The sequence below is a fragment of the Panicum hallii genome, chromosome 9 (genome assembly GCF_002211085.1).
Source record: "Panicum hallii strain FIL2 chromosome 9, PHallii_v3.1, whole genome shotgun sequence".
Taxonomy (NCBI): Eukaryota; Viridiplantae; Streptophyta; class Magnoliopsida; order Poales; family Poaceae; genus Panicum; species Panicum hallii.
Genome location: NC_038050.1, coordinates 56,001,965 through 56,071,202, shown reverse-complemented (window position 1 = coordinate 56,071,202; position 69,238 = coordinate 56,001,965). Strand labels below are relative to the sequence as shown.

Sequence of the window (69,238 nt, the reverse complement as noted above, 5' to 3'; positions counted from 1 at the left end):
CGCCGCCTGCCTCGGCCCGCCCGCCCTCGCATCGCCGCCACCAGGTTCGGGGAAAACGGGTTTCATTTCTGCATCGCGGGGACCTGGGTGGGAGGGGAGGTATGCATCGCGCGAGCCTGGTTCGGAGGCCCAACCAGGTAACCAATCGTCGGGAGCCCGCATCGCGCGAACCTGGTTGGGCTATAACCAGGTAACCAATCACGCCCTTTGTCTTTTTCATTTCTCCATGCATAGATGCAATTTTAAGTAAAAACTTTACAAGATGATAGTACACATCATAACACATGTTAGAAAAAATACGTCATAATTTTTTTGATAGGTAGGCTATTTAATAATAAATTAATCATTGGAGTTCAAAATTATATGAAAAATAACGATGAAAAAATTATAACATTCTTTTAAGTGCATTGTGATGGCCACTACTACCCTGCAAAATTTAAAATTAGAACTCAACTTGTGTATGGAGAAAAAAAGGCAAATTGTATTATAGGATAAAATGAACTAAATAGTATAGTTTAGGAGGTAAATTAAACCAAGTTATAGTTTAAGGGTTTATTCATACTTTGGCTATACTTGAAGGGAGTAAATTGAACTTTTTCAATTATAATATGATAACGATAATATACAAGAACCAGGTTTTTTCTTGCTTTTCATAGAAGAACAAATTGTATTGATCAATTAAGCTATCACATTTGGTTAAAATTTACTCCTGTAAGCTACAGTAGGCTGCAAACTCCAAGCATACATCACACTTGTGCTAGCTTCAGCAATATGCAAGATGGAGTTTGTGCTCACCGGTGAATTAGAGACAACATAGTGCTCCTACTTCGGCATGTGGTTAGCAGCGCACGCACTTGATCTCATATTCTCATAGCAAACAATCATGCATCTGCGGGAAGCGTCCAAAACACAGCACGTACCATTTCGCTGCTGGTCTTGTGCTTAGTTATTAATAGCTTTGCTTTCTAAATATTTCTGGTGCTTCACGCCATCACGCCCTGCTCATGGCCGAAGACGCAACTTCCAGTCTTGTTCCTTGCCTTGGCCCAGCGTTTTGGCGCGGGATCCCCACGCGCGCGGTGCAAACGCCGTGATTGGCGATTTTGGTTGGTCTAGTGGGCCTCTCTCTCTCATTCGATCCATATAATGCTAAGCTGGCCCAACTTGTTGGCCCATACCTCTTGGTTCTCTCTTCTTTCTCCGCAGAATGCATGTAATCTTCTCAAAACACGAATCCTAGGCTCAAACCGGGCGATTTCATTGGGCCACGTCACCTAAAATTCTCTCTGTCGTCGGATCCGGCATCTAGGGTGAAAAGGCGCAAGCACGGGCCGTCCCTCGGCCAGCTTCTCGACGCGTCGCGCGGCTTCGTCTCTATCGGCGGCCCATGCAACCTTTCTTCTTCGTCGCCGTACCCCCGCCCCGCCGCCGACGTCGGGTTGCGAAGACCCAGGCACCAAGTCCTCCAGCTGCTTCGCCACCCGATGCGTAAGATTTGTAGGAGCGTGGGAGGCGGCGAGGGGAGGCGGAGGAACGCCGGCGGCGGAGGCTCCGCAAGACGACCTCCCGTCTAGATCGCCACCCTCCCCACACCGCCCGTCTCCGCCGCACGCACAACACGCCTCGACCTGCCTGCTGCACCGCCATGTACGCTACTTCATCCCGTTCGTCTGTGTGCACTGGTGATCGGGAGAGCAGGTCTCCGGAACCTCATCCTCAGCGATCCTGTACCAGGAAAGTGCGAATAAGGTTTTTGGGAAGCGCTTTGCGCGACTGCTCGAACGCTTCCACATCGCCGTCCTCTACGTCCTCATCGCCACGGCTCGTCTTCCTCCTCGTTAGTGGGGCGTGACTTGGCGTCATCAAGCGCGCGGAGGTGCTGATCGTCACCGTCGTCTTCTTTACCCGGTTATTCCGGTGAGCCCAGAGACGTACGGTTTTCTGTCCCTAGCTATATCTTTCATACCTAGTATGATCTGGTTAGGGTTGATCTTGCTGTTGCAATATTTTATCTTAAATCACTTGATCAGCATGTTTACATATGTTCATTTTCTGTACGCAATTTTCATCATGGTCATGATTTATCTTCGGATTAATTTAAAACTGAAACTCTTATTTTTTTCCATCAATCCAAAAATCTTATTATAGGAATTTCAGTTTCATGGCTGAATTTGTTGATGCTCTGAGCCCCGAGAAGTTCTCTGGCGAGCACTTTAAGAGATGGCAAACGAGAGTGATTCTGTGGCTCTCTGCCATGAACGTGCTGTGGGTGTCCAAGGGCAAACCTGAGGGGCCTCTTACTCCTGAGCAGGAGAAGGCTTTTACTGAGGCCAACACACTTTTTGTGGGCGCTGTGATCGGTACACTCGTAGATCATCTACAGGATGTGTACCTCCATCACACAGATGCTAAAAAGTTATGGGACGCCCTGGAGGCTGACTATGACGGCACAGATGCTGGCGCTGAGTTGTACATCATGGAGCAGTACCATGACTACAAGATGACCGATAGAAAATCTGTAGTCGAGCAGGCTCATGAGATACAGTGCATGGCCAAGGAGCTTAAGCACCTCAAGATCAACCTACCCGACAAGTTTGTCGCTGGTGGCATCATTGCCAAATTGCCTCCTTCATGGAGGGATTTCGCCACTACTCTCAAACATAAAAGGATGGAGATATCAGTGTCTGATCTAATAGCATCCCTTGATGTTGAGGTAAAAGCTTGGGCCAAGGATGGGCGATCTAAGGCTGCTGAAGGCCAGACTAGTGCCAACATGGTGCAAAAGTCTCACGGCAAAGGCAGGGACAAGGGAAAGAAGACCAAGTGGCAGCCTACCACTACTTTCAAGAAAAAGAAATTCAAGGAAGGTAAAGGCTGTTTTGTGTGTGGATCTACCGATCATTGGGCAAAGAAGGGTCCACACCGCAAAGAAAGAAAGCCTTCACCTGAGCAGAAGACTGCGAACACGGTCACCATGGCTGGAGTAAAAATCAGTGGGTATAATTCTTTACCTTCATTTTTTCAGTATTTCAATGTATTAGTTGGTGGCTTGATACTGGTGCAAATGTTCATGTGCGTTCTGATGCTACCTTATTTTCTTCTTACCAGACTGCTCGGGATTCTACCATGATTATGTGCAATGGGTTGCATGCTACTGTTCGTGGTGTTGGCACGGTCGATCTGAAGCTTACTTGGGAAAGATCGTGCAGCTGAAAAACGTGCAGCATGTCCCTACTATCGGCAAGAATCTAGTTAGTGGCTCCCTTTTGTGTAGGGATGGTTTAAAGTAGTGATTGAGTTCAATAAATTTGCCGTGTCTAAGTGTGGACAATTTATCGGTAAAGTCTATGAGTGCGGAGGCTTGTTCCATTTTTCAGTTACAGATTATTGTAATAAGTCCGCGAACTTAATTTCTGATGGTATAAATGAGAGCGATGCATCTGTTTGACACTCGCGTTTATGTCATCTGAATTTTGGCTCTATGTTTCGACTTTCCACCATGAGTTTAATTCCAAATTTTTCTATACTCAAAGGTTCTAAGTGTTATAGTTGTGTGCAATCTAAGCAACCTCGAAAACCTCACAAGGTGGCAGAGGAGAGACATTTGGCACCTCTAGAACTCGTCCATTCAGATATCTATGAGATAAATGGCGTGTTAACAGAAAGTGGAAAAAGATATTTCATGACCTTGATTGACGATGCAACTAGATTTTACTATATGTACTTGTTGAAAACGAAAGATGAGACTCTTAACTGCTTTAAAATCTATAAGGCTGAAGTAGAAACCCAACTTGAGAAAAAGATCAGACGACTTAGGTCCGATCGAGTAGGTGAATATTTCTCTAACGATTTTGACTTATTCTGTGCGGAACACGGCATTATTCATGAAAGGACGCCTCCCTATTCACACCAATCAAACAGGATTGCTGAAAGGAAGAATCGCACATTGTCTGACTTGGTTAACGCCATATTAAACACCGCTGGATTATCTAAGGCATGGTGTGGGGAGACAGTATTGGCTGCATGTCATATCCTGAATAAAGTTCCCATAAAGAATAAGGAAAAGACTCCTTACGAGGAGTGGATTGGGAGAAGACCTTCACTCTCTTACTTGCGCACATGGGGTTATTTGGCCAAGGTGAATATGCCAATCAACAAGAAGCACAAGTTGGGATCTAAAACTGTGGATTGTATCTTTTTGGGTTATGCACATCTTAACATTGCTTATAGATTTCTAGTAGTTAAATCTGAGGTGCCTGATATGCATGTAAATTCACTATTCGAGTCTCGTGATGCTACTTTTTTTAAGAATATTTTTCCTATGAAAGACTTGCATGTTATATCTTTATTACCTCTGAATGAAACAATGAATACAACTCCTGAATCTGTTAAATTTTCTGAGCATGATGAATACACACTTGAATCAAATCATGAGGAGATTCACAGTGATGCTCCTAGGAGGAGCAAAAGGCAAAAGACTGCAAAGTCTTTTCTTGATGATTTCACTGTTTATCTCATAGATGATTCTCCCAAAATAATCACTGAGGCATTCTCATCTCCTGATGCGGATGATTGGAAAGAAGCTGTCCGTAGCGAGATGGACTTCATTCTCTCCAATGGAACTTGAGAGCTGGTCGAAAGACCATATGGTTGCAAACTTGTGAGTTGCAAGTGGGTGTTCAAGAAGAAGCTTAAGCCTGATGGTACTATTGATAAGTGCAAGGCTCATCTTGTGGCTAAGGGTTACACCTAGAAAGAAGGCGAAGATTTCCTTGATACTTACTCACCTGTTGCGAGATTGACCACTATTCGTGTTCTACTCTCCCTGGCTGCCTGATGGATGCTAAGACATCTTTCCTCAACGGAGAGCTGGAAGATGAAATCTACATGACATAGCCTGATGGGTTTGTAGTAGAGGGTCATGAGGACAAGGTGTGCAAGTTGTATAAATCTTTGTATGGCCTGAAGCAAGCACCTAAGCAATGGCATGAGAAATTCAACTTGACACTCATATCAGCATGCTTTAGTGTCAATAAGGCTGATCGATGTGTGTATTACCGCTATGGTGAGGGCCAAGGAGTTATATTGTGTTTGTATGTCGATGACATACTGATCTTTGGCACTAGTCTTGATGTAATCAATGAGGTCAAGACATTCTTGTGTTAAAACTTTGAGATGAAAGATCTTGGTGAGGCTGATGTTATTCTTAACATCAAGCTGACCAAGGAAGAGAATAGGATTACTCTTTGGCAATCCCATTATATGGAGAAAATGTTGAATCGCTTTGGCTATAAGGATAGAAAATCTACTCCAACTCCTTATGATCCGAGCTTGATCCTTTGAAAGAACAGAAGAATTGGCAGAGACCAATTGAGACATTCATAGATGATTGGCTCACTCATGTATCTTGCGAGTGCAATAAGGCCTGACATCTCTTTTGCTGTAAACAAGTTGAGCCGGTTTACTAGTAATCTGGGAGATGATCATTGGCGTGCGCTTGAGCGCATAATGCGCTACTTGGTGGGTACTATAGAATACGGGATTCATTATTCCGGCTTTCCTGCAGTACTAGAAGGATACAGTGATGCTAATTGGATATCGGATCTAGATGAGTTGTATGCCACTAGTGGATTCATTTTCACTCTTGGCGGTGCTGCTATTTCATAGAGATCATGCAAACAGATATCCTGACGAGGTCTACTATGGAGGCAGAACTAACAGCACTAGATACAGCTACAGTGGAAGCCGATTGGCTTCGTGAGCTCTTGATGGACTGTGACAATCAAACGGTGATTGTCAAGGTAGACAGTTCAAAAGATAATATAAAGTCTTCAAGACATATCAAGAGATGGTTAAAATCAGTCAGAAAAATGAGAAACTCCGGAGTTATTACTGTGGGTTATGTCCACACTGAGAAAAATCTGGCTGATCCGTTCACCAAGGGGCTGTCACGCAATGTGATAGTCAATGCATCTAAGGAGATGGGTTTGAGACCCGTATAAGCTATTCCCTAGTGGTAACCCAACCTATATGATCGGAGATCCTGTGAATTAGGATTAGGGAAGAACAAGCTAGAGGTTAGCATGAGAGTAACCTTTTAACTCACTCGAGAATGATGCAATACTCTCGATTACTACATGGCAGGTTGGCATTGGCCTTAATGTATTCTGTTAGCTTTAATTAGCAAAGACGTTATCTTGCAGAATGTTCTTGAAAGAATACACCTATACGAGCCCGACTGTTGGACGGTCGCAGTCTGTGAGATTCAGATGATCTCTATTAAGCTCATGAAGAGATAAGAGAGTATGACCTATATGCTCCAACCGCGAAGTCGCCTACTGGAGGTCAAGTATCAGTTTGACTGTAAGTGAAACTCACACGTACAAAACTTGCAATTCAAGGCTTAGTCCATTGTTCAAGTTGTGAATGAGTGTAACTTGCTGTTCTAGATGGAAGTTCAACTTAACAGTCTCCATTGAAATAATGGTATATCAAACAACAGTGGGTTGAGGCAAAGTCATGATGAGACTTTGAGATCTGGTGGGGGATTATTGGAATATTTGGGCCCTAAAGGCTCACCATATAAATTCAAATAATTCCAATAAAATCTCAAAGGCCCATTAGTGTAAAGGTGCATGGCAACAAGTTAGTCCCACCTTGCTAGTGGAGGTGGAGAAAATCCAACTTAAATAGTTGGATGCACTCCATGCTCTTACAAGTGTGGGTGAGAGGAAGAAGGAAGAACACACGCGCGCGCTCGCTCGCCTCGCCTCGCCAGGCGAAGGGCGCGCGCACGCAACGTGCGCGTGAATGGTCCACCAAAATCCGGTCCAATTGTTGCGGGAACGCGGCTTCCTTTTGCAGATTTGTTTTGCCACTTTGAATCTATTACGGATTACACACGCGGAATTTTTGGGACTCGTAATCGACTTGGTTTTTGGGATGCTAAAAACCCTAGCGGTTCCTTTCTATAAATACGCACGGGTGCCGGCTAGAAACAGAACACAACAGAAGACGCACAACACGCCTCGACCTGCCTGCTGCGCCGCCGCGTACGCTACTTCATCCCGTTCGTCGGCGTGCACCGGCGATCGGGAGAGCAGGTCTCCGGAACCTCGTCCTCAGCGATCCTGCACCGGGAGAGGGCGAATAAGATTTTTGGGAAGCGCTCTGCGTGACTGCTCGAACGCTTCCACATCACCATCCTCTACATCCTTGTCGCCACGGCTTGTCTTCCTCCTCGTTAGTGGGGCGCGACTCGGCGTCGTCAAGCGCGCGGAGGTGCTGATCGTCGCCGTCGTCTTCTTTACCCGGTTATTCCGGTGCGTCTAGAGACGTACGGTTTTCTGTCCCTAACTATGTCTTTCATACCTAGTATGATCTGGTTAGGGTTGATCTTACTGCTGCAATGTTTTATCTTAAATCACTTGATCAGCAAGTTTACATATGTTCGTTTTCTTTACGCAATTTTCGTCATGGTCATGATTTATCTTCGGATTAATTTAAAACTGAAACTTTTATTTTTTTCCATCAATATATACGTGAGCGTACTATTCTCATCCTTTTTATTTTTTCTCATGTGTGTTTCGTCACTAACAAATCATGGACTGCCAACTCAAGAACCAGACCGTTAATAGATCAACACAAAATTGGTTCAGTTAACCAATGTATATTTCAATTCTAATTTTCTATTTTGAAATTTTTGTTTCAAGAAACAAGCCACTACTACTATATGATAGTTCTAGCCCTGTATGCCAATTCATTTTTAGTTAGTTTTCATTTTCAGAGTTCTTAGTGCTTGCATATCAAAAACACAGAGATGTACGCTGGATGAAGTGGAAAATCTGGATATCTCCTTTTGCTCAGATATGTTTCTTAAGAAAATTCATTACAAAGAGATCAAGTTTTTCATAGGTGAGTACCTTTTTTTCTGCTCGATATTCTTCTAATTCTGCCAGCCTTGCATTTTTGTTCAATCTTTACTTTGCCTTTGGCAGGGTGTTTCCCAACGATTGCCTTTCATAGCTTCTTCACTGCCAAGCGCCTAGTTGTGTACTCGCTCGTGGAGTGTGGAGAAGGGTTGTTCGGAGTGCAGGCAGGATAACATGGGAGATGTGGTTCTCTATTTTCTGTTTCTCGTGTTTGAGGAAATCTTAGTAATTTCCTTTTTTTATCACTTGGTTTTCCATTGGTGTCCTACCTTGTGTTTTTGAGTGATATTAGTGGTTATCAATCACTTTTCCATATTTGTTTTATTGATGATGTGTCTAGATTCTATTGGATAAAAAAGTGATTAATAACTAGATATGAAATCATTAGGATGATAGGCAGCAACTCCCTAAATTTAATTATTAAAATCGATAAATTTCATTGTATCTTTCCATTTAAACCTTGGCATAGCTGATTTGAGGCTTCCTATTGTCTAGTGGTCGACCTCTTCCATTGCATCAAAACTACTACTTCCTCCATCCGAAAAAGACAAGAGTTGTTTGACTTCTCGGAAAGCGAGAGTTGTATTTATTTTGGGACGAATGCGAGTTGGTGCGGGCTTTTTAAATTCATCCGTCGCAGGCTTCTTTTTTTTCGTGGGCTCGTTTCTTTCCTTCCCACTCAGGCTTCTTTTGTTGGGCCCTTTATGTTTCTTTTAGGCTTCTCGTGAATGAGTCTGCAGGCTGCCGAACTCTTTAACTTATTCTTCTTTGACAGCCAGATTCCTTTTTCTATGTTGCCTGGTGGGCTCATCAATTGTTTGCAATCGAGAATTAGCAATTTATGCTGGGGTGCTCAAAGCCAGTAGCCAAAATGCCATATTTTCCATTGTAAAAGCAAGTCTTATTTATTTGTTGATGCAAAAAAGTGCTAAATGAACATGTTGCAATATTACATCAACAAATTCTTCTCATCACATCATATACTCCCCATATCAATTTTGTCACTACATGCCATCCATTATTAGAGTTGTGCTGGTAATAGTACGAAGATGCAAATGGACAGTTATGACAGATCAAGAGGTTAATTTTATTCATTAAAAAGTCATCCAATTTTTTGGAATGAGCCCATTATTTTCTTTTCGGATGGTCAAGGACCTTCCATATTCCTGAAAATAGCAAAATAATGAATAAATGTGTAATAACTTGCCATCTATGTAAAGCATGGATCAATATATAAGTTGTTATATATTTCCATATCTGACTTGAATTTCCCTAGTATTTTATTGGTTAACTAAACTTAGTATATTTACAAATGAAAACTTAGCTTAAAATGCTGAACTAGAATTTCAAAAATAATGATGGACAACATAATGTAGGAAAAAGGGGGAACATACCGAATCAACATTTTGTATGGGAGAAAATGTTGCATCAGTAAAAGAACTGTTATCCGAATGATAAAAGAAAAGGATGGGACTGGACAAGTAAAAACTGTTGAGTAAGAATATCTCGAAGAAACATATAATGTACAGAGAAGAATGTTAGGTCAGCGTGGTAAGAAAATTGTTGAAGAAGTGTGGCATGGCTAAAAAGATTGTTGGTTGAATGGCAAATAAATAATAAAATATTTAATAAACGAATACTTTAGTATGTAGAATAAAAGAATATAAAGTTAGCAAGTTCAATAAGCCAAATTGTTGAAAATGGAAAATACTTGGAATGAACTATTTATTAGAAAGAAAAAGTTTGGCTGAACCAAAAAGTTGGGACCGAACAATATAAATTTTAAGTAAAGAAATATTGCGAGATGGCAAGAAAAAATGTTGAAGAAAGGAAAATAGTTGGAATGAACCTTCTATAATCTATAGTGAAAAATATATGTTGCATCACTCAAATAATGTTGCTAGTAAAATGTTGAAGATAAAGCAGAACAAAAATATTGAGTCTGAAAATTTGTTGAAAATGGAAAATACTTGGAATTAACTTTTTATAAAAAAAGAAGAGGTTGTGCTGAACCATGAACAGTTGAGACTAGACAACAGAAATGTTGAGTAAGAAAATGTTGTGAGTTGGTAAGATAAACAGTGAAGAAAAGAAATTTGTTGGAATGAACCTATCATAGTGAAAAAATGTTGCATCACTTAAATAATTGTTGATTGAACCATAAAAAAAAGCTAGGATTGGGAGAGTAGAAAGGCTTGATAAAGATGCGTTGGTTGACCACCTTAGACCTTTCATCCACCTCTTTAGCCCCGGCTGGGGTTGGTCCTGGAATTGATGAAAGCATTAGTCCCGGATCCAACGGCTAGGGGCGGGGGACCTTTAGTCCCGGTTGGAGCCACCAACGGGGACTAAAAGTCCCTGTCAGACCCGGAACCATGGGGCTGCAAACATGGCGTACATATTCTAGAATAAGGGATGGGACATGGCCCACACCCTACACCAATTGTAACTACTCGTACCAGAGAAAGACTAGTCGGAGCAGAAGAAAACTACCCGAGTAGTACTCGGGTAGGACTCTTAAGCTAGTATCGGGTTAGGATTTTCATGTAACCCTGTCCCCCCAGACTATATAAGGGCGGGTAGTAACTCCTCCAAAGCATCAACCAACAATCCACATCTAAGGCAATACAAATCACCACACAGGATGTAGAGTATTACGCATACTGCAGCCCAAACCTGTCTAAACTTTCGTGTTCCTTGCACCTTCGAGTTTCTGGTCTCGGCGACACCCCACTTACAGTCTACCACCTCGGTTATCCCTCGGTGGGCTTGGAGGTTAAACATCGATAGCTGGTGTGCTAGGTAGGGGTGTTCATCGAGTATCCACCGATGAACTCGATGCCATCTTTCAACTTCACCAGCGATGCTCGACGAGGGCAAAACTTTCATCTTCGGCTCGTGGAGCTTTCGCCGGCGCCTCATCGATGACTAAAGCCGGAGGCATCTGTGGCAAGCCAACATAGCAGTCTTGACGAGTTCATTGATAACCTCGACGAGACGCTGCTCCCTGATCTCGCCAAGGAGATCGAGAAGGAGTCTGTTTTCAATGCGATTTCAACTTGTGCCGCACCAGGTCTCCTCAGATCGGATCTGATTCGGTCTAAGGATCTACGTACCTGATTACCGTTCGAGCTATGCAACACGGCCACTGTTTACCAGAAGGCCATGGGATTTGAGACCCTCTCCGCATTGGAAGAGGACTTGAATCGCCTGCTCAAGATCGGAGACGATTGCTCCGACTACTACATGGAAGCTACAAGCAAGGATCATGCTACAACTACTTCGACTTCGCGAAGACGCTCACTGACCCACCGACGACTTCTTCGACTACTCGTCTCGACTTCAAAACTAGTCGGGAGCGGGCCTCACACTGTCAATAACTAGTCAGAATCGACTCTGACTAGTCAGGCTTCATCAACAAACCATCGCGGCTCCATCAACGAGCGCTACATCTTCATCGACAAATCGCCCACGAATCAAGCTAAGTCATGCTTTAATATTTTTTATATCTCTAGATATTAACCATACGCCTCCACGGCCACACCATAATTGCGTTCCCGATTACTCATGCAACTTCGGCCTTGTAGTCGGGACTACACCTAACGAGTGTATATTATGCGCTCCACGAGTGTTCTCTTTTTTCGCGCAGCGCCGACTGCTCTAGGTTTCTCTTAATGGTCACTAAAATACCCGGGTAGCACACGCTTTAATCCGTGAGACCTCAACTCTTCTTTACGCCTATGTTCCTACGCGTGCATGCGGCCATGCTCCCTGCGCTATGGGCTACGGCTATGTAGGCTACCTACTCGGAGAAATTATGTGATCTAGGAAGAGCAAGACGCGAAAAATTTTACATGCATTTTACAATGCCGGGATACGCTCCTGACTAAATATCTTGTATATAAGTTACAATATATTTTTATGTTTACCTTGTAGGGGATCGGACGTGGATCATGCTGCTCGGTGAGGTATGCTCCCGAGAGCTGCCTTACTTGGACATCACTTCATCGGCACAGACCACTCGGCGTGCTAGCGGCGACTCGGCCGACCCCTAGGCTCAGGGGCTAGCGCCACCGACCATGTGGCATATCTCCTCTGACTCAGCCGGTACCTACACTACTCGGCGTACCTTCAGTGGCTCATCTAGATCCCATGGTCGGGGGTTGGGCACGACAAGGCACTCGACGTACCTTTGGCAGCTCGTCTAGCCCATGTGCTCGGGGCTGGGCGCAACAGGGCACTCAGCATATTTTTGACAGCTCGTCTGGCTCCCATACTCGGGGCTGGGCGCAGGAAACAACTCGGCGTATCACTATGCGGAAGCTGAAGAGATTTTCTCAGGATAAGATTTGTTTTGAGCGGTAATTTAGGGTTACTTTGGGGAAGTTATTTGTTTAACCATTTTTTAGGGATCTCATTCCAAAAAAAGAGGTTTTTCCAATTTCTGAACCAATTTGCCTATTTTAACCATCAAATCAAATTCTTAATTTTTTACACAATGCATGCCACGACTCTTTGTCCTTTTTTCCATATCTTGGGATTTGGATTCAACGTTCCGGGGCTGCATGACTCTTTGTCCTTTTTTTCATATCTAGGGCATGTGTCATCGACGGCTTATTTTTTAAATTTTTGAAAGATAAGAGTAGAAGATTCAAGACTACTTTGACCCTCAGCCTAATCTTTTGATTCAACCTAAGGCTCAGGAATGACTCGGGGCATGAGCACCTCACAGACTCGATGCAGTCAAGGAACTACTCGAAAAACACCTTCAAGACGGAGTTCGGGAGAACTCGAAGATGCCTTTAGAAATACTCGGAAGCCTACAGTACTTGACTATGAATTGCTCGGGGGCTTGTCCTACTCGGGGCCACGGGACGGTGTACATGGCGTACATATTCTAGGATAAGGGATGTGACATTGCCCGCACCCTACACCAATTGTATCTACTCGTACAAGAGTAGAACTAGTCGAAACAGAAGGAAACTACTCGAATAGTACTCGGATAGGACTCTTAAGATAGTATTGGGCTAAAATTTCCATGTAACCCTGTCCCCCAGACTATATAAAGGCGGGCAGGGACCCTCTCCAAAGCATCAACCAACAATCCACATCTAAGGCAATACAAACCATCAAACAGGACGTAGGGTATTACGCATACTGCAGCCAGAACCTGTCTAAAGTTTCATGTTCCTTGCACCTTGGAGTTCTTGATCTCAGTGATACCCCACCTACAATCTACCAGGGTTATCCCTCGGTGGGCTTGGAGGTTAAACACCGACAGCTCGGTGGTATCCCTCGGTGGGCTTGGAGCTCCTGATCTCAGCGATACCCCACCTACATTCTACCACCTTGGAGGTATCCCTCCAGAGTTTTATAGTCGAGACGAGTAGCTGAAGTAGTCATTGGTGGGTCACCGAGCGTCCTCGCAAAGTCAAAGTAGTTGTAGCATGATCCCTGCGGGTAGCTTTCTTGCGAGTACCTGGGGATTTATCCTTGACAAGGCCCCGAGCTCTTCGTAGCCGAGTAGTGCAGGCTTCCAAGTACTTCTAAAGTTATCTTCGAGTTCTTCTGAACTTCGTCTAGAATGTATCTTCTCGTGTACTTTCCTGTCTATTTTGAGGTTGCGAGGTGCTCTTGCCCAAGTATATTTTAAGTCTTCAAAAATTATCTTCTCTATGGGGTGCGATGAAGTAGCCCCCGAGCTTTAGGTTGAATCGAGGAATCAGGTTGAGTGTTCAATTAGTCTTGAATCTTCTTTCATTTGTCTTCCAAATAGATTTGAAAAACAAGTCGCTGATGACACGTATCCTGTAGCCCCCGATCCTTGAATCCATATCCCAAATTTGGAAAAAAGATCCAAAAGAACGTGGCATGCACGTTGTAGAATTTTGTAGAATATGAATTGATGGTTAAAATACCACTTAAATTAGATCTTATCCCAAAGGACCCTTAGGCCGCCACTGGTTATTTAACCATGCAGTACCTAGGGTTACCTTTTTCGCCTTCAGTCTTCACATGAGTCATCATCCGAGTGGTTTTGCAGCGTCCAGCCCCCAAGCTTACGAGCTAGGCGAGCCGTAGAAACCACGACTAGTTATTGGTGCCCAGCCCCCGAGCCTGGTAGCTAGTGAAGCCATCGTAGATGTGCCGAGTGAACTTTAGAGTTGTTGCCGTAGCTCAATCTGAAAAAAGACAATGCATACATTATGTAGCATAATGCAAATATACAGAAATTTATTCAGTATAAAAATAAATTTGTTGTGCCATGCTCTTGTTTAGGCCATGTAAATCTCCCGAGTAGTCCACCTGTTATGTTTAAGCACCTGGTCTCGTTTTAGCTGTTGCTCATAGCGTGTATAAGATCTTTATCCCGTGTACGCATAGAGGCGTTAGGTGTGATAGAAGAGCCGAGATTTCACGATTAAGGCATGTGCTACCCGAGTAGATTAGCGACTGTTAAGGGAAGACAACGAATGCAAAAATAAGAAATCGGCATTGCGACAAAGAGAATGCTCGTTGGCATAAAGTAGTCAGCGAGAGCGCGTGTTGCGGCGCGCATGTCCGTAGGGTGTAACCGCTGCGAGCTGACAAAACTTGGTGTACCAAGCATGTGGGCGGCACCCTATGAACTCAATTTACCAAGCGTGTGGGTTGTTAGTCAACAAACCTTAGAAGTACTCCATCATGGTGTAGCCCCCGAGGGTAATTCCAGTCGAGAGACGTACCCAAAATAGTAGCCGGTCCTGTGAAGAACAAGTCGGAAAAGGTATAAGTGACTTAGCTTGATTCGTGGATGATTGTCGATGAAGCCATGGCGGTTGTTGATGAAGCCAACTAGTCAGAATTTGTCCCCGACTTGTTGTCGACGGTGTGAGGCCCATCCTCGACTAGTTTCTAGTCGAGATGAGTAGTTGAAGCAGTCGCTGGTGTGTCAATTGTGCGGCGCGAGCTGGATTCGAGCTGAGTAGTCGAGGTTGATGTAGTTGTTCGCTCAAAGATTCGATCTCAAACTCGATGAATTGATCCTGCGTGGAGTGGATAATCTTGATGAAGAGGTCCCTCAGGCTTGTGCGATCATCTCTACGATCTGCCCCACGGTGAGCGTCAACTGCTGGTATTTTTACCACCAGCCTACCTAGAGATTCCCTAATGTAGGAGATTGTTTGGTGAGGGATCGCCGAATCTGAAACTTGAAGGTAAAAGTGAGCATACAAGACACACATTCAGTCCGCCAGAGTAGCGCAATGTCCTACATCCTGTTTAGGGGTATTGTATATTGCACCCTGTGCTTGGGTATTGAATTGCATATTGGCTGCTCTACCGATCTAGGTATCCCTGCCCTCCTTATATCCCAGAGGTGGGTTACTAGTCGGTTATAAGGTAGGAGTCCTAGTAGAGTTACAGGGTAGGGTCCTATTAGGATCACAGAGGAATCCCAGTAGGAGTCCGACTTCGTTTTCATTGCGGATAGCTTCCTTGCGGGTAACTGGGGATCTATCCTTGATAGTCCCTCTTTAGTCTCGGATGGTGACACCAACCGGGATTAAAAGTTAGTACCGGTTGGTAACACCGACCAGGACTAAAGAGTCACCTTTTAGTTCCGGTTGGAGGCTCCAACCGAAACTAAAGGACTCTTTAGTCCCAGTTGGGGTTACCAAATGAGACTAAAGGGTTCTTCACGGGTCAATTTAAAATGAAAGCATCCCATCTAGAGTCACATGTACTGTGTAGATAGGGTGTTAAGGAAACTATACACGAGGCAGCAGGTCTTGAGTTCAATTCCCAACCGGAACTAATACCGTGTTCTGTACTAGTGTTATAGCAATTCGGCTGATTTTGACACAATACATTGGTTGTAGTGTTTCATGCATGATTAGTATTTTCCTATTCTTCAACACTTATATTTTTTAATTATATTAGGAATTATATTGGTAAGGTCTTAATGATTAGGTCACATCACATCACATCACAAAAAAATCTACCGAAAACTTTTGAGGTAGATCGCCGAAATAAAAGGTTATGCTAATGAAACTGAAGCCACTAAACATCTAAAAGGTGTAAATTATTGAGGAGACTAATATTTAATTTATATGGTAAAATTTGTGCACACCTATGGACTGCGTCTACCATAGGGGGCATGGGCCTCCTCCCTTTCATGTTGTCACCCCAAAATGAAACAAAACATTTCATTACCTATGAAATTTAAAGGTAAAAGCACATTTCTGTAAAAAAAATACATGCAATGTTCTTCACGATCATTCTTTATTAATAGGAATGTGCGACTAGGCTACACTATGTGTATAATAAGAACTAGTTGTGCTCATTAAAAACTTTCACTGCTACATTTCCCTCGTTCATATCTAGAAAAACAGTGCGTGGTTAGAGTAAGCGCCGATCACGACATCATGATGGTCTGGCTGACCGGGGGCGCTCCTCGGTCTTCCGGATCGTGGGCGGCGCCCCTGACCCGGCTGTTGTGGGAGGGATACGCACATGTCCCATCATATCTTAGGGAGTTAAGTCCCCGCCGCGCCTTCCCCAGGTGTCCCTGCCCCGGAGGCTCCCTGTCGAGGCCGGCTCATCCCTCCCGGCCACGCCGCGGGGCGAGGGGTCAGGAAGGCGCCACGTGGCCTTCGCCCGGCTACTTCTTGGCCGGGGGTCTTTTTTTCATTGTTGGGCCTGTACCGGTTGCATTCAGCACTCCACCGGGTTGGGCCACCCGACGGCACCTTACTAATCTCCGCTTAGGCCCCTGAGGGCTGCTCTTTAGGGTACTTGTTACCCATGACCCCGTCAGAAATGCTACAAGAATCTAGAACATAGGAAAGTTGCAAAATATATATTTGGATGCTACACAGGAATAACACATGAATCCTAAGATACAAAAGAAAAAAGTATGAGGTTGGACCTCATGGTTATTTTTCTCCAAATTATCCATGGAAGAGCGTATTTCATAGGAATTTCAAATGAATTGGTAGAATTCAATCCCTTATTCCAAAGTCTTACATAGGAAAAAAAATTTATAGTAATTGAGTGAGTCATTGTCCACATGGACCCCACCCGAGTCAGCCGCATAGGTGGATGACTGCCACGTTGGATCCTACATGGGTTTGTGCGGGAATTTTGGCACCCGATTGCGGTCGGCAATTTGTAGTTTGGACCCAGTAAGGAAAAGTTGGTGGATTTGCATATATGTGTTGAGCCCACAACAAGCCAAGCCCACCTATGATCTGATGTCGTGGTTCAACTAGTAGGAAGCTGGACTAGGTCGTGGCCTTTTGTCCTCTAATGATTGACCTAAATAATTTATGGGCTCAATTTGCATTTTAGGAGCTCGTGAATCTAAACAAAACACGGGTGAACTAGTTTAAAGGCAGGTCATACATTTTATATTTGATTAGTCTTTACCATTACAGACTTACAGTTTAGTTCGACCAATATGTACTGAATCATTCTACTTTAATTTACAATTTTGTCGTTGAATGTAAATTGATTTGAAAAACAGAGAACTTGGCATAGTCAACCTTTGTGCTTTTCCACGTTGAGCAACATGAGGGAGCTATATATACTGCAGTTTAAGCACGCAGCAGTGCTCGGAAAAGCGACAGTGAAGTGCAAGTTACAGCTTCATATTTGCATCTACTAAAATAATCTAAAACAACTGATTAAGAAGTCAAACATTGGTAAGGCAAAGACTTATGAGAAAATTAGAAATGTGCCATTGAAACCTATAACAAACCCTTTGTTGCCATCTAAAATTAGGGATTCTTTTTATTGCCATCAATTCTAATTTCCATTCCCTTATCTGCCGTTACCGTTAGAGAGCAGTCAAGCTGCTGTTAAGTGGAAGGTCAAAAGACAATACTAACCTTGGAGCATTTTTCTAATCCCTCATCTCCTGCTGCACGCATAGGGAGCAGGCAAGAACGGACCGAGCTGGAGCCGGACATGCAATAGCGCTGACAGGGGAGGGGTGCCTGCCACGGGGGCGCTGCAAAATAGGTAGGGGCGGGCACGGCGGGTGCTCTTCCGAGCCACGCGTGCGCCTGCTCGCCCACTCAGGCACCGCTCGGGGCCCGCGCGCATGGGTCCACGGCCGCGCGCCTGCTTGGCCGCCGCCTCGGGCCGCGCACGCCTGCTGCTCGTCCGGGGCCGCGCGTGCCTGCTCGACCGGGGCCGCGCTCGCCTGCTCGCCGGATTCGCGCGCGCCTCCAGTTCCGACGTCCGCGAGCAGCTCGAGCTAGGTTTGGAATGGAGTGATTCGGGGAAAGAGAAAGATTGGAGGGGTAAAATCGGGATAACGAAAAAAATTATTCACATTTTAACGGTGTGACGGTGTGATTTGTGCTAAAAGTAATGGTAATGACAGATAAGGGAATGAAAATTAGAATTAATGGCAATGAAGGGATCCTCTAATTTTGGATGTCAATGAAGGGATTGTTATAGGTTTCAATGGTGCACAAAGAATTTTCTCAAGACTTACCTAGAATAATTCTCCAAATCGCAAGTAGGAGCAACAATAATCTCACAAGAAACCTCGCAAAGACAGTAAAGAAAAATCCACTGCAAATTCGCAATCACATGATTGATCGACGACGATACAAAAAGTAATGAACCGGCCGAGCAGATGATTGTGAGTGATCTATTGCCGCCGGCGAGCGTTCAGCGGAACTGGGCAATGGTGCGGTAGTCGGCGTTGCCCCTCCAGTTGACCGGGATGACGTTGTTAGCGACGAGGACCTTGCCGGAGTCGCTGCGGACGCGCAGCGAGAGGGGCGCCTTGAGCGGGTGGCCGGGGTCGATCCTCCAGACGGCGCCCCAGGACTCGTAGAGCGGCCGCCACGTGTTGGAGTTGGCCTCCTTCAGCTCCACCTGCACCACGGCGCCGTCGCTGCCGGCGTAGTACACGATGACCGCGAAGTAGAAGGGGTTGCAGCCGCCCATCACGTGGAACCTCACCGGCAGGCCCCTGTAGCTGCAGGGCACCCGCCGGAACTGGATGTCCAGGATGCCGGCGCTGCGGAGCTTGTCGTTGTAGCCGGGCCTGGCCATGGCTCCGAACGCCGTGCCGCTGAGGTCGAAGTGGTAGGGGGCGACCTTGGTGTCGTAGTTCACGTCGGTGATGATCACCGTCTTGGGCTCGCCGGAGCAGGCAGGGTTGTTCTTGCTGGTGCACCTTATCTGAAGCATATAGGCAGAGCAATCAGAAGTTCAGAACGTACGTGAAGAAGATCGATGCATATTATCATGCATTGTGACATTGCTTAGAATGCTCATGCTCATGCTCGTACCTGGTAGCATGCGCCGCAGCCCTTGCCGTCCAAGAACAGGGGCTGGTTGCCGCACGACGTCATGGAGTTGAACGGGTACTGGTTGGTGTTGCTGTACCCACACCCGCCACCTGCAGATCGTATCGATCGATCAGCATCGCGACCGCCAGGACAGTCTCAGACGCACAACAAGGCAGCATTAGCTCCGGCACATACCGTTGTTGTCAGGGCCGGCGCCGTTGGGGCGACCGTACCAGGTGGCCCTGGCAGGCCGCCAGGTGCTGCTGGGGGTGGAGCCGGCGGAGTAGTACAGCTCCCTGCGGGCGGAGGTGACGTTATTGTAGCTCGGCTCGGCGTGAGCGCCCAGAACGGGGAGGAGGAGTGCTGCCACCAGTGCAATAGCCTTGAAGGAGATCATCACAGCGGCCATGGATCCCAGCTTGATCTCCTCTGCTTTTGGCTCGATTTTGTCGGAGGAGACGACATGGCCGAGGAATTTATAGGCAGGCCGCAGGCGAGTGAGTAGCTCTCGGCAGAAGGGATGAGAAATTCAGCATGCCGATAGTCTTGCGCTCATCCTCGCACTCGACGTGGTGCCGTGTTATTCGGTGTGTCCGTCCGACATGCGTGCAACGAACTAACAGAGAAGATGTGCCACCACGTACCAAGTTTACCGACCTAATAATAAACATATATATTGGAATAGTCTACGGGTACATATGCCCGTTCGCGTATGGTTGTCCATTTAAGAAATGTGATACGGTAGTTACAACGACGTACAGCTGCTGCAAATGTGATTGAAAAGCCTATATGAACTAGCCTTAGATCATGCGAGGCACAACTCTGAGCTGACTTTTTTTTATGCTGTGTTAGATACTGGCCTTGGTTGCTATTAACCTATTAGAGACTCCTTGGAGCATGGGAGTGGCAAAAACATAGTAATTTTTATCTATTTTTAAAGTATGTAATGTTTTTATCTTAATTTTTGGTTTGATTCAACTTCTATCATTAATATGGACCTTGATCCGTATATGACTCAGACCAGCCATATATCCACGACTTGGTCATGTAGAGCTCTACAAATTAACTACATGATCCACTCCATGATATTTATACAGTCTCATTCTGTAGCAACGCACGGACATATTTACCTAGTAGAAAAAATCGCAGGATTTTGGTAGGTATGCAGATGCAATGAACAGAATTATGGATAAAAAAAATAGAGCAACCCGTTTGGATGGAAATCATACAAAACACGGGTATTCGAGATAGACACATGTAATTGTTATGTGAGATGGGAGAAATCTCATGTTAGAAATCCTCTAAAATTCTTGTGAACGAGGTCGATGCTTTATTCCATATGACTTAGTACAATTAATTTTTCGACAGTTTTCAAATCGTTCAAGTTCGTGAGGTGGAGATTAGACATTGTAATAGAGATCAGAATAGAGTTGTACATGCATTATTTGGCACATGCATAGTGCTTGCAGAGACGAGGCAGATGGGAGACCCGATGAGAGACGAGGCAGATGGGAGACCGATGCTTCCTCAACAAGGGTCAACAGAAGTTTTTCAAAAGCAAGGGCCCACAGAGGGCCAGAGGGGGCAGCCCTTGGGGAGCAAGTGGATCACAACAGCGCAGGGCACGTTGTGGTCGGAGCTGAGGTGGCTGAATGGTTGGATGGGTCTGTGAGCCTGTCCGTAGCCAGTGGGCCGGTGGTGCGCGATCTTACTGGGCCGAGGGAACTTTTCCCTCCCAATGCGCACAATGATGGGCCGGATCAAGTAGCAGTGAGCGATGGGCCGGTAGCTCCCCAGGAGCAGCCGGAGGAAGTTGCTGATGCTATTGGGGGGAGGAACATTTGCTGTACACGAAGAGAATTGCGAAGAGTCTTCTTCAGACACCGGCGACGAAAGCCAAAGAGGTGGAGTCGAGCGTGCAGAAAGATAGAAGGAGCACTCGTCTAGCAAACAAACCCAAGTCTGCCTTGTCCATGGAGCAGCAAGCAACGGCACTGCTTATGAAGAAATGCGGACTGTTGGAGGAAAAAGAGGTGATGGAACCAGCAAAGGAGGAAAAGTTCAGAACCCAGTTCGTCGCGCCCATGCAGGATGACTCTGCAACAAACTACAGGGACATGTTCGGGCTACAGATTGTGGAGGGCACTGACAGCCTCAGTGCCATCGGAATTCATGCTGATGCTTAAGCGGGTGAGGCCCGCGTTGTGTGTGTGTGTGTGTGTGTGTGTGTGTGTGTGTGTGTGTGTGTGTGTGTGTGTGTGTGTGTGTGTGTGTTTGTGTTTCCATGTTCGTGGTGGACATGGCCTGTACCTGGTGTGGTGTTTGTTTTTGTGTTTTGGGGAGAGTCTCCCTTTTGGCGCCTTCTTCCATGCTGGAGAGGTGCTGTTGGTGTGTGTTCTTTTGGTTTCCCAATGAGTGAGCAGAAGTGTTTGTTGCTAAACTGGAACGTGAGATGTTTGAACAATAACTCAATAAGGCAAGAAGGAAGGTGGTGAAAGATCTAGCCCAAGACTACATATGTACAATAGCAGCACTGCAAGAGACAAAGATGGAGGTGATTCAGGCAGCGGACATCAGTGAAACGCTGGGGGTTCGGTTCAGCAAGCAGTTTGCCTTTCTACCCGCTCAGGGCACTCGTGGAGGAGCAGTAATTGCAGTCGACGAGGATTACTTTACCATCGTGCATTCTGAACACCGACAACATTCGGTAACGGTGTGTGTTGCTTCATCGCAGTGTGAGTCAGTATGGTGGCTAACTGCGGTCTATGGACCACAAGGAGATCGGGACAAGATTGATTTCCTAAGGGAATTACGAGATGTGAAGACAGTTGTGGGGGACAAATGGCTAGCAATTGGAGACTTTAACCTAATCCTGCAGGCAGAGGATAAGAGTAATGATAACCTGAACCGGCGTCTGATGGGAGAATTCAGAAACACTGTCAATTTTTTGGAGCTCAAGGAACTAGGACTCAAAGGAAGGAAGTACACTTGGTCCAATGACACTACGCAAACCAGAATTGACCGTGCTTTTTGCACAATTGAGTGGGATCTCATGTTACCAGCCTCTATGCTACATGCTCTTTCGTCAACAGTGTCTGATCACAGTCCCTTACTGCTAGTGGGGGCATCAGTTGTGTGCAATTATAGGGGATTTCGGTTTGAATCCTTCTGGTCGAAAGTTCCAGGATATCATGATGTCGTACAGCAAGCTTGGGGGCAGGAAGTCAATGTCTTCAACCCCTTTCTAAGGCTGCATATCAAATTTTCCAGAACTGCAAAGGCATTACGGCAATGGGCAAAAAAGTCTCTGGGAAACAACAAACTTCTGTTCTGCGCAGCAAGACAGTTAATTGTCATCTTAGATGTTGTGCAGGAGCACAGGCAGTTGAACACAGTTGAAATTCAGTTGCGAAGAGATCTGAAAGCACGGTTTCTGGGGATGGCAGCAGTGGAAAAGCTTCGGGCAAGGCAACAATCACGTTTGGTCAGCATCAGAGCAAGTAAGGCAAACAGTAAGCTGTTTTATTTGCAAGCAAATGGAAGACGACGAAAAAAATTCATCAAACATCTTCAGACGGCAGAAGGAATTATGCACACGCATGATAAAAAAGAAAACTGCGTTTTTCAGCACTTTAGTAACAGATTGGGGATGCAGCAGAATAGAGAAGTTTCAGTGGATTGGGATGTGATCCAACTACCTAGCAGAGAGCTGCAGCAACTTGAGGAAGAATTTACAGAGGAGGAGGTTAGGGCAGTTGTGCAAGAATTGGCCTCAGAAAAGGCTCCTGGCCCGGACGGTTTCATTGGTCTGTTCTACAAAACGTGTTGGGAAACTATTAAAGGAGATGTGCTAGCTGCTATCAACTACTATGCCAGACATGACCAGCATTTCAATTTGCTAGACACTGCTCATATTGTTCTTCTACCAAAGAACGATGATGCCAGCATGGTTGGAGACTATAGACCCATTATCTTATCTCACAGCATCACAAAGCTAATTTCTAAAATTTTAGCTGGCAGACTGTCTGCTGAGTTGGACAGCTTGGTGTCTAGAGCACAGAGTGCCTTCATTAAAAAAAAGGAGTATCCACGACAACTTCTTGTACACGCAAAACCTGATAAGGGAGTTACACAGAGCAGGGAAGCCAACTTTGTTTCTTAAACTAAGACATTGCAAAGGCGTTCGACACTGTCAGGTGGGACTACTTACAAGAGGTGTTGCAGCAGATGGGTTATGGGGCTAGGTGGAGAGCATAGGTGCCAATTCTGTTGGGGAAATCATCATCAACAGTGCTTCTTAATGGGGTGAGAGGGAAATGGTTCAAACACAAGTTGGGCCTGCGACAAGGAGATCCTTTATCTCCTATACCTTTTATTTTAGCCATGGAACCAATGCATCTGATGTTGAACAAAGCTACTGAGCAAGGCATGCTGACACCTATTTGCAATAGACATGCAAAAATTAGAATAAGTTTGTTTGCAGATGCTGCTGCAATTTTTCTAAATCCGGTGGGGGGAGAAGTGCAAGTGGCAAAGAACATTTTGGCAGCTTTTGGAAGAGCTTCTGGCTTAGTCACCAACACTGAAAAAAGTGCAGTTTATCCTATACGCTGTGAGGGGCTTGATCTGCAGCATATAATGGAGGCGTTTCAGTGCCCTGTTGGCTCCTTCCCTTGCAAATATTTGGGGTTACCACTACATGCAAGGGCAATCAGAAGGGTCGATATACAGCCTTTGATAGATAAGATGGGGGGGAAATTGGCTGCATGGAAAGGAAGGTTGCTGAATAAGGCTGGGAGGTTACGATTAGTTAACTCGGTGCTTTCCTCTCTACCTACTTATTTCTTGAAAGTTTTCAAGTTGCCAAAATGGGCAGCGAAAAAAATGGATAAGCTCAGAAGAAGTTTCCTCTGGAAAGGTGTGGCAGAGGTAAATGGTGGACACTGTCTAGTGAAGTGGGGTAAAACTATGAGACCAAAAAAGTTTGGAGGACTGGGTATCCTTGATCTTGATTTGTTTAGTAGGGCTCTGCGGTTACGATGGCTTTGGTACCAATGGACAACTCCAGAACGCCATTGGGTAGGGACTGAACCACCGGTTGATGCAATTGACAGGCAGTTGTTTCAAGTACGGTGGTCACGCTTGGCAATGGTGAGAAGGCTAGTTTCTGGCAATCAACTTGGATGAATGGGCAGGCACCTATGGATCGTTTTCCAGAGCTGTTCAGGTTGGCATGGAGGAAAAACAAATGGTGAAGGAGGAACTTCAAAATCAGAATTGAACTAGAGGATTATGGAGAATGCAATCAGTTAGTGAGATGTCCAGCTTTGTGGAACTTTGGGATTTGGTGCAAGAAGTACAACTGAATGATGAGCAAGATAGTATCTGTTGGCGATGGACGACAGATGGGGTTTACACAGCGAAATCAGCTTACAATGCACAGTTTCTTGGCTCTTACAGATTGTTCCGAGGAGAACATATTTGGCAGGCAGAGGCAGAAGGGAAGCACAAATTCTTTGCATGGCTCTTGATTCAGTGTAAGATACTCACTGCAGACAAGATGATAGCTAGACACTGGCCCTGCAACCCAATCTGCCCCCTGTGCAATCAAGAACCCGAGACAACTGCACATTTGATACTTCACTGCACTTTTGCTAGACAAGTATGGGACAAGATGGAGAACTGGACGCAGCAGTTGGTTCAGGCACCAGGACAAGGACTAGAAGTGATGAATTGGTGGGAGAAAGGTTTAGCTAATCTACCTAAGAAAAAATGTCGACTCAAGGCAGCTCTGATGATATATTGTGCGTGGAATATTTGGAAGGCGAGAAACAAGCGTGTTTTTGACAACAAGATCTTGTCACCTGTGGAGGTTTTCCAGGAGAGCAAAGCCGAGGCGCATTGCAGGACTTTGGCCTGCGGAAGACCTGAGTTATCGTTGTTTAATGTTTAATCTACTTTCTAGAGTGCTTGAGATCTTTTTATTTATGTAAATCAAGTCTGTAAAAACTCGGAACTTTGCTTCTCTCCTTCTTAAATGACACTGCGGTGCTCCCGCAAGCTTTTCAAAAATAAAACAAAATATTAGTGCTTTCAGAGAGATGTCGACCGCTGTATGGCTGACACATCCCCCTGACTTTGTAACACGCCTAGCGCGTGATGACTGACTGTAACCCTTTCTTTGAGTTAGTGAATCTCCATTTCGGTTCACCAAAAAAAAAAAGAACCGTTCAAGTTTGTAAATTTTCTTTTTGCCTTTAAATGCACTTAAATTAATCGGGCCACAATGAACTTTACACGCAATCAACTATTGTCCACTATAGACCCAAAGATCTGAATCTTGTCAAGTTTGATGATTTCAGCGTTGCATCATGGAACTGATAAAAATGCTGGCGGCCTGCAAATTGATAAAGTCAGCCAGCATTCTTTACTTTTTTTCAGAAAATCACTGTAACGGTCTGCAATCGATGAACGCGGAAACACAGAAGAAAAGAACGCCGTAACACAGAGAGAACCACACGAGAGGAGCTATGTAGCTTTCATCTCTCTAATTTGTCACGTAACCATGTACTAAGCAAAAGTATAATGTAGATTTCTTGTAGCTAGCAGACTTGTCATTGTTGGATACGTCGTTACGCTTTTGATTACGGCCACAATTGCTCTGCTTGTGATGCGTGCAACCTGCTGGTAACATCGCAAGCAGAGGGTGCCGCCGCCCGTAGCCCGGACGCCCGGTAGCCGCGGCATTGCTCGCGTGCAGGTGCAGCGTTCGCAGCTGTGCCGCCCGTTCATGCGCAAGTAGCCCATGCCGCCCGCACCGCACGACGCCACGGCCCACGGAGCAAACGAGACGCGAGGCCAGGCCGGGGAGGCCGCCGGAAGCGCAGCGCAGTACGGGCCGGCGGCCGAGCGGCAACTTTTATTTAACGAAGGGGAAGCGGGCGCCATGAGCCGCCCGCCGCCGGACCGGCGGCGGCGGCGGAGGAGAACGGCCGGCGGCGCATGTGGACCAGTAAGAAGTCGGTAACGGGTACGACCGTACGAATGCTGATTGCACGTGCGAAGGAGAGGATCATCATGTGTGCACGCGCGTTTGCCAACTTGACAATATTTTTCTTGAACTCCCAACTTGACACGTACAGTAGTATATGGTATGTCTATTACATTACACACACACAGCATGGTATATTTCAAAGTTGCGATCGTGGGCGGGGAGATCACGTTGCCTCCTCCAAATCTCCCAAGACACGTACGTACTATACGATGACAACACTAAACAATGGATCGGGGTATCTGACGAACAACAATGCTTCAATCAGGGACGATTAATTCGCTTGCACCATGCGGCTGCGGTTTCAGGGGAACTGGACGGAGGATGGGTAGTCGGTCATGGGCTTCCAGTCCGCCGGGATGACGTTGTCGGCCACCAGCGTCTTGCCGGAGTCGCTGCGGATGCGCAGCGAGAAGGGCGCCCGCAGCGGGCGGCTGGTGTCCAGCCGCCACACGGCGCCCCACGACACGCGCATCGGCGTCCACGCCCCCGTCGGCCGCCCCGTGGCGCCGTCGGTCTCCATGAGGTCGACCTGCACCACGGCGCCGTCCTTGCCGGCGTACTGCACCAGCACGGCGAAGTAGTTGGGGTTGGACCCCACCTGGACGCGGAAGTTGACGGTCAGGCCCTTGTAGTTGCAGGGCACCCGCCGGAACTGGATGTCCAGGATGCCGGCGTGCCGGAGCTTGTCGTTGAGCCCCGTCTTGGCCATGGCGCCGAACGCTGTGCCGCTGAGGTCGAAGTGGTACTTGGACACCGGGTAGTAGTTCATGTCCGTTATGATCACGCGCTTCGCCCGGCCGGAGCACGCGTCGTGGGTGCTGTTCAGGCACCGTATCTGGGGTTCAAAATCGGACATCAGGGCGTGAGAAGACGTGCCTGCCGCACCCGGTGCTTTGACCTATCTACACACAGTAGTACCTGGTAGCACGCGCCGCAGCCCTTGCCGTCCTTGAACAGGGGCTCGTTCCCGCACGACGTCATGGACATGTAGGGGTACTGGTTGGTGTGCTTGAACCCGCACGCGCCGCCTGCAGACAGGACACGTCAGACACTCGCACATTGACATTGGGACGGCGGAAAAACGACAGGTGCGCGGCCGGGCACGCTTTGCTCGTGCATACCGTTGTCGTCGGGGCCGGCACCGTTGGGCGCGCCGTACCAGGTGGCCTTGGCGGGGAGCCAGCCGCCGCCGGGCTTCGCGGCCTCGGCGTACGAGGCAAGCACGGCGAACAGCGCGACGGCGAGTGCCGCAGCAGCCACCTTGGATGAGGAGACGATCACGGCGGCTGGCATCATCTCAGCTCGATCGTATTACCAGCTCAGGGATTAGCAGTGCTCGTATGTTGTGCCTGCGTTCGGTTGATGGATCGGAGATGGACGACATCGCCGGTGCATTTATAGGCGGAGGGGGCGAAAGCCGGGGGCTGGGCGAATCAGCATCAAGATCGTCAGTCGCCGGCGGCCTCGTCGAGCAAGACGGGGACGTGCCGTGTGGGAGGTGCAAGGTCACATGGCCACCGGGCGAAATGGAGTGCGCGGCTCGCGACCCCGCCGCTACAAAATGCGATCAGATCGTGGCGGTTATGTGGCTTGCTACGGACGTGTAGTACGCTCGGACCGTACACCCATGACGGTCTGCCGATGATTGGCAGAGCAGGAATCTATCTCAGGGCTACATGCATCTTGCGGTGCTGAGTCCGGAGCGTTTCTTTATTATTATCTAATAAAGGAAGTACGATTGTATACTTAGCAGTGTTGTTTCTCTCGGAAAAAGGGACAAATTTGTATTGTTGCATCTGAATTCGACACTTCTCTGATATACCCCATTCTTGCGAAGCCTAGGAAAAGGGAAAAATCGGACAGAAGCAAGTGAAAACCGGACGGCCGGCAGGTCGATGCCACGACCTGGACGTTATCCACCCGACCTTTGGGTCATGGGAAGCAACCACCATAGCCGTATTATTGTTCCTTTACGGTTGTGCTGGCCACACAAACCATGGCGGTAGTTACGTGCAACGAACTTACGGAGACGTCGTGTGAACCGAGGGGACGCCGTGAAACTGCATGTCATGCGGACGCGGAAAACAAGACTGCGCGCCAGGCTTCTCGTCGACGTCTTGTACATCTGACCCTGACCATCTTAAGCTAGTGGCCACTAAGAATGCGCAGTGGTGTTTTTGTCTTGAAAAAAAAAAGAATGCGCAGTGGTTTACCGGCCAAAATAAAAGAATGCGCAATGCAATAATGGTGGCTACAGTATGTATACAGCAAAATAATTGCATGTAGTACCATTTCTTCAGCCTCTTCAAATTCTTGGATTGGAAATGTTCCAGGTGACTTGCAAATCGGGTCCTGCTAAAACGATCCCCACACGATCCTACACCGTGGCAAGAAACTGTTCCGCTTATGATGTCGCGTGCAGCCTGGTAGCTAGCGTCGCGGCGCGGAGGAGGATCACCGTTGTCCGCAGGCGCGGCGCGGCGGCGGCGGCTGGCGTAACGCAGCAAGCGTGCGGCCCGTGCCGCCGTGCGTGCGCGCGCCCGCAAGCGAAACGCCCCCCAAGTCACCCGGCCGCACGCGACCGCGAGGCCGGGGCACGGGGCACGGGGACCCGGCTGCAGACGCAGCCAAAAGATGTGGCCGGCCGGCCTGCCGCGCGCGCGCCAGTCAACGTAAAGGTGGGAGGGTGGCTGGGCGCAACCGTGCAGTGCGTACCCAAAGTCAATCCAATGACGAGGCAATAGCCTCGTGATTACGCAAACGTCACATGCCATGGCCTCCTTGAATCCTTTCTCACCATGCACTTCGTTGCAGCCCAGCTTATCTTAGTACAAGAACCGCGGTACGACCCTATCGCATACTGCAAGTCAAATGGCTTCAGGGACTCCTGGAAGGAATGCAAGGAAACAACCAAGAGCATCTGCCTTCAAGGCAATACGGAGTTGAAGTTAGTGTAAGCACAGCACCAATTTTGAGCTAGCAGCTCAAGCACATGCGCTTAATTTTACTGCACGGGCATAGGTTCATGGGTTCACCACGCACTTTTTATATACAAACATATAAGTGGATTCTGAAATTACGAATTGAACTGCCACTAAATTGAGCGTCGCATCCCAAGTTATTCCCAAGCAGGACAGGGCATGCCGTGCTCCACTCCAAGACACACCAGAACCAGACTGCATAGACGGTATGCTGATTTTGACCACACCCTCTCCACTTCCGTCGCATCATTGTCTGCTGGGAGCCGGGGTGCAAGTTTCACTTGTTCTGGGTGGGAAGAAAACTAAAGTCGCTGACCTAGAATGCATCCCCAGCTGGGTTTTCAATCTGCCAGCGTTGTACTTGTAAGGCTCTTCGGTGTTGCCTTCTGAGATACAATCGCCGCCAACTCTCGAGATGTATAGATGCTTGCTTACTTCATCAATCATCGTGTTCTGGGAACTGGGAACACGCCCATAAATCACAAATGGGAGGCATCACAGGCTTCTATACTGCCCAGCATGCAATTCCTCCAGAAAAGGAGCTCTGCTGTCCTGGTACCAATAAGACAGACCCTGCACCTGCAAACAAAACAGGGCTAACATGGAGTGGAACCAGAACATGCAAACAAAATCCAGGTGAATGCCTACATAGGGACTAGGGAGTGGGAGCTCACCTACACAGAGCGTGTGACCCAACCAAAGGGTCAATGCATGCACCAGTCGCTTGCACCTGAAGAGCACAAACGCTAAATGTGCAGATGATTACCCATCCATCACAGCCAGCTGCTTCAAACCAGAGAGAGTATGCAGTTACGAACACGGTTGTAGTCTCTGTTGAGGGAGCAACTAATATATTGGTGCATGGGCACAGTATAATATAGATGCAACTATAAACTGACTGGTGTCTGTCCATGAAACTAGATTTACAGAAATATTAGTAACAAGCCAACTTACAAAGAATTAAAACGGCAATCAAGAAAGCAAGGCAAGCTTGTAGCATTGCATGGATGTACATTACAGTCAGGCTGAACTTAATGCGCTAGTCACTATATGATAGCAGTTTCATAATTGTAATGTAACTATGTACATTAGCACGTGAAATGGAATATCATTATAACGGTGCAAGGATCTGGTTGAGAAAATGAATTTTTAACCACAGGTTCTGATACTTCATTGTCAGAATCTCTGGGCGCATGACATGCGAGCCCAACAGAAAAATTAGCATCACTGTCAGCTAAGTCATCACTGAATAACTTTTCTGAATAAAGAGGTATGTGCATCTTCCAGTGTCCTGACAGGAAAGCAGGCATGATTGAATGTGTGTTGAATGTCAAATTCAATTGCACGTCTGTGTAACATACGTACCTTGATGCATCCTTGGCCAACAAAAGTTTCTGATTTTGCCAGCTTATATGGCTTAACAAAGCTACTTCGAGATAAGAAGCTCTATGTTTCCTAAGGATTCACATGAATCAGATTGCAACAAATAGGTAATTAGTCATTCAATTCATAGACACGGAAAATTGCGCCCACAACTGAACCACAGTGAACCAAAGAACAACTTTCACCCTTCAAATACTGAACTAATAAAAACTTTACCAGCAGATGTATTTCTAGGATCAATAGTAAAAACTGTAGGCATAATGTTGTCGAAACCAACATCTCATTCAAGTTCTTGTTTCTTCCGAGTGCTAAGAATGCATTCATAACACATATCAGCAGACCGCAACAAATAAGCAATCCAGAATGATTTAGCATAGTAGTTCCTCTCTTTTTTTAAGAGAACTACTTTAGTTCCTCTTCGTTTTTTGAGGAAAGGAGTTTGCTGTGTCATGCACATATCTGCAGGTTTACATGAAACTGTGCCAGATGTTACCTTTAGGTGAACATCTAAAGAAAGCTTTGCAATTAGATCATGCACATTTCTCTTTTCATGTTCCAGGGTCAAGGCAGGATTCTAATATTCCGAAGAATGTAAACAAGCTTGAATCTGCAGAACCATGAGGAACCAAAACAAAGTACTTCTAATTCACTTACGAAAGGATGAATTTTCGTATCTTAAATAAATAAAAACCACATTTCCGATCTGCAAAACTTTCTACAAATTCAATACAGACTATTCCAGTTTCTGGAAATTGAACCCAAAAAGGTCTGATATATCCTTCAGTTTGCAAACTGGATCTGTTTGTTCTGTCTAACCACTCTGAAATTTCAATCTGCAAATAAGTAGAATTTCAGTAAGGACAAAAAAAATAATAACATGCTTGCATATTTCAACAACAGTGCAGCATGCCTATATTGAGCATATTAAACATGAGTACGATTAGAAATGAAACAAGAATAAAGTAGGGGTAACGAAGCCTTGCATGCTCTCAGCTGCTTGTTCTTGCTGCCTGGCCTCTAAAGGAATACAAGGGCATCTCTATCGAGCCTTTTCACATTCACAGGTGAATAGATTCATATAGACCAGCATAATTACTTGTATGCAATAGCTAAAAACCACGTCAATATTGAAAGTTCTAGAAGATCAGATGATAGCAACGGAAAACCCTCAGATCTACTGCTATAAGCAATCTTTCACAGTACAAAGGTGCAGAGTGATCATAATAATAAACAGCCAAAATCATCGATTCCCCCAAGGTTAACACATATCAGTGCAACGATATACATATCATACAACTTCGGAGTTGCAACAATAAAGCCCAAAAGCAACAACCTTGTCAGTAACAAAATAATATATATAACTAAGAAAATTACAATATACCAGCTTACTCTCCCTAATGTCCCCTGACAGCACTGCCATGCATTTGTGTATAACTTTGGAACAAAAAAATTGAAAGGTAATCCTGCCTTGAAAGATCCAGCTGCAGCTCAACTAACTTGATTGTATGGGAGAATGTGTAATACCCTATTGATCAGCGCTTTGGTCAGATTGCGCTGGAGTATCCAATTTGTTTTCTTCACCAGTTGTGCTTTCAACCTCATTATCAGGAAAAATTTCTGATTGTAGTGAGGGTGCAATCTTGTTAACTTGCAGCCATGTTGCTTCCCACAAACTGTTTTCACCGGTGCTTGTCTTTGACAGGACCCCACTCGCTTTCATCACCATCAGTATGTTCTTGAGTAGCTCTGGGATAGCCTCTTGTAACTTCTCAGTCCTCCTCCCTCTCACTTTGACTTTCATGAACTTCTCTATCATGTCAAGGACTTCCAACCACAGCTTACCAAAACTGCCCTGCGCTGAGAGGTCTTTAAGTGACTGCAAAAACACCTTGCATAACAGTTTTACAGCATGCAAGAGAGACACTTCCATGTTTCTAAAATCCTTTGGTGAGTAACTCTGAGCAATCTCCAACAATTCATCAAGCAACTGGAAAACAATATCAAATGCCATCAACCATGTTGAAGATGAAACTAATATTCCATCAACTACTAAGCATCTGTGCAACGATAACAACGCATGGTTCCTCACTTCTTCCCTTTGATCCGTGCACACCTTTCGTAGAGCCTGCACTAGCCGCAGCCACATCTCTGCAATTCCTTCCAATATCCTGTCTGCGTCTCCACCAGCTTCTCTAACCTCTCGTGACCACCGCGTAAGGCAGTTCACAGAATCTGCCATTAGGTTTAAAGCATGGATAGATCTTTCAGCAGACCCGAGCCGAGATTCTGCAAACTGCCTCGAGGCCTCCACTGAGAGGATGAAGTTGGCAGGTGACAGATGTGCTCCCTCGGACATGATAAAAACCAGAGCTTCAAACCCTGCATCAGAAGCGTCAGGATGGCGCGCAGTGATGCAGAGCAAGGAAATAATAGTTCTCCAGCCCATCTGGGATTTAATATGGGTCGCATTCGCCTTGACAAGACGTGTTACTTCCAAGGTAATGTTCTCACAGTAGGCATCAGCTACACGGGCATCAAGTTTCAAAATCAGCTGCAATGACCTTAGTAAATCATCTACCAGGTTCGCCTTATAAGGAAGCAACCTCTGACAGATGTGCAAGAGACCAAAAACAGCCTTCTCTACTAGATTGCAGGGCATCACTGTGGACTGGACGATATGGGTTATGTGCTCATAAACATCCTGCCACAAAAGAACAATCCTGTCTCTGTTGTTTAATGTGACAGTAATTAGAAGCTCTAAGCAGAAGACAGATACGCCTTCATCATCAAGTGTGCTGGTGATCTTCTGAGGTCGGCCTGCTGCCTGAATGAGGGCTCTTGCCAGATTTGACAGCGAATCAGCTTGCAAGAATTTGCTCTCAGTGAAGATGGTACCTATTTGGCACTTCTTCACAGTCTCTGAAGCATTCCTCTGTGCAGCTAGTTGCTCCTCAGTTGGCTGGGACATTGGTTCTTCAGCATCTAAGTACAGTAGTTGGCTGAACCTCCCCATCAGTCCATAACTTTTCCGAGGAGTGCTAATGGGCAAAACTTGAGGAGGAGCAGATGAAGAAGCAAGCTTGCTGGGCAACGAATCTGAAGTGGATTCCTGATCATCAGATGTATCACCAGTGAGGCGACCAGGAAGAAGGCCTATCCTATGCAATCTTAAAATGCAATCTACTATGTTCCTCCACCCACTGCGTACATGATCACCATAAGTAGTTGCTATAGTGAAAACAGCCTCTGTTGCCATTCTAGCCTTGGTATCCTCCCCAAAAGCTGTTAAAGGATCGTCAATGTAGGAACTGCTCATCAAAGTGGTGAACTTGCACAGTGCCACAACAAGATCATTCAGCACATCATCATGATGATAGAATGCAGCCAGTTTCGCCACCGACAGAAAACCATCAATGCATCCTGTAAGAACTTCCTCATGCTCAACATTGTCAAAGACCACAGAAATAGCAGCAACTGTCGGTCCAGCCATGACAGAGAACATTTCATGATCAAGAAAAGGGTAGGAATCACAGGCAATATACATTGATGTTCTCCTAGACCTCCACATCAGATCAACCCAACGACTGAAAGACATCTCAGAACAACCAGCTCCTTGCTCAGGAATGGTTCTGATTTCATTACGGCAAATAGAATAATAAAGCTCCGACAAGAACTCCCTTGGAAGATCATTTCCTCCATTTATGCGGCGATTGTTTCTAATAAAGTCTTCCTCTGTCATTTTCTTCTTAACCCTCACATTATGTTGATCGGTATTGAGCATGATTACAGAATATGATAGCACAAGAGCTGCATCTCTGTTGACAAACATTTGGGGTGACTGTTCATAATATCGCTCAGAAAAGGCCTCAAGAATTCTCTGTATTTTCTGCGACTCACCAGGCAGCCGGAAAGTTTCCAAGAATAGCCTTAGGGCAGCATCCAAATTCATCTCCTTGAAGTCAAAGGTTCTAGCAAATTCATGAAGAACCCTAATAGAGAACTCATCGTGATTACCCAGGTAGTCCCCAAGAAGATTCTTGTCCAACCCAGGCGTGTACCGGAAGAATAGAGCAACATTGTGTGGATCAAGTTTTCTGGGCAAAAGATGAACACCTTGCAGGTACTCAAAACCCTTCTTTTTATCCCTATTGAAATGTTCAACACCAACCATAAGCTTTCTCTTGATGCTTTTTTGCTGGTGAACAAATTTAACCCACTGATCAGGATCATTACTGCTCTCACACTTCAACTGCCAGAAAGGAAAATATTCACTTATTTCTGGCACTGTTTGCTCATGATGTTGAGGTGCACCATCACTCCGCTCGGCCATTGCCCGAATGACAGCAACCAAACCATCCAAAGCAAGCACATTTAAGGCCGACAAAGGACTGTTCACAGGAAATGCACTCTTAGACAGAAGGTTAGCTAGCTCTTCAAAAATATTTGAGCACTGCAAATCACAATCCATGTTCGCATACATCTCAGCCATAAACTCTTTTTGCCGGCAAAAATCCACTAGAGCCTCCAGGGCAACTTCTTGCTGCTGATAACTTGCACCATATCTACTCTGTGCTAATCTTAGGATCACACATGAGAAGAAAGCCTCTATTTGCAGCTTAAGTTCATGGCGCAGATGGTAAAAGAGAGTGAAAACAATGCTGCACACTGTCGACAGGATCAAGGGGCTCATTGACAAGCCAAAATGCATCAGATTGCGGAACAATTCATCCTGTACAAAATCCATCAGCTTTTTATGTCTGTGTATAGAGGAAGCCGACAACTCAATAGCTGAATTAATCAACCCCAGAGCAAAGAGTGGTACATCCTCATCAAAGTCAATTGGATTCATCTTTGGGTTCACATCAATGTCTTCTGCTATGTTCAAGAGGGAGCACAAGAATTGCAATATCTCCACCATACAAGGAACTCCCAATGGCTCCATCATGGCTTTGTCTTGCACAACTCCAGATCCATCCCCCACCTCATCACCAGAGCTGTTCAAACACACAAAATCACTCTTCCCATTCTCCGTCTCCTCAGCACCCAAACCTTGGTTATTGCAACCACTTGCCTGCGGAGGAAATGCTAACAGTACATTATTACACTTCATGTGGTATAGGAACATATGAGCCTTCCAAGTTTCTACTAACAAAGCTTGTTTCCAACTAACATGACGCATATCTTACAGTTACAGGTGATTGGCAAAGGCAAGAGTGGATCTTAGTGTCAGTCTGACAGACTTTCAGTATGTGCAAAGTGGTAATATTGCTAGGATGAAAACAATTAGTTAAACTATTAAGATAAAATAATCCTAGAATCATTTCACTTGTTTATACATCCGAGTTAGGACCAGTGCACATAAGCATAGTAAGTAAAGTTGTTAGGTGGAGGGAGGAATGGTATTGCAACATTTTCCATGCTCATGAGCATAGCAAACATAGTAATGACAATAACAATGCTCGAATCATACCTGCTCGTCGGAAAACACGGTGGTATCAATGTCCTGCAGACGGGCGAAGACAGAACGGATAACCTCCTGCATTGTCTGGCGGGAGACACGCTGCAGCAGCTCCCCCTTGGTCCCAGCCTGCTGCACGACGCGGAAGCAGGTACTGACGATCGCGCAGACGTGGCGGTTGGCCAGCGCCGGCGCCGCGCGGCCGCGCACGCAGGCGAGCAGCACCTGCAGGACTCGTGCCAGGACGGCCTCCTCGGACGCCGGGTCGGTGACCTCGAAGCGGCAGGCCGTGACGGCGTCGACGACGGCGCCCATGGCCTCGGCGACGCCGGGCGCGCCGGGCCCAACGAGGTCGAGGGTAAGGATCTTGTGCAGGGACGAGAGCGCAGCGCCCGTGATGGGCGCCCCGGTCTCGTCGGAGCGGACGACGTCAAGGAAGGGGCGGAGGTAGAGGAGCGGCTCTACGCCCGCCCAGCGGCCGTGGCCCCACGCGGCGGCGCGGCGGCGGAGGGCCTTGAGCCCCGCGACAAGCGGGTGGTCGAGGTGCTCGTCGTCGCCCGCGCCGCCGTCGCCGCCGCCGTAGCGGACGCCCGCCCAGCGGACGTTGCGGCGCATGACGGCGAGCACCGTGGCGACCTCGGAAGCCAGCACGCACGCCATCGCCAGGCGTGGCGCCTCGGGGCCCGATCCCACCCCCGCGTCGGCTTCGGCACCCGCGCCCGACGGCGACGCTGCCCTGAGCCCGCCCATGGATCCGAGCGAGCGCGCGGGGTCGGCCGGTCGGGGTGTAGCTACGACTGCGTGGGCATTTGGGAATTGGGATCTGAGAGGGAGCACGTTGAGATCTGGTCTGGTTTGGTGTACGGCGAGCCAAGGGCTGGATCTGGAAGAACTCCTACTCAGTCGTGTGGGCTGTTGTTGATCCCCCTCCCCCCCCCACACACACACAAAATTTTCTTTTCGATTAAAAATGGGGTTCTGGGTGGGTTTTGTTGTTTGGCTGAAGAACTTTTTCATCTTTTATGTTTCCTATCTTTCTGTAAATTGGACAAAAAACAAATCAGAGAGTGTTTATAACATAAGTTCATTTTTAACTTTTTTTCAATTCAGAAGATGCTCACATCATACACACAAATTCACCTCGTATGAACATTTGTACTAATATTGTAACGCTATGAGCACGTTTGAGAGATAGGAAGCACCTTGTTGTTGATGTGCACTTCTTCTGTCGCTAAATAAATAGTCAAATAAAATACGAGTAGTCATATTCCACTAATCAACTGAGTTATGAGTCTGGATTTAGATGGAATAGTGGCGAAACAGAATGACTTATCATTTTCATCTAAATTACATCAAGAGCTCTAGCATTCACTTAAATAAAAAGAGAACTAACATATGTGTCTCAGCGTTAGATGACATTTTTCTAGGTGGTTGTTTTGTTTGATCCTCTATTGGACTCTTGAGATTAACAACCTCACGTAGGTTTTTCTATTTCCTAACTTGAATTTGAGGGCTGCACGTTTGTCGCTCTACATTAGTGTTGTTTGAATCAATATTGTATTGATTACACACCTCATATGCTTCAAGCATTTAAAAAATGATGAATCTCACTATCGGCCATACGAACGCCGGCAGAGTAGAGGGCTTTGAAAGTAGTGTACTTCGCATAAGGGAATCACATGTGGGTGTGGTTAAGGCATTGTTAGGGTGGAGTGGCAAAATGAAATGAATAGAGAAAGAGGGACAATGTGAGCTCATGGCGAGGAACATGATCAAGTTAGTTGGAAGCAAAGAGTGCGTCGGGTGGAGAAGACTTGCTGCAGGAGGAGAAAGAGAGGTGGAAGTCGTTAGATCAAGTTTGATGGTCAAGATTTACCATATGAAAAAAATATATTGTTGAGTAGTTAGCAACTCCTATTTTTTCATGATAAACTAGTGGCAGCTATAGGACATGTGTGTTAATTTGTTGGGAAAAATTTCAATTTTCACCCTTAAACTAGCACAATAGTTCAATTTTCAACCCTCAACAAGAAATCGGATAACAACGATTGTCCAACTATTGACACAAGGCAAATTAAGCCCCTTGGCTAGTCTCAAAGGTGGTTTTTTATTTAAAAATAGAAAAAATATAGTTTGTTTTAAAATTTTGAAATAACCCAGTTATAGAAAATACGAAATGATACCAAAAGTTTTCTAAAAATTAACCTATCTAGTAGAGCTCTGTTTGGATCTTATTTATTACAAAAATAAAAAGCATAACTATAAACAAAAAATACTTAAAATAGAAATAAATTGGATCAAAATAATTGACAAGCAGAGTACCAATAGATAGGCTTCATTTTTAGAAATATATTTATATTGGTTCCGTATTTTTCTAATTTAAATTAATTTTTATAATTTTTAAGATTAAATATATTTTTTAATCTTCACATAATGAAAAACCACCTTTAAAACCTGCTAGGGGCCAAATTTGCCCAGTTTCAACTGTTGGATGGCAACTATTATTTGGTCTTTTAGTTGAAAGTTGAAAATTGGACTTTTGTGATAGTTAAAGGTTGTAAACTCGATTTTACCCTAATTTGTTTAATGTGGATTAGAACATAATTTGAGCCTCATAACATCTCCAGCTAATCTATTATTGTATTGCGCATAGTGTGAAATAGCTAGGAAAATTGTTAGATTACCATATTTTAAATTTTAGTTCATGAGCTCTGCTAATCATAGAATCTCTTAATCTTTGTTTATGATAAATTACTCTATCTAGCTAAATACAAGTTTGAATTGAATTGAGAGCTTTTCACCTATCTTTTCTCATGCTGATTTGGTTGATTTGCTTGAAGCGAGAAGTGATGATTTTCTAAGGCAGAAGAAAGAACTCTTTGTAGAATAAATGCTTCTTGAATATTGGTCATTTTATTTTTAAAATCCATAATTGACCATCAAATGATGTTGGGCTTCCAACCTGCTTTTGCTTTTCAAAAAATCCAAAAACCAACCAAAGGGAAAACTTTCTCCTAGGTGCTTTGAAAAAAGTCAGATTTTTCATGGTACAATTTTCACAGCAGCTCCCCCCTGCATTTTGTGACCGTGGGGGTAGTTTTTGCTCGAAATTGCCCACCATGCCACCGGTTATGAACATACCGTTTCGTTTCTTTTTTTCTCCCCCTCCCCTCCTCTCCCGTTGTTTTTCCTCGTGAAAAAAAACTCGCGCCGCTCTGCACGTGCGTGGCAGGTCTCGCGGCGGCGACGCTAGAGTTTGCGCCATCCCCGGAGCTGCGGCGCTTCGGCAACCCGTCTCCCGCCTGCGTCCGGCGACTCGCCCCCTGCTCCTGCGCATAGCAACCCATTTCCCTCCAGCGCCCGGCGACCCGCCACCTCCGGCCAGCGCCCGACAATCCATCTCCCTCCGACCAGCGCTCGCCTCCTTGCCTCCCTCTGACCAGCGCCCCTCTCTTAACGCCCCCACGCAGCTCCTCCCAAACCCCCCCCCCTGCGCAGGAACGCCGCCTCCTCTTCCAGCGCCAACAGCAGGTATGGTCTCCTTCTCCCTTCCATTTTTTTCTTTGCTTTACTTCATTGTTATCTCCATGTGTGAAAAAGGATTTGTTTTACTAGTTGTGATTAGTTCTCCATATCTGAAAAAATTAGATTGTCTCTCTCTAATTTCACATTGTGGTTTTGAACCTATTGCCTGTCCATTAAAGTAGTTGAACCAGTAATGTAGTAATGTAGTAAAAACTACGATACTATCCAGAGCTACTGAGAAAATGGACCAATTACCTATTATTTTACTAGAAAAGCTTCTGCCACTCTTTGGTGTTTATTGGGATACAGTTCTGTTTATTTGCATATAGAAGTGATGCATTCAAAAATAGTGTGATCATTGTTCAGATTATTTGGAATTGAGAATTATTTTTAGTGAGCAATGTGAATAAAATATTTTTTCCTTGCTTCAAGAATGGCTAATAAGGAGAGATAGTAGCTGCGAATAGGCCAATGGGTCTTCTCACTAGTGATGGTTGGCAAAATCTTAGAGCTAAATATGAAGAAAAAACTTCTCTGAAGTAGACAAATAAACAACTGAAGAACAAGTTGGACAATATGAAAAAAGAATATATATTGTTTATAGAGTTCAAGTATTGTGCCAGTGAGCTCGGTTCGAATGAGACAAAACAAACTGTTGAATGCTCCGATGATTATGGACTGAACTATAAGTATTTCAATTAAGTTCATTATTTTTTACATTCATTTTTCCATCCTTATATGTTCTAACTTGCCAAGTTTATCATTTATTTTTAGAGATACAATGATCCTAGCAAAGGCATCAAATGCAAACATGTGAGATTCAAGAAATAAGAACCGAAGTACCTAGATGATCTGCACCTGTTGTTTGATAAGACACATGTTAGCGGTGCTAGTGCATCATGTCCTGGAGATATATTCTCGGATGAATCAAGTGGTGATGATGTGGCTGAGATTCAAAAAAATTTAGATTATGAGAATGTGAAGTTGTCTTCTTTGAAGAATTCAAAACCAAGAAAAAGGAATGCAAAGACTACACTAGTGCTATTGAGGAGAAGGAAGAGCAAAGCTCATTTTATAAACTGTATAAGAACACTTGTTCGAAGATAGAAACTGCAGCAGAGAAGATCTCCACAAGCATTGAAGCATCATCGACGCCTCCAACCAACCCAATCCCAAGTATTAAAAAGTATTAAAGAGGCCATATGAATCATATATCTTTTTATATCTTTTGTTCTACTATCTTTATACTTATGTGGATCATATGTTAATGGTGGATGCAAAACTTAACAATAATTATATTATACTTTCAAATATGATCATTTATATGTGAATTAGTGAATAATGCAGACTTTTACGATCATTTTGCATACATAGGGGCATTATAGATATTTTGTACAGAAGTCACGGCTTCACGGTTGTTTGAACCAAACAGCTTTTATATTTCTTACAACTCCCATCTCACAGCAGCTTTTTCGTAGATCACAGCTCACAATAGTTTTTTTCACAGCCACAGCTCAACAAAATAGACCCTAAACTTTTTTTTACTAAGCTAGAATGATAGATGGCTATCTTTTTTTTTGGAGAGAGAGAGAGGAGGATACCCCTTATTTAGTCTGCAAATTCATGAACCAGGGCACGGCCCTGATAACGGTACAACACAGTAAGAAAAATTAAGTCCACATCAAAGAACGGCCCAACTCAACCCAAAAACAAAGCTGAAGGGTACCACCCGTTTGTTGGGCTGCCGATTTCGGCCCACGCTAGCTGTCCTATTGTTTTATGGAACTACAAGGCGTATTTTGATTTGAGAAAGAACTTTCGATCAAAGATTAATATTCAAAGAATCTTAAGATGATTTCGATATTATAGAAAATAGCAAAACATTGCAAGTGAAACTAAATATCAAACCTTATTTTAAAAGTATGGCTTATATTGATGGACATGAAGGGAGTACCATTGGGCCTTGTACCTGTCCCAGCCTCTTGCTGAAGATCATTTATCAATTTGATAATTAATGCGGGTACCATATGTGCAGCTTAATAGTAAATTTCAGTAGAGTATCCACCATACTGGCTAAAGACTTTATGCATCACTTATGTAGTGTTTGGTTTAAAAGAGTGAGGTGGTCCATCACCCCATCATCATGTGTACGTACATTATTTTGGTCTAAGGAATGAAATAAGTTGGTTTATCACCACTCCATTCCTCGCACATGATTAAAATGGAGATTGAGATTATCATAGAACAAAAATCCATAAGATCAACTCATGATGTATTATCCGTCCATAATGAGAGCAATTCTTTTTATTTTTAACCCGTCTAGGACAATATGTTTAAAACTGTATTCTTTGTCACGCCAAAAACATTAGGTAGAGTATTTTGTTACGTCTTGCATCTTAGCATGACCAAAAGTGTTAATTTTAAAAATATTTCCTTAGAGCAGATTAAAAATAAAAGGAAAAAGTCTGGTTTACACTTTGAAACTATCACAAAAATCCGATTTTTAACCTTCAACTACAAAATCGGATAATATAGGCCATCCAACTATCAAAACTGGACGGATTTGGCCCTTTGGGTGGTTTCGAAGGTGGTTTTCATTTTATCAAAATTAAAAATATTCAAATTTTGAACTAAAAAATTATAAGTAATTCGTTTTAAATATAAAAATACGAAATAGGTACCAAAAGTTTCCTAAAAATGTAACATATCCATTGGCACTGTACCTATCAGTTATTCAGATCCAATTTTTTCATATTCATAGTATTTGGTTGCTTATAGTTAGGCCTATTATTTTTGAATAAATCAGATTCAAATAGATCTATAATAGATAGGTTACATTTTTAGAAAAAATTTTATACTAGTTTCATATTTTTCTGACTTAAAATGAATTAGTTTTTATTTTTAGATCTAATTAGAATTTTTTTAATTTTAAAAAATATAAAACTACATTGAAAACCACTCTAAGAGCCAAATTTGCCCGGTTTCGACAGTTGGACGTCTATGTTATCCGGTTTTGTAGTTGAACATTGAAAATCGGACTTCTGCGATAATTCTTCCGCGACAATTCGAGGGCGTAAACCGGATTTTTCGCAAAAGAAAACATTAGGTATGATTTGGTAAAAGATAAAAAAGAAGCGTTGTTGCCGCACAAACACCTCGACCTCATCCGCGCCCACCTCCTCGACAACCGCCACGACCACAATGACGTCATCAGCTCTAAGGACTACTGCCCGGAAGCCGAGGAGGACGACTTTCGACGGTACCGTGGTGTGCAGCAGCGGCCGTGGGGCAAGTACGTGGCGGAGATCTGGGACCCAGTGCAGGAGGGCGTGAGCGTGTGGCTGGGCACCTACGACACCGCCGTGGAGGCCGCTCGTGCCTACGATCACGCTGCGTTCCGCCTCTGCAGCTCCAAGGCCATCCTCAACTTCCCCAACGAGGTCGCTGTCGGCACTGCCGCCCGATGGCGGCTGCCGCCTCCTGCTGCCGCTCCTTTCTCTCCCGCCGCCGCTGCCGCTGGTAACAAGAAAGCGAGGTCGCCAGAGCGTCCGCCGCTGCCGCTGGTAACAAGAAAGCGAGGTCGCCAGAGCGGGCGCTGCAAGAACAGGGCACCGAGTGCATGGTCATCAAGGAGGTGAGGAGGGAGCGGGTGCAGGAAGCCGCCGCTAGTTGCGGTTGGGATGGCGTGGTCATGGCGCCGACGGTGGCGAGCGGGGGCGCGGACTTCTTCTGGGAGGAGGAGGATGAAAGGAATCGGTGCTCGTAGACTAAAAGAAGGAGGGGTGAATTAGGCAATTCTAAAATCTTAACCTATGACTCAAACTAGTTAGCAAAAATATATTATTTATTTGTGCAACTAGAGTTCAACTAGTGTAAAAACCTCATCCTAAAGAGTTTTACAACCTATAGCCAATTCTAGCAAGATACTACATTAAAGGCACACAAGATTACAATAAGAAATGTACAAGCTTAGAAGAAGGGGATGATGGGAAGCAAACTCTCAACACGAAGATTTATCCCGTGGTATCGGTAGGCACAAGTCCACCCCTAGTGCATGTTGTTGAAGCACTCACTAAGAGTATTGCTTTCCGGTCACCGAGTATCTTCCGGGTCTCTTCTTAACTCGCCACTAAGGCTTAGCCATCAAGGCTCTCGCCAAATCCCCGGTCACCTCGATGTCGTTTCCACTAATGAGCTTCTTCATGAAGGAATGGGGCCTTCACGTCCCACGCACAAAGCCATCATCACCACTCCACACTGAGCCGGAGAGTCGATGACTTGCCGGCGAGCCACCAAGACTCCAAAGGGCCGTCACTCTGAGATACAACTTGTGGTTCACTTGAGAACCAGCACACAAGGCAGCAACGTCCTGCTCTCTCACTCTCTAGAGCTAATCCTAACCCTAACATTCTCAGAGCTTGTGCTAAACCTAACACTCTTAAAGCTTGTGCTAAACCTAACACTCTCAAAGCTTGTGCAAAACCTAAGTACGTGATCAATGAGTTTTGGGTGACTTAGAGAACTTCTTTAGAGTGTGGGTAGCTTCTCATGAACTCCACCGACGCCTTCTTTTTAACCGTCAGATCAACCGATGCTGAAACACATTTTGCCCAAAATATTCTGGAGCTTTTGTGCATATCACCAGAGCAATTTGGCATTACACGGACGCATACTATCCACGTCGTCGGTTCAACCGGTGCTACTAAGTTTTTCTGCACCTGATCGCCGTTGCCAACACTAATGCACCGTTCGGTTCAAATATTATGCCATGGGTTTAACCGACACATGTATTCATTCATGCTGCACCTTGTCCAATTCGTCTCTGCATTTTCACTGCAACTTGGGTATCTTAACTACGATTTGGATGATCTTGTATATGGATTGGACTCCATCCATGAGATCTAGAAATCCTACAAACTTGAGCTCACAAACTTATTACTCCCATTGACCATATTATCACATAATCACCAAAATCGTAATAATAACCTAACGGGACCATGTTTGTTAGTCAGCAGCCTGCCGCCGCGGTCGCCGTACCCGCAGCTTGCCTACTCGCAGCTCTCCGTCAGCTGACACATCGAAGCACGCGGCTGATCCATCCATCTGTTCCTAAGCACGGCGAAGGGTGCATGGTCTCCTAATTAACTGATGAACTAGAGTATTTCCCTAGCAAGCATAGAGTATTTTGTCGGGTCATGCGGTCTAGTATGACCAAAAGTGTTACTTTTAAAAATATTACCTTAGAGCAGATTAAAAATAAATCATTAGGTATGATTGGGCAAAAGATAAAAAAGAAAGACACAAGAAGATGAGGTTAGTCCTCAAGCCAAACACTTGAATATATGTTCCACACCACTAACCAGCATGTGTCACAGTACCTCTACAAATATAGACAATGCAATGCAGTTTCTACTGTGATCTGAAAAGCTCATAGATTGCAAGTGCGCAGCGGATCCACATCTGGTAGAATAATCAGAAACATGTGATCGGCAAAGTAGTTATTAATAAATCCATTGACGATGCATAACCTCGTGATTTGGTTACACACTACAGTATATCACTCTAGTAATCGGACGCACACCAGTTGTACTTGCACACACTTTGGGCGGTGGGCGGGAGAGCACATATGTATAAAACACTTTGCCTCCTCCATTTCCCACGCCTCCCAAGTGCCCGCACAAATTAAAGACAAATAAATCAACAACCGAACCAGCAATGTATGCCTACAGAATGATCATCGTCATGCGCTCAGTTGAACTGGACGTAGGAGCGGTAGTCGGTGTTGGGCCTCCAGTTGGCCGGGATGACGTTGTAGGCCACGAGCGGCTTGCGGGGCTCGCCGCGGATGCGCAGCGAGAAGGGCGCCCTCAGCGGGTGGTTGGAGTCCAGGCGCCAGACGGAGCCCCAGGAGCGCCGCATCGGGGTCCAGTAGCGCGAGCCGGACTCGCGGAGGTCCATCTGCAGCACGGTCCCTGCCTTGTTGGCGTACTCGACCAGCACCGCGAGGTAGACGGGGTTGGAGCCCTGCTCCACGTGGAAGTTGATGGTGAGCCCCCGGTGGTCGCAGGGCACCCTCCGGAACTGGATGTCGATGATGCCGGCGTGGCGGAGCTTGTCGTTGAGGCCCGGCCTCGCCAGGGCGCCGAACGCGGTGCCGCTGAGGTCGAAGTGGTACTTGGCCACCGGGTAGTAGTTCATGTCCGTGATCATCACCCGCTTGGGCTGGCCGGAGCAGGCGGGGTTGTTCTTACTGGTGCACTTTACCTGAAGTTTAAGCAGAACGTGAAAAGATGCGCTAGGCATGTTGAGTTTGACCGCACGAATTCAACTACTCTCCTAGTGGGGTCTGTGGAGTACTCAACAATGTCGTTAACCTCGAGGAAAAAATCTACTAGTCCTGGCTGCTCCTACTACTCTGGTTTATACTAATAGGTTTATACGTTTGACCGATCAGGATTAAATGATCAGGACAAAGTGGACGAGTAATTTAACCGTAATTACCTCGTAGCATGCGCCGCAGCCCTGGCCGTCCTTGAACAGGGGCTGGTTGCCGCACGACGTCATGGACATGAAGGGGTACTGGTTGGTGCCCTTGAACCCACACGCGCCACCTGCAGAAGAAGAACCGGATGCACAACACAATGTCAGCCACGGCATTGCTCGGATGGCATGCATGCGAAACCAGCTTGTAAACACGACAGCAACGCGTGTACATACCGTTGTCGTCGGGGCCGGCGCCGTTGGGCGCGCCGTACCAGGTGGCCTTGGCCGGGAGCCAGCCGCCGCCGGAGCCGCGGAGTTGGCGGACGGCGGAGGAGGTGTGGTTCGCTGGCTGCGCGCGGGCGCCATGCGCGACAAGCACGGCGAGGAGCCCAACAACGAGGGCAGCTGCCATCGATCTGATCAGCTTTGTAAGCTACTAGCCTACTACTCCGTACTAATGTACTTGCTCGATCTGTGTTGTGCTCTGGTGATGGGAAGGAACGAGGCTAGCTGCCGGTGTTCTTATAGGCGGGCAATTAAGCAGCTGGATGGGCTGGGCAAAGAGAGGAGTTTGATCGAGCAGCTGGGCAGCATCGGTAGTCGTCGCCACATCGGACGTTGCCGTGTTTGGCGGTGCAGGGTCACATGGCCACCGTACCCATCGAGCTAATCATGGTGGAAATGGAGTACTCGGTCCGCGAGCCAGTCTGCCATTATACAAAATAAAATTGGTTCTTGGCAGTTACCCACATGCATGGTGCATGTTAGGGGATCCGTCGTACGCTCGGCTCTCCTACCGTACGCCGGTGCGGCGGTGCCTGCCATTCTGCCAATGTGATTCCCAACTGATCGCGCGCAGCCATCAGCGGACCACCAACTTCCTCTCGAGAAACCGTCCGAGAATGTGAACCGTTGGGTAGGGATCCAACGATGGACGGGACCACGAGTCGGTGAGGGACGGCCACTCGTGGCGATGCCGTGCTGCCTGGCCCTGGGATCACGGTTGACCCTGACTAGAGCACGCATCTGGATGCAGATTAAGTATGGCAAGCTAACCGAAATCTTTCCGATCCACCTGTAGATCAGATTAGATTGACATCTGAAGTGCTGGGCACAAGCAACTGAAAACCGGGAGGCAGGTATGGATCAAGATACGTCTAGCCACTAATCTCCGTATCGTTGGAAGCAATCATGCATCATATCGATCGGTCTATCGTTCTAGGGTAGGCGAATCCACTCTATGCATCGGTATAAATTCATCTGAGACTTGATAAGAGATCGAATATTTGCATAAAATTTTCGATTGATGGTTTCATATATGCATGTGTATATATATGTCTATGTTTTAAAGTGCTTCTGCAGCTACAGCTTCCACGTGCAAATGTGAAAGGAGAAGTCTCTGTAAACTGCAGAGCATATGAATCCTTTTTGGGTTTTTGTCGAGCGTGAGTGGATCTTATAAAAATGCCCTAAGAGTGCACTCCTGTGTGTGTACTCCTGCAAAGGTTTTAGTTTTATTCTAAGTTAAAGTTCTCTGACTTTGACTAACTCTATAGAAATTTTATATTAGTAATATCAAATAAATGCATTAGTAACACATGTTTATGGTAGATTTTAATAAATTAAATTTTATATAATATATGTTGATGCATTTTTCTAAATTCTGGTCGGAGTTAAAGATGTTTGGCTTAAGGAAAAACTTAGACTTCTCACCTCTCTCCTTTATGAACGGAGGCAACTAAGTAAATGTAAGAGGCTGGAGAGAGGCTTATTTTGTTTTTATTATTTTTTACCTCTATTGTATCAGCAGTTTAAGCTATCACTACTCACTAATTGTTATCCCCATTCTGTCACCGTTAACTAAACAACACAACATCCTTCCGTCTCACCTGCGCCCTATGCTGGTGCACGCGAACCTCTCCGCTCTCGGGCTCTCTCCTCACCCCTCAACCCCAATCACTGCAATCCGGAATGATTTTTTTTGGGAATCAAAGGAAGAGCTTATCGAAAAAAAAATGAATCTATCAGTTTGGAGGAATTGGAGGAGAATTTTTTTTCAAAAATCCATAACTGACCATAAAAAGTTACGGATCAAGTAAACTGAGCTGCAAATTCATGAATCGGGCCACGACCTAGATAACGGTAGAACAAACTACAAAAAAATTTAGCCCGCATCACTCAAATCCAGTCAAAATCAAAGTACGATCCAATCCAACCCAACCAAAAACATAGATAAGGGGTACCATCGGTTTTACTAGGCTGCTGATTTCAGCCCAAATGGGTCACACTAGGTGCCCTGTTGTTTTAGAACTACCTATCGTATTTTGATTTAGATAGTAACTTTGAATCAAAGATTCTTTGAAATATTCAAAGAATTTTAAGATGGTGTTGATCTTATTGCAAATAAAAAGTTAACAACAAATTGCAAGAGAAACTAAATATCAAACCTTATTTTAAAGAATGTTTTTTCAAAAAGTTTGTGGCTTATATTGATGGACATGAAGGGAGTACCACATCCATGACATGAAGCAATTTGTCCTATTAGGCTTGTACCTATCCGGCATTTTTTTTTCCGAACCAACCGCACAAGACAGTATGAGTTTCTATTAATATAGCAGGCAGTACGAGTTTCTATTGATATAGCAGAAAAAAAATACAAAACTATGGTCCTAGGAGGCCATAGTTAGGAAAAGAAAAAAAGAAAAAAAACAAGACTCGCCCGGTTGGATTGGGACATCAACATGGGCAAGCCCTCAACTCAACTCAAAACCGGCCAGTTCGATTGGGAAATCAACGCGGCTGCACCACTCCACTCAAATGGCAGCAGAAACGCGCTGCGACACACGCTCGCAGCAGCGCCAAGCCAATTTCGCGGCACTTCCCAATAGTCTCACACTCATGCAGTCGTCGTTGCCTCCACGCGTAGCTCCGCATCGATAGGGAACCAAGAGAAATAGATAGCATTGCACCAAGGAGGCCACCACCATACGGATCCAACGCCGCAGTGCCACTGCAACACCACTAACCACCCGACAGAGTGATAACACCAGATCCAAACCTGTCGCAGGCTGCCTCGCAGTTAACACCACAACGCGCGGGGCCTCACCACATCCGTCATTGGACTCCACCTCGCTCTTGTCGCCTCGAAGAAACACCGCATGCGGGGGTCTTGCTACGACCGCCTCAGCACCCCATGTCACGGATCCGTTCCTTTTGTCGCCATCAGAATGGTGCAATGCCGCCCCACTTCAAAGATCCCCATCAAACCGCCAAGCCACCACCGCCGGTAGACTTTGTCTCATTGATAAACTCATGTGCATGGCTGCCGCTACCATGGCAGAGAGCTAAGGATGTCGCTTGCACCGTCTTCCGACGATGTACCGCATCGGAGTACATCCACCGTAGCTGAGCCACCCACCGCAATTCGCTGCAAGCTTGGTCATCCCACGTTGTTGTTGCCACAAGCGCCATCTTCCGAAGCAGTCCCGCGCCGCACTGATAGCCGCTAAGCAGCGCCAGCCGCCGCGGTCCGCTACAAGCAGCCAACCCAACAAGCATGCGGCAACTTCTGGCAGCCACCACAACTGCGAACGCCACCACGTGAGCTTGACAACCCCCGTCAACTCTCCCTCCTGCACCAGCCACCACCACCAACTGCAGTCTCCCATGGCCATCGACATCACCGGTATTGCCACAAACTGTGTTGGGTATTTAGAAACGACACCTCCAAGGAGGGCACCATGCTAGTGGCCCCGCCGTCGATCGTTCAGGATTTGGATTTGGACAGAGGGCTTTCACCCAGAAAGCCCCCTTGCAGTGGGGGTGGGGTTCCAAGATGACGCCCCCAAAGGGAAGAACGATGCCCGAAGACGCCGCTGCCATCGCTGCCGGCAAAAGGCTTTCGCCCGGAGCAACCCAACCCAAGCTACTGCACGCACCCAACCCGACAACGACCACAGTCATCGCAGACCACTAGGGGCGGCGCTGCCGCCGTGCCTCCTTGTGTCCTGCACCCGTTGCCACTGTACTCCCCGCGCGGATCTCCAACCTTGCCGCCACACGCGCGCAGCATCCCGGACCTCGCACCACTAGATTCGGCCAAGCCTAGCTCGGACCCGTGACCTTCAGATCTGGAGCCGGCGAGCTGCCGCAGGTGAACCCCATGGCCGGGCCGGCGCATGCAGCTGCCGCAAGCTAGCGCTGTCTCGTTGCCTGGCCGGCGCATGCCAGCACGCACCCGCAACTAGCCTGCGCACATCTGCACGCAGCCGCCGTCCGCCATGACGCTCAGCACGCCACCGCCCGCTTCGTCGCCCCCCGTAGGGCCCCGACCGCCATTCCGCTGTCGCCTGCCAGCTCGACCTCGGCTCCCACCACGACGCCTAGCCAGCGCCGTCCGCGCGCCGCCTCCAACCATGGCCACAGATCCACCCATGGGGTGACGGATCCGGCCATGGGGACGGTGGATCCGGTGACTTGGTCACAAGAGGAGCCCCGCCGGTGTCAGGCAGTAGAGTGCCTTGGTCCGCACGGCACGCACATGCTGCCCTCACGAGTCACCCCGCGCCGCCCTCCTTGCGGGCGCCAGGCTTCCGGCCCCCCGCTCGAGCAACGGTGAGGAGAAGAGGGGGAAGGGCGGATGCTTGGCGGCGACGGCGCAAAGGGCCCCCTGAGTCGCCAGCGGAGCCGTCTCCTTGGATGAGGTGGCACTGTACCTATCCGGCATCTTGCTTTAAGATCATTTACTATTTTATTAATATGTAATATGTTGACGATAGGTGCAGCTTAATAGTGAATTTATTTTCCTGTAGTGTAGTATCCACCATAGTGGCTGAAGCTTTCATGCATGCATCACTCATGTAGTGTTTGGTTTAAGAAATGAGGCAATTATCATTGTCTCATTCCTTACATTTTTATTTGGTCCAGGGAACAAAACTTAGTTGATTTTTATCACCACCCCGTTCTTTATACGCACATGATTAATATAAATATGGAGATTGAAATCATCATTGCACCAAAGTCCATAAGAACAACTCATGATGTACTATCCCGTCCAGAACGAGCGCAACGGTTTTTATTTTAACCCTCTTTATCTAATATTGTATGCATAGCCCATCTGAGATGATATTTTTAATATTGGACCTTTTGGTCACGCCAAATAAATTAGATATAGTACTTTGTCATGTCATACGGTCTAACATGATCAAAAGGGTAGTTTTAAAAACATTGCATTGATCGAGTTGATGGAAAATAAAACATTAGATACATAAGGGTTTAAAAGTAACAAAGATACATAAGGACATGAGGCAAGTCCTCAAACCAAACATGTGACTAGACGTCCCACTACCACTAACTGGCGTGGGTCGTAGTACATCTACTAATACGAAACAATGCAATGCGATTTGTAAGTGTTCTAACAAACTCATACATTGCAGGTGTTTTGGCCTGAATCCGCATCGACTAGAAAAATCAGAAATATGTGATTGACAAAGTAGTTAATAATAATCCCTTGACAAGATATACCCCGCAAAATGGTTACACATTGTATCACTCTATTCATCAAGTACATACTACTTGTAGTACACAATTTCGTCGGTGGGCGGGAGAGCATACATGAATAAAACACTTTGCCTCCTCCATTTCACACGCGACCCAAGTGCACACGCACAAAAGACAACATGTCACTGAAAATCGTCAAACCCATTGCAAAAAGAATTTGCAATCACACGACACCAAATAAATCAACAACCGAACCGTGGATATGTTTACGAAGTGATCGGTCGCTTAGCTAAACTGGACGTAGGAGCGGTAGTCGGTGTTGGGTCTCCAGTTTGCCGGGATGACGTTGTTGGCCACCAACGTCTGGCCAGATTCGCCACGGATGCGCAGCGAGAAGGGCGCCCGCAACGGGTGGTTGGAGTCCAGCCGCCAGACGGAGCCCCAAGAGCGCCGCATCGGTGTCCAGTAGCTCGAGCCGGACTCGAGGAGGTCCATCTGCAGCACGGTTCCCGCCTTGTTTGCGTACTGGACCAGCACCGCTAGGTAGACGGGGTTGGAGCCCTGCTCCACGTGGAAGTTGACGGTGAGCCCCCGGTTGTCGCAGGGTACCCTCCTGAACTGGATGTTGATGATGCCCGCATGGCGCAGCCTGTCGTTGAGGCCCGGCATTGCAAGGGCGCCGAAGGCCGTGCCGCTGAGGTCGAAGTGGTACTTGGCCACCGGGTAGTAGTTCATGTCCGTGATCATCACCCTCTTGGGCTGGCCGGAGCAGGCGGGGTTGTCCTTACTGGTGCACTTTATCTGAAGTTTAAGCAGAACGTGAAAAGATGCGTTATGCTTGTTGAGGTTGACCTCACGAGTTCAAGGACTCGTACTGAACGATGCAAGATTGTCAACTTCGAGGAAAAGATATACTACAAATCTGGTGCAGTATAGTAGTACATTTGAATGATCAGAATTAAATGCTCCGGACAAGTGGACGGGTAATTTAACAGTGGTTACCTCGTAGCATGCACCGCAGCCCTGGCCGTCCTGGAACAGGGGCTCGTTGCCGCACGACGTCATGGACATGAAGGGGTACTGGTTGGTGCCCTTGAACCCACACGCGCCACCTGCAGAAGCAGAACCGGACGCACAACACAATGTCAGCCACGGCATTGCTCGGATGGCATGCATGCGAAACCAGCTTGTAAACACGACAGCAACAGCAACGCGTGTACATACCGTTGTCGTCGGGGCCGGCTCCGTTGGGCGCGCCGTACCAGGTGGCCTTGGCCGGGAGCCAGCCGCCGCCGGAGCCGAGGAGTTGGCGGACGGCGGAGGAGGTGTCGTTCGCCGGCTGTGCTCGAACGCCATGCGCGACGACAAGCACGGCGAGGAGCCCAGCAACGAGTGCAGCAGCTGCCTGGGCGGCCATCATATATATCGATCTCAGCTTCTACTAAGCTGCTGGTATGTACTTGTTGGATGTCAGGATGTGCTGCGTGTTCTGCCTGTTTGGTGATGGGAAGGGACGAGACTGCCGGTGTTCTTATAGGCGGGCAAGCAGCTAAGCGAAGGCAGAGGAGCTTCAGCAGTTGGGCGTCGGTGGTAGTCGTCGCCACATCGGTCATGCCGTGTTTAGATGTTGAGGGTCACATGGCCACCGTATCCTTCGAGCTAATCATGGTGGAAACGGAATCCTCGGTCCGCGTGCCACTCTGCCATTAGAAAATAAATGCGTTTCTTGGCAGTTACCCACATGCATGTTTAGGATCGTACGCTCGGCGGCTCCCCTGCCGTACGCCGGTGCGGCGGGGCCCCGCCAGCCGATGATCGATCTCGCGCGCGGCTCTCACCACGAATCGGTGAAGGTGGGCCCTACACTGATAGTAGGAGGAGGCTAGGAGCGCCGTGCTGCGAGCAGTTGACCTTGACCACGGCACGCATCGGGATGCAAAATTAAGTATGGCAAAACTAACCGAAATCTGTCCGATCCAACTGACTGACGCAGATCGATTGGATTGGCACATCTGGAAGTGCTGGGCTAGTAAAGAATCAGCATATTCGTTGGAGCACAAGCAACTGAAAACCAAACGGCAGGTGGATCGGATACACCTAGACAGTAATCTCCGTATCATTGGAAGCAATCATGCAGCAAATCGGCCGGTCTTTTGTTCTAGCTAGGCTAATTAGACAAATTCACTGTACGTATAGGCATGAACTAGCTCGTTTGTCTTTATAAAAAATAGATTATTTGTCTAAACGTTTCGATTGATGGCCTGATACACATGTGTTTTGTGTATTGTCTCCAAGTGCTACGGTAGTTACAACTTCCACATGCAAGTGTGAATGGAGAACTCGCTGTGCACTGTGCAGGCCATGCGGCGAGACACAACTGCGCATGCAGCAGCTGACTTTCTCATCGACGCCTTTAAACATCTGACCCTCAATCCTTGAGCGTGCATGTTCGGCTCATCGGCCACCATGTATTTTATGATTATATCGGCGGCATCTCGTCAACTTGGATCAGTACCCGATCAGGATTGTTTATTGATCGGAGCATTCAATTCTAGTATTTTGGAACACGGGAGAAGGCAATGGCGAGGAAGAAATGGGGGGCCGGCAGATCCCTATTGCAGTACCAAGGAATTGCACTCAAGATCGGGCAATGGAGATCCGGTGGCAGGCGCTTTTATTTTCGTTATCCATGCGGAGTCCATCGGCGATAAGCCGAAAATGCGTAGCGTCGTAGACGTTCGGCACCCGGCGGAACGGGCCTTGTCGCACGTTCTGTGCTGTGCAGCAGTACTCTACCACTGATTTGCACACTTGCGCGTACAGTTACCATCTTTAGTCCTCCTCCATCTTTGCCATCATTTGCAAATTGCCAATAATGATGTGCTGCACGCAAGCAGGAGATCGAGAACGTGACTACTGCGGAAAATATTTTTAGGGACCGGTAAAAATCCATTTCTATGGACAGGTACGGTATCCGCCACTGTTTGTTGCAGCTAAAATAGCTGTTTGCAAATCCGCCCCTGAAAACTAATTTTCTTCGATTTCCTTCTAGGGACGGGTGAGCCTATGATCCGCCTCTGGAAATCGGTTTTCAGGAGCGGGTGAGCCCATGGCCCGCCTTAAAATGGGTTTCCAGGGCGGATCAGGGCATGACTTGTCCCTGAAGATACCCTAACCGTCAAATAATTCATTGATTTTAATTTAAATTTTCAGAATCTGTCATATACAAGCATATCACACTACATGGCCACAAGAGTTTGGAAAGGAAAATATCTAAATATTTAAAATGTATGCGATTGAAATATTCAATAAGTTGATACATATTACATTTAACGTGCAAATGTTCAATTGCACGCATATATTACATCATCTAACGGATCTTATTCGCAAGCAAGGGGTACTTAACATAGTGAACATCGCCAATCTTGTACCCCAGGCTTTCGTCAATAAAAACAAAGCACGGATAAGTACACTTTCCTTTGCTTCACATATACGAGAAAGTGCTTTGTCATAGATGGTGAATATTGGTTCCGCAGCATGAAACAAGGTATATCGAACTTCAATAGAAGTCTGGTACAAGCCTTCCCTAGTACGGGATATCCCGGACTCGTACCAATGATAACCCAACTTGTCCATGGCTTCACATAAAATAATCTTCAAATTTATCGCCGTGAAGGTGTTACCAAACATATCCTGAGATGTAAGGCAAATATTATAAACTGCTTCGCACAATTAAATAAAGTATAAATATATATACTTTTTCTTAAATTAACAAGGACTCACGTACCATGTCATTTTAATTTTCTTTTGCAAGCCTATCACAGAAACAAAAAATATCACGTTCATTTTGTTGAAGCGCTCTGATTTTGAACCATGACGAGTCTGGAATTAGATAATCATACCTCTAAAGTTCTAAAAGGCAACCTTCCATGGCTCTTCTTTCATAAGTCATCTGAATAGGTGATTCTTTACCATTAGTAATTATTGGAATCATAGTACCTAGATCTCATTTTGCAGGTATCTCGAAAAAGATTGTTAGTTTCTTGAACTCTCGGCGTTCCATGGTTTCCACCTGAGGAGGTGTATCACTTAGGCAATTTACTACCTCGGCAAGCCATGTAAACACATCGATCTGCTGCATTAGAGGTAATATAACATTGATAAGGATCAAACATTCTTAATAAAATAAAAAGATGGATCTTACTATTCCTGGAGCTGGTACGGTTGCTTGACAATATCAGATCGGTCTAGTCCTGTGACTCTGCTGAAAGTGATGCCAAGAGCGCGAGCCTCGAGCAAAGGAAAATCCTGATACCCCCTGCCACGACCGACACTAGCACGACCCAATCTACCATGACCAAAGCCACGACTTGCCATATGCCTATTCAAGAAACAATAATTCACTATTTCACACTCTCAAAACAGCACTATTTCACATTCTTAATAATTCACATCCACTAATTCACTATCTCACATTTTCAAAATGACAATGCATCCACATGAAAATTCACTAATTACACTCATATTCCTCATATATTCAATTAAAATTTCATTCACTATTCCTCATTTATATGAATAATACTCATTCACTAAATAAAGTTAACTATAATGGCAAAATAAAAGGAAATTTCACTACAAATTCACATGTCACATTCACTTTCATATATTACAAACCACATATAATCATATTTTTTTCACTTATACATTAACTAATTTACTAAGTAATTTGTTAACTAATTCAAAAGGAAAAAATCAAGAACTCACCTGCTGCCGAGGAAGGGCGTGGAGGGGAGGAGAGGGGCGCTGGCGAGGGAGGGATGGGCCGCCGACGAGTGCAGGAGTGGCGCCCGCCGAGGGGGCCGCAGATCTAGAGGCGCGCGGCGGCAGGCTGGATCCAGAGGTGCGTGGCGGTGGGCCGAGGTAGGCGCGCGGGTGGCGGGTCGAGGGAGGCGCGCGGGCGGCGGGCCGAGGGAAGCGCGTGGGCGGTAGGCCGAGGGAGGTCGATGACGAGGCAACGGAGAGGAGTGGAGGCCCGGCGGGGAAGCGAAAATTTTGGCAGCGTAACACCCTCGTCCGCGCGAAATGAAAATTTTGCTAAGTCCTCGGCCGGTTCAGTATATATAAAGCAGGGATTTCCAGGTGCGAGTGACCCCCCACCCACCCCTATAAATATATTTTCAGGGGTGGTGACCCCTCCCATCCGCCACTACAAATTATTTCTAAGGGCGGGTGGGGGGTCACCTTGTAACATTCCATGTTAGAAATTATAGGAATTGTTTAACAAAATTTGTGGATTTCAAAAATTTTTTGTGAATGGACTTGGGTTGAACGGTTATTGCATCTTATTTGCTTCGAATTTCGGATTTGTTGGATTAAATTGTGTGGGATTTGAATTTGAAAAAGGGCAATCAAATTCAAATCCAAACCTTACTCTTTAAAATACCCTACCGGGCCACCAGCCCATTACCCACGCGACCAGAGCCCATCTGCCTTCTCTCTTCTTTCTCACGCGCGCAAGCCGGCCCAGCCCATCTCCGCAGCCCGCGCGACGATCCGCCTCCTTTCCTCTCGGGGCAGCTGACGGGCGGGACCCACCCGTCAGCTTTCCCCTTCCTCCCGACGCCCGCGACCCCGCTCCCGGCTCCCGCTCGCCTCCGCCGCGTCGCCCGCCTCGCGACAGGATAGCGAAACGGCCGCCCCCTTTTTCCCCGCGCCCGCGCTCGCCTGCGTCACCCCCGCGCGCTCCTGTCTCCGCTCCACGACAGGGCAATGCAACCGCCGCGCGCCCTTTTCCCGACAGCCCGCGCCGCGAGCCCGAGACCCTACCCCGCGCCGCAGCCACCGCAGGGGCGCCACGCGTCCCGGCCCGGCCGCCGAGGACCCTCGGCCGCAGCCGCCCCGGACCCTAGCGCCCCCCCTATAAACCCGAGGCCGCTTCGCCCAAACCCTAGAAACCCTAGCTTCCTTCCCGCCGCCGTAGCCCGAGGAGAAGAGAGAGGAGCGGAGGAGGAGAAGGAGAAGAGCCGCGCGCGGAGGAGCCCGAGGACGACGCCACCGACACCGCCAGAGCCGCGTGAGGAGGAGGACGACGCCACGCCGGAGCTTCACCGAGCCGGCGACCCGTACGACGACATCGACGCCGCGGATCTCCCTGCACGGCTACGACCCGCCGGCCTCGACCCGCCACCGCACCAGCCCGTTCCCCTTCAGCCCCTCCGGTGAGGATCACCGCCGCCGTCCCTTCTTTTCCCGTGCTCCCGGCGTGAGCTTAGCGCCGCCGATGAACCCTCTGTAGGGAAACCCTAGGACTCCCTTCCCTCCGGCCGCCGTGCCGTTTGTTTCCTGCAGGAGCCCGACGCGCCGCCCTTGTCCCCGCCGCCGCCGTCGCCCCCTCGCCGCCGCGTCGTGCCGCGGGCCCGGGTCGCCGGTGCTCCGCGCACGGCACGGCCGCGCCGCGGTCCTGGGCAGCCAGGCACCGCGCGCGTGCGTGCGCACCCCCAGCACGGGCCCAAGCCGTGCTGCTGCCATTGCCTTGGCCCAGCCTCGCCACACCCACGCCACGGCCATGCCGTGCGCGATCACCCCCGCGACGCGACCGCGACGTCGCGTTCGCGTCGCGGCCATGTCACTGGGGCATTCCCCCGAGCACCCTCCGGGAGCTCGCACCGCACGCGCCCTCGGGCGCCACACACACGCACACACGCACCTGCACCGCTGCACCGGATCCGGGCCGCCACACCGGATCCCGCGGACGCTGACGCCTGGGCCCGCCCTGTCAGTGAGAAGAAAGAAAACGACGCCGCCGGCCCGCGAGGAGGAGAAGGTGAAGCGCCAGCCCAGCCAGAAGAGAAGAGGAGGAAGGAAAGAGAAGGCCCAGCCCACGGAGGAAGGAACCGGCCTGCGTTGAATCCGAGCCTAGCCGAGCTTAGCCGGGCCTCGAGCCGGCCCAACTTCCTTTTGGCCCAAAACCAACCCAGACCGAACTCCCTTTTTCTTTTCCCTGTTCTGACCTGACCCGTGGGCCCCGTCTGTCAGCCTCGTGCTGAGGCTGACCAGTGGGCCCCTTGACCGCTGACCCAGCCCTGACCGTTGACCGTTGACCGGTCAACGTTGACCGGTCAACGCTGACGTCAGCAGGGCCCGCTGCTGACGTCATCACCCGGGGCCCCCTCTGCTGACGTCATGCTGACATCAGCATGCCACGTGGCACGCCCTGGTGCTGCCACGTGTCCCTGTTTCCAGGCCTTCTTTTCTGAAAATCTTTTATTAATTTCAGAAATAGGTTTTTCCTTAGAAAATTCATAATAAATTATCCGGACCTCTGAAAATTATGAAACCAGTTTCATAATTCTTCTAAAATCATGAGCCACCTGTTAGAATAGGTATTGTGGTGATTTGAATCTTATTTGCAACCTTTCTATGAACTTTTGCACTTTGGTCCCTACTCTTACTCGTATTTACGAATAGGACCCGTCCGCGAGGAGCTGACCGACGACCAGGACTACCCGGAGGCTCAGGAAGACTTCGAGGAGACGCCAGGTTCACGCCCATCTACGATTTGAATCCCTATTAGGCATTTGCTTGTAGATATGCTTTTGCTGTATGTGTATATATGTATATCGAGATAAACCTGCATGGCCTCTTTACGAACCATACTCCTTGTCAACCTATCTTATTCGTTTATTATATGAAATGCCTTGTAAACCCTTGAATGTGTATGTGTGGGATATGGTTGGATAGTCTTGGCGTGCGTGAAGTGGATCCCATTAGGAGTTGATGATTAGGGTTTAGCCGGGAGTGGGCGACCTAACTCGATCGTGGATCGAGGGCTTGGGGTGTGTATCTTGGCACACCCTACGGAGTACCTGTGGCGGGTACAGTTTTGTTTACGTGTTGAGGTGTGTGAGGCACCCGTTATGGGTGCGGTTGCGGACCACCGTGGTGGATACGCCTTTGACGAAGATGCCCGCTCCGGCAGATAAGGACCGGGTGAGAGTAACCATGACTTGTGGGACTTTGTAAGCGTGCACACCACTTACCCATTATGCGGGTGGGCCCGGTCCGGACTTAGCAAGCGCGGTACCAAGCCGGTAGGAGGATCGAGTATCGGTGCAGGGGAAGGAGGTGCTGACCTCACGTTCCCCGAGACGCATGGGAGGCTTCACAGTCCTGGGGCGACCTCTCGCGGGAGGATGCGCCCAAGACCCGGGAAAGCCGGATGGTGCCGTGGCTCCTATTTCCGTTTCGTAGACCGGTGTTTCGTATACTAGTCGGCTGATCTCCGTCTAGTGTCGATTCGAGTGGGTCCAGGTGTACAACCCCTGCAGGGTGAAAACTATACGTATAGCCGCGTCCTCGGTTATGGACATCCCTACTCCTCTGTTGCTCTTATTAGTTAGTGTTACTCATGATCTCTACCTCCCTCTAGAATATTGTCCTGTCAGGGGGCAGTTGAGATGCGAGGAGAGGGAGTCCTCGCATCGACTTGGTGGTGTTGGAAGGTGTGTGTGACCGGGAGTCCGGAATGCCGGAAGGGCCCGAGTCAGGAATGAAAGGAGATGTGTATTCTTATATATATTATATTGCATGCATAGGGAAACCCCCAGCTTTACCCTTGAATTCTGTTATATCCGTAGTATAGACCACATAAAGCTTGCATACGGATGGTGACGTGAACCTATCCCATTCTTTGGGGATAGCCTGGTACGATGCAGGATCCGATCCGGAATTTGACCCCAACGACGACGGATGGTACGACTGAGGCCCGAGCTACGCTCAAGTCGCCTGTGGAGGTGGATCCCGAAGATGGAGGACACCCGAAGACCTAGCTACCGCTATGCGCCTTCTGCTTGTTCGATTTAGCCGAAAGGCTTGTAATAAATTCCGTACTACAGATCCTCTGGATTTATGTAATAATTAAACCCGTGGTTGACCTCTTAGTGAGTATGACTGTGATATCATGCTTGAAATGAGTTCTGTATGTGATAGCGCTTGATCCAGGGACTATCACGATGATACAGGGAGTCGGATTCCTCGATTCGGGAATCCGGTTCATTTCACACCTACCCCTAGAAATCTTTTCAATTTTATACTAAAAATTCAATTAATTTAAAAAATATAGCAAAACACATGCAAAAAGGTGAAATTTTTACCCTAACGCTATTGTCACCTATAGAACTAGAAAAAAATATGATAACTATATTTCAGTGTAAAGAATGGTTAAGAGTGTTGCAACAACAATGTAGAATTCTCCAACACTTGCTATCTCATACAATTCAAGTTATATTTACTGATTTTCACGCTCTTAAGAATTATATATTCTGAAATATACTTGGCATATTTTTTTTCTAGTTCTACAGGGCACAATAGCATTATGTGGTTTGCTATTTTTTCTGATTTAATTGAATTTTTGTAACCAATGTGAAAAATATTTGTAGGGGCGGGTGGGGGCGTCACCCGCCCCTGGAAATGAGCCTCATTTTTAGAGGCGGAGGATAGTGACACCTGATCCTGGAAATCTCATCTTTAGGGGCGGGTGGCGCCATGACCCGCCCCTAAAGATGGGGCTTATTTTCAGGGGCGGGTGATGGTGTCACCCACCTCTAAATATGCAATTCCAGAGGCTCTAAATATGCAATTCCAGAGGCGGGTCTGCTGCTACAGTAACCCCGCTCATTTTGTAAGAACGGATTATATTTTGATCCGTCTCCGAAAAAATCGGGATGTTGCTGCAAATTGTTTTTTAAGTAGTGGTTGCCTCCCTTTTCCTCACGCATGACATATGCCTTGGCGTCCATCCTTTTGTGTTCCTCTGACCGTCGTGCTGATCGATAAGGCTGGCACTTGCACAGTTGCACGGCGCGGCCCGTGCTCAGTTGGTCGTTCAAGAATTTCTCGTCCACGGCAAACTGAACGGAAGCAATGCAACTACGGAGTAGCTAGCACGAAGCACCACCCGGGAAACGGGCAGCGAAACTCGGGTTGACCCAGAACGGAAGCATGGAATCGCACTTCAATTTATCTGGACAAAGCGAGAGTCGCGCAAGGCCAGGAGCCCTCGAAACGTGCGTCCGATTGACTGGCTGCTTGCATCTGTAGAAGATACTAAACTGCTTCTCGCAGAACAAGTTTTATGGAAAGTTTTAGCTGCCATTCTACTCAAGCCCCGCATGGAATCCTGCTTGCTGAAGAAATGTAGAGTAGATAGCGTGAAGCAGTCGTTGTGACACAACCCCTCTCCCGTCCTCCTTCCCATCCTCGTCATTGTGTCCACCACTACAACCTGCCACCAGGATAACCGTTGTTGCTCGACACCCTCGCCTAGACCACTAGCTGTCCTTCGCCATGGGCCAGCCATGGTCATCATACATTTGGCCAGCTAATAAAGTGCTACACATCCCTCTTACCCTCCACCAAGCAGCAAGATGCCATGCCATACATATCTTTCTGGGAACGACTCCCTAACAATCGAGTAAAAAGATATAATACCGTCAGTCAATTTTTGAAGCCAGTAGAACAACGCCACGTGTCACTGGCAGCTACAAAAATTTGAGTGACGAGAAGATAAAAATCACTCCATTTTATCTACTGATTTGCGTGGTGGAAACGAGCTAAAAATTTAGCTACAAATCATTTTTTTAAAAAAATACGCCTCCCATGGATAGACAACAAATTCGTCATATACAGATCAGAGGAGTTTCTTTCCAAACGTTATAAAGAATATACAAAAATAAAAATTGAAAGTATTGGAACATACATTGGACTTATAAACTGAGCCTAAGTAGCTATCAAGATTTATTGTGGTGAAACCTATCCATCTGAGTTGAATCATATTTTAAATGATTTATTTTAAGAATTAATGACGCTATACTTTTAGCGGGTGGTGGCGTACCTATTGACAGCGAAGTGCACGTGAATGTGGTAACTTCTTCAATCTCCCGATACGTCCGTTGAATCTTTTGAAGATGCTTACAAGGATCAGATTATGTGGTGTATTTATAGGGATGAGAAGTGAGAGTGCGCGTGCATGTACGTGAGTACTGCATCTGTTTATAACATGGTCCATGGATTCACAAAACATTATAAGTTTTTCCATTAATTTGGTCTGATCCAAAGAAATGTCACACTGCAAAACAAAATCAACTTTAATATTAAAGTTGACATAAACAAGGAATAGAATCAGCCGAATAAAAAATATGTTAATGCTAGAAGAGGAAATATACAAAAAAGTACGATTTGATCTGAGCCAAAATATATATATATATGGTATATATAAATACATCAAATAAAAAAATCACACTGTAGAGACAAGTATTTAACTATAGAAAAGCAACATCGGGTTGAAGTGTCACATAACGAATTTTTTTGGATCCGATGAACGTAAACCTGCATGTTGTTTGTATTCTTTTTTTTTAACATGACTTGACTGTTAAATGGTCCAGGCTACTGAAGAAAAGGCTAAGTGCCAGGCTGAAAATAACTGGGCCGGCTCTCCCCACCGTAGGGTCCGTTTGGCTGGACTTCAGCCGACTGCTGCTCCACTAGTGTAGAAGTACTATAGCATTACAGAAGCTGGATCCGGAGGAGCCATAATTTGTGGCTCCACTAGCCCCTTGTGATTCTGTAAGAGTAAGGGTAAGAAGAGAGAAAATGGATTTCAATAAACGGTATATAAACCGTGCTTTACAGTACATGCATTAAGGGTCCGTTTGGTTGGGGAGCCAACTTAAATGGAACGGCTCCATTCCAATTTCTGAGAATGGAACCGTTCCGTTCTACGTTTGGTAAGCGGAACAGAACCACTTCATTTTTTGTTTGGTTGGAGAGCGCGGTGGAGCAGAACCATTCCGTTCCGCGTTTGGTTGGAGAACCATGCCATTCAACGTAGCCGGCGAGCGGTGGGGCCGGCGGCGCCTGGCCGCCTGGGCGGGGAGCGGCCGCGGGCGCCTGGATCCCGTCCGCGGCGGGAGGGGGGGGTGCGGCGGCGGCCCTGGGCTCCTTCCGGCGGGGGAGCGGCCGCGGGCGCCTGGCCGCCTGGGCTCCTTCCGGCCATGGGCGCTTGGATCCCGTCCGCGGCGGGGGGCGGCGAGGGCCCTGGGCTCCTTCCGGGGGGGGGGGGGGCGGGGCGGGCGGCGGCGCCGCCTGGGCTCCTCGGTAGCGGCCGTGGATGCCGCCAGCGGGGGGGGGGGGGGGGGAGGAGGCAGCAAACGAGAGCGCTCGCGTCCGGTCGTTTCGGGCGAGCGGTCTCGTTCCGCATCTCACGCGAATATTCCGCACCGGAGCCACTCCACTCTTCGTTGCTTCCAAACAAACGTGCAGAAAAGGGGAGCGGAGCGGCTCCGCTCCAGCTCGCTCCCCAACCAAACACACCATAAATGGAGTCGGAGCTGGTTGAAACCCAGCGAAACGGCTCGTAGTATCCTCGGTATGTGGTGGGGGGCAGGCCGGTCAGCTTCAAAACTGGGACGCAGAAGAGGATGCACGGGTGAAGAAAAGATTAGAACAGAAGAAATCAACTGAGACACGAAACAAAATTTTTATTCGAGTGTCAGTTAGGAATTCCGTATCTTTTTTTTATTGTTGTTGAGACGACATGCCATATGCATACTATAGAGTAAGAGTGAATTAGTTTGGCCCCAATAAAAGTTCGGCTTAGTTTCTTGATCCCTTTTCAATTAAACTTCTTATTTGGTCTGAAAATGAATTTTTTTCTTGGCCCTTCCATTAGTTTGACAAGCTAAAAATGTTAAAAGCAACGTGAAATAACTCTTTTACCCCTAGCATCAAATGGAACACTACAACAGCGTACAATAAAATCATACAAACATTTTAGGCTGCATATTATCGCCAAGAAAAGATTATAACTTATTTTAGTAGAAAAAATTATAACCTATTTTTTCATTAATGATAATAGGCAGCCTAAAATTCTTGTACGACTTTACTATACGCTGTTGTAGCGTTTCATTTAACGCCAGGGGTAAAAGAGTTATTTCACGTTGCTTTTAACATCGTTAACTTGTCAAACTAATGGAAGTGCCAAGAACTAAAATAAAATTTATTTTTAGATCAAATAAGCAAGGGCCAAGAACTTAAATAAAATTTATTTTTAGATCAAATAAGCAAGGGCCAAGAACTAAAATAAAATTTATTTTTAGATCAAATAAGCCAGTTCAATCGAAAAAGGTTAAGAAACTAAACCGAATTTTTGTTAGGATCAAGAAACTAATTTACTCAAGTAAGTAACTGGACAACGCGAGCCGCTCGGCCCGCGTGCCACGGCAAGCATAGGCCCGTGCCGCGGTGCTTCCGCGCACAAGGCCTAGCTTCACAAATCACAAGGATCGCCTGAAAGCTCAGCTAGGCCCAAGTTGAGTGCGGAGGCCCCGGTCGGAAGTTGACAGCCCGGGCCGGGCACTGGCTGAGTTCTCATTCGCCATGGGCCATGGTCCGCATCTCACATGCTGCCTGGAGCCCCCACCGTGGCCTGTTACTTTCCGGCGGGCTAACTGTTTCGGCACGCCCAAAACGAAATGGTTAATTGGGGTAGCTCGTAGTTATGCGTTTTATGCACCGTTACCTCCGTTTCAAATTATAGATCACTTTATCAAATTTAGATATATAATTTTTCTCTATATCTACATAACGTACATGTAGATGTGTAGAAAAAGGTACGTATCTTTAGAAAAACGATCTACATTTTGAAACGAATGAAGTATATCTCGTTATGCAACCCGAAAAATAAAACTTTTCAACATCTCAACTACTGGATACAGCACATTGTTTTTTTCCTTTTGTAGATTTCAGGAGAATTTTCCATTTTCTCCACGAACCTAAAACCTATATGCTGACGCCTGTGTTTAGTACAGTGATCTTTGTTGAACACCTGCAAGCTACCAAGAACCTGCATGCCGTGATGCAGCAAGGCTAACCAGACGCCTAAAGGAGGACGAAGTGTCTGCATCTGCACCCTGTTACCAGCAGATTCCCTTAATTTGGTGCGGCCATTGGAAGTGACCGGAGGGGCACAGTTTGACCCCAGTAATTACGGCAAGAATCCAGTCCAGGCCGGCCGGCCACTTTATGCGGCAGGCGGCGACTTCGCCGGCCGGCTGCCTGGCTCTCATCAATAGTGGAAAAGGACGCATCGTTTGTGTCCCATGGTAGATTATACTACTACTTTTGTTACGGGGGGAAATGAAGTTAAAGGGCCGGCTTTGGGCTGAAAGAGACCTGTGATGGAGGATTAGCATCCTTTGCGTTCAACCAACGCACTACTAGCTAGTCACTACTGTAATTAATTAGTACTGATTTGGCCGTTGCAGGAATTATGATGGCGTTCCTTTCCCGGATTGCCAAATCTGCAGGAGTGGAGTGCCATCAGAAAAAGGGCAGAAGACTAGCTAGCAGCGCTAGAGTTCATAAAAGGTACAGGTGGTACGTACTAGGTCAGCCGCAAGCAGATCCGTACCGTCGGTTAGGCTATCTCCAACCGTCGTTCTTTGTATCGTTCTGTATATCCATCATTTACAGATTTCTCTATAAGATTGTCTCCTCTATATCTCATTTCTCTCTAACAACGTTCTCTAAATCTCGTTCTCTATACATTAAACTCTATATTAGAAACGTATTTTATTCCAAATTTTTATACGTACGTATTTATCATACCTCAAATGCTATGGACATATTTTATTTTTATTTAATCCAGTGTTTAAAACGTAAAGAAAAAATAGAGAAGAGAAGAGAGAATCTCTATATATAGAGGAAATCTGTAGCGTTCTCTATTTTAGAGAATCGTTTAGAGAATGCTGCTGGAGCATACAGAGAACAGAATCTTCTCTATATATAGGATAGAGAACGGTTTAGAGTCTCCCGTTGGAGACAGGCCTTAGGATTGCTGAAATGAAACGCAGCCCGTCTGAACGTCCAAATCTTAATTGTCTGACTCGGAAGTCACAAGTCTTGTTTTTGGGTGTGTTTTGACGGAAGAAGTCACGAGTCTTTACACAGCAGGTACCACCGTTGTGGGTTAGCAAGTCATTTTCAACTCCTCTAGTTTTCTTTTTCAGACGAATTTAAGGTACAACCTCCGTCCGCAGCCTTCGTCAGGCATGCAAACAGGTACTGAAGTTACTGAAGTCATATAAACATACAAACAGATGAACATCCGGATTTGAGTCCTAGTCGGTGGAGTCATGTACCCACGATTCTATCACTAGTCCACTACACTAATGGTGCCTTTTCTCTCAACTCCTTTAGTGCATCTAAACTAAATAAAAAGTAATGAGAGGCTTGTATGTTATTCATGAATTTCATAAGAAATATTTTGATTCCCTCAGGTGTCGAGACAACTATCACGTTTAAATAGGGCCTTTAGAAATTCACAGAAAATATGATAAACTCCCCAGCCTTTGGCTGAACAACTATACAGTACCAAATTGCACACAAAACAGTGTTAATAGTTATGCTGAGAAAGTGGTACTGGAAACAAGATAAAAGCATGCGTATACTTATACTATATAACATTCAAAATACTGTTAATAATTTATAATCTTGATCACACTGGTACAAGCATTGACAATGGGCGGGAAAGCACATGCAAACTTTGCCTCCATCCTCCATTTCCCAGTCGTCAAATCTCCGGCACACTCACGCACACAACACCACCTAATTAATCAATAACTAAGGCACATCAATCCCATGTAAACGATACAGTACCAAGCTAATCGAGCCAATAATGATGCCGAACCATCGTATCCATTGCCGTGCCCAGCAGCAGCAGCAGAGACGATCGCCATTGGTTGCTAGTACTGGACGATGGAGCGGTAGTAGGTGTTGGGCACCCAGTTGGCCGGGATGACGTTGCTGGCCACCAGCTGCTTGCCGGACTCGTTGGTGATGCGCAGCGAGAAGGGCGCCTGCAGCCGGTGGTTCGAGTCCAGCCTCCAGATGGATCCCCAGGACTCGCGCATCGGCGTCCACGACCCGGAGCTGGCCTCCATGAGGTCCACCTGCACAGCGTCGCCGTCGCCGTCCTCGAACTCGACGAGCACCGCGAAGTAGACAGGGTTCGAGCCCTCCTCCACGTGGAAGGTCACCTTCTGCCCGGGGTAGTCGCAGGGCACCCTGCAGCAGGAACAAGCCATTAGCCATGTGATACGTTTGGATTTGGATTATGCTTAACTTGTGATCAACAGGCATGATGCACAAACGCCAAATTGATTGTGAAGTGGAAGTAGTACTACTATTTGTGCGAATCTGCTTGAACCGATCGTTGTCGTCAAACTTGGTTGGGCAAAAGTACAAGGGCTCCACGGCAAAGTAGTAGCTAGACGGTCAAGATATGATTCTGTTCGTGCAGGGCCTACTACAGATTATTTGGTCGGTCTGTGATTCCATGAAATAAGCGCTGCGTGTGTTACCGACCTCTTGAACTGGATGTCGATGATGCCGGCGTGGCGGAGCTCGTCGTTGCGGCCGGGCTTGGCCATGGCGCCGAACGCCGTGCCGCTGAGGTCGAAGTGGTACTTGGACACCGGGTAGTAGTTCATGTCGGTGATGATCACCGTCTCCGGGTTGCCGGAGCACGCAGCGTGGTTAGTGCATCGAATCTGGAAAATTAAAGGTCAGCAGCAAATGGAGGGTGCGGCAAAACTGTGCCTAATTCTAGTTTTTCTCTCAGTCTAATCTCCATTTCCGTTTCCACGAGGGCAGACGACGACAGCACAAACGTGCCGTCCTGGAAATAGTATCTCTGACCAAGTCATAATATATATAGGAGTACCTGGTAGCAGGAGCCGCAGCCCTTGCCGTCCTTGAACAGGGGCTCGTTGCCGCACGACGTCATGGACGAGAACGGCGGCAGGTTGACGTTCTTGAACCCGCAGGCGCCACCTGCACGCACAGCGAATGGATGCAAGCTTAAGTTTATAGGTCGTTCATAAACACGGCAAGATCGCCAGGCGCCAGGCGCCGGCGACCATCGGTGATCCATATACATGTATACGCGTACCATCGTCGTCGGGGCCGGCGCCGGTGGGCGCGCCGTACCAGGTGGCCCTGGCAGCCTCCCAGTTGGAGTCGGCGGTGAAGGCAGAGGCGTTAAGGTTCACCGGCGGCGGCCTAGCGCACGAGCCATACGAGACAAGGAGGGAGAAGATCAGTGCAACCACCACCTTGGACGAGCCGGCGATCATGGACGCCATCGTCGTTGTCTTACTAGCTACTAGCTCGTAATTAGTTGCTAGCGCTGGTCAGACAAGAAGCTCTGTGTTTCGATGGTCGGGGATGAGGAGCACCATGCTTGCCGGGGTATTTATAGGCGGGAAAGTAAAAGAATCGAAGCAAACGCAGCAGCGCGCCTGCGGCGATCGCCATCAACGGTCGTTGCACCCGACGCCCTTTGGTAGGGGTCACATGGCTCCGGAGCAAATCATGGGAGGAATGGAGGCTACACGGGTCGTGCCTGCACTATTTTAAAAAAGCAACGGCTCCTTGGCAGTTATCTCATAGTCGCATGTTACGTACAGTAAGTATGAAAAGGACCTACGTACCTGTGTTTCTTGTGAAATTTTGATACTCTTTTCTCTTCAGATTTAGAAATGCGCAGTTCTCTACCAACGCCATCATTAATTTGT

General features: G+C 47.0%; 7 protein-coding genes and 1 long non-coding RNA gene across 8 annotated transcripts; 1 reads left to right on the top strand and 7 right to left on the bottom strand.

Moving 5' to 3' along the window:
* Positions 1-18,347: 18,347 nt before the first annotated feature.
* On the bottom strand, positions 18,348-19,655 carry LOC112874129 (expansin-B2-like). Its single transcript, XM_025937305.1, has 3 exons — positions 19,418-19,655; positions 19,223-19,332; positions 18,348-19,112 (listed from the first exon to the last, which is right to left on the bottom strand). Exons 1-3 carry the CDS (start codon positions 19,629-19,631, stop codon positions 18,594-18,596), a joined length of 843 nt encoding a protein of 280 aa, XP_025793090.1. The 5' UTR covers positions 19,632-19,655; the 3' UTR covers positions 18,348-18,593.
* A 6,696-nt stretch (positions 19,656-26,351) lies between these two features.
* LOC112874131 (expansin-B6-like) lies at positions 26,352-27,622 on the bottom strand. The gene is made up of 3 exons (XM_025937307.1): positions 27,398-27,622; positions 27,195-27,304; positions 26,352-27,111 (listed from the first exon to the last, which is right to left on the bottom strand). The coding sequence occupies exons 1-3, from the start codon at positions 27,570-27,572 to the stop codon at positions 26,578-26,580; spliced, it is 819 nt and encodes a 272-aa protein (XP_025793092.1). The 5' UTR covers positions 27,573-27,622; the 3' UTR covers positions 26,352-26,577.
* A 1,652-nt stretch (positions 27,623-29,274) lies between these two features.
* Positions 29,275-30,725, bottom strand: LOC112874134. Its single transcript, XR_003224899.1, has 3 exons — positions 30,623-30,725; positions 29,932-30,040; positions 29,275-29,836 (listed from the first exon to the last, which is right to left on the bottom strand). It is a non-coding gene; the product is annotated as an uncharacterized LOC112874134 (long non-coding RNA).
* Positions 30,726-31,855: 1,130 nt separating this feature from the next.
* Positions 31,856-36,986, bottom strand: LOC112874128 (ARF guanine-nucleotide exchange factor GNOM-like). Its single transcript, XM_025937304.1, has 2 exons — positions 36,111-36,986; positions 31,856-35,711 (listed from the first exon to the last, which is right to left on the bottom strand). The coding sequence occupies exons 1-2, from the start codon at positions 36,846-36,848 to the stop codon at positions 32,166-32,168; spliced, it is 4,284 nt and encodes a 1,427-aa protein (XP_025793089.1). The 5' UTR covers positions 36,849-36,986; the 3' UTR covers positions 31,856-32,165.
* A 5,637-nt stretch (positions 36,987-42,623) lies between these two features.
* Positions 42,624-44,696, top strand: LOC112873168 (ethylene-responsive transcription factor ERF096-like). Its single transcript, XM_025936188.1, has 3 exons — positions 42,624-42,633; positions 42,747-43,142; positions 44,632-44,696. Exons 1-3 carry the CDS (start codon positions 42,624-42,626, stop codon positions 44,694-44,696), a joined length of 471 nt encoding a protein of 156 aa, XP_025791973.1.
* A 396-nt stretch (positions 44,697-45,092) lies between these two features.
* Positions 45,093-46,588, bottom strand: LOC112874132 (expansin-B2-like). Its single transcript, XM_025937308.1, has 3 exons — positions 46,341-46,588; positions 46,125-46,234; positions 45,093-45,887 (listed from the first exon to the last, which is right to left on the bottom strand). Exons 1-3 carry the CDS (start codon positions 46,516-46,518, stop codon positions 45,372-45,374), a joined length of 804 nt encoding a protein of 267 aa, XP_025793093.1. The 5' UTR covers positions 46,519-46,588; the 3' UTR covers positions 45,093-45,371.
* A 4,917-nt stretch (positions 46,589-51,505) lies between these two features.
* Positions 51,506-53,094, bottom strand: LOC112875554 (expansin-B2-like). Its single transcript, XM_025939435.1, has 3 exons — positions 52,830-53,094; positions 52,608-52,717; positions 51,506-52,406 (listed from the first exon to the last, which is right to left on the bottom strand). Exons 1-3 carry the CDS (start codon positions 53,023-53,025, stop codon positions 51,891-51,893), a joined length of 822 nt encoding a protein of 273 aa, XP_025795220.1. The 5' UTR covers positions 53,026-53,094; the 3' UTR covers positions 51,506-51,890.
* A 14,014-nt stretch (positions 53,095-67,108) lies between these two features.
* LOC112875241 (expansin-B3-like) lies at positions 67,109-68,875 on the bottom strand. Its single transcript, XM_025939012.1, has 4 exons — positions 68,614-68,875; positions 68,386-68,495; positions 68,028-68,212; positions 67,109-67,727 (listed from the first exon to the last, which is right to left on the bottom strand). Exons 1-4 carry the CDS (start codon positions 68,804-68,806, stop codon positions 67,406-67,408), a joined length of 810 nt encoding a protein of 269 aa, XP_025794797.1. The 5' UTR covers positions 68,807-68,875; the 3' UTR covers positions 67,109-67,405.
* Between the last annotated feature and the right edge of the window lie 363 nt (positions 68,876-69,238).

What these genes read in the sequence shown, in the direction of transcription:
- LOC112874129 (XM_025937305.1), bottom strand. Translation starts at nt 19,631, where the DNA reads ATGGCCGCTGTGATGATCTCCTTCAAGGCTATTGCACTGGTGGCAGCA. An exon ending in CGCCGGCCCTGACAACAACG is followed by an intron (nt 19,333 to 19,417) that starts GTATGTGCCGGA and finishes TACGATCTGCAG; the next exon opens with GTGGCGGGTGTGGGTACAGC. An exon ending in GCTGCGGCGCATGCTACCAG is followed by an intron (nt 19,113 to 19,222) that starts GTACGAGCATGA and finishes TATATGCTTCAG; the next exon opens with ATAAGGTGCACCAGCAAGAA.
- LOC112874131 (XM_025937307.1), bottom strand. Translation starts at nt 27,572, where the DNA reads ATGATGCCAGCCGCCGTGATCGTCTCCTCATCCAAGGTGGCTGCTGCG. An exon ending in TGCCGGCCCCGACGACAACG is followed by an intron (nt 27,305 to 27,397) that starts GTATGCACGAGC and finishes TCCTGTCTGCAG; the next exon opens with GCGGCGCGTGCGGGTTCAAG. An exon ending in GCTGCGGCGCGTGCTACCAG is followed by an intron (nt 27,112 to 27,194) that starts GTACTACTGTGT and finishes TTTGAACCCCAG; the next exon opens with ATACGGTGCCTGAACAGCAC.
- LOC112874128 (XM_025937304.1), bottom strand. Translation starts at nt 36,848, where the DNA reads ATGGGCGGGCTCAGGGCAGCGTCGCCGTCGGGCGCGGGTGCCGAAGCC. An exon ending in CCGTGTTTTCCGACGAGCAG is followed by an intron (nt 35,712 to 36,110) that starts GTATGATTCGAG and finishes TTTCCTCCGCAG; the next exon opens with GCAAGTGGTTGCAATAACCA.
- LOC112873168 (XM_025936188.1), top strand. An exon ending in TCCCGCCGCCGCTGCCGCTG is followed by an intron (nt 43,143 to 44,631) that starts GTAACAAGAAAG and finishes CATGTTTGTTAG; the next exon opens with TCAGCAGCCTGCCGCCGCGG.
- LOC112874132 (XM_025937308.1), bottom strand. Translation starts at nt 46,518, where the DNA reads ATGGCAGCTGCCCTCGTTGTTGGGCTCCTCGCCGTGCTTGTCGCGCAT. An exon ending in CGCCGGCCCCGACGACAACG is followed by an intron (nt 46,235 to 46,340) that starts GTATGTACACGC and finishes CTTCTTCTGCAG; the next exon opens with GTGGCGCGTGTGGGTTCAAG. An exon ending in GCTGCGGCGCATGCTACGAG is followed by an intron (nt 45,888 to 46,124) that starts GTAATTACGGTT and finishes CTTAAACTTCAG; the next exon opens with GTAAAGTGCACCAGTAAGAA.
- LOC112875554 (XM_025939435.1), bottom strand. Translation starts at nt 53,025, where the DNA reads ATGATGGCCGCCCAGGCAGCTGCTGCACTCGTTGCTGGGCTCCTCGCC. An exon ending in AGCCGGCCCCGACGACAACG is followed by an intron (nt 52,718 to 52,829) that starts GTATGTACACGC and finishes CTGCTTCTGCAG; the next exon opens with GTGGCGCGTGTGGGTTCAAG. An exon ending in GCTGCGGTGCATGCTACGAG is followed by an intron (nt 52,407 to 52,607) that starts GTAACCACTGTT and finishes CTTAAACTTCAG; the next exon opens with ATAAAGTGCACCAGTAAGGA.
- LOC112875241 (XM_025939012.1), bottom strand. Translation starts at nt 68,806, where the DNA reads ATGGCGTCCATGATCGCCGGCTCGTCCAAGGTGGTGGTTGCACTGATC. An exon ending in GCTGCGGCTCCTGCTACCAG is followed by an intron (nt 68,213 to 68,385) that starts GTACTCCTATAT and finishes TTAATTTTCCAG; the next exon opens with ATTCGATGCACTAACCACGC. An exon ending in ATCGACATCCAGTTCAAGAG is followed by an intron (nt 67,728 to 68,027) that starts GTCGGTAACACA and finishes TTCCTGCTGCAG; the next exon opens with GGTGCCCTGCGACTACCCCG.